Source organism: Hibiscus syriacus, unplaced genomic scaffold (assembly GCF_006381635.1).
Source record: "Hibiscus syriacus cultivar Baekdansim isolate YM2019G1 unplaced genomic scaffold, ASM638163v2 tig00000002_pilon, whole genome shotgun sequence".
NCBI classification, from domain to species: Eukaryota; Viridiplantae; Streptophyta; class Magnoliopsida; order Malvales; family Malvaceae; genus Hibiscus; species Hibiscus syriacus.
In genome coordinates, this window is record NW_024061752.1 from 1486230 (window position 1) to 1551401 (window position 65172).

The 65172-nt window shown below is 34.1% G+C and overlaps 5 protein-coding genes and 2 pseudogenes across 6 annotated transcripts; 4 read left to right on the forward strand and 3 right to left on the reverse strand.

The window, feature by feature from the left end:
* Positions 1 to 5628: 5628 nt before the first annotated feature.
* LOC120210689 (cytochrome P450 87A3-like) lies at positions 5629 to 7764 on the reverse strand. Its single transcript, XM_039209423.1, has 8 exons — positions 7568 to 7764; positions 7156 to 7480; positions 6673 to 7077; positions 6512 to 6601; positions 6358 to 6436; positions 6158 to 6264; positions 5934 to 6061; positions 5629 to 5845 (listed from the first exon to the last, which is right to left on the reverse strand). The coding sequence occupies exons 1-8, from the start codon at positions 7762 to 7764 to the stop codon at positions 5731 to 5733; spliced, it is 1446 nt and encodes a 481-aa protein (XP_039065354.1). The 3' UTR covers positions 5629 to 5730.
* Positions 7765 to 16494: 8730 nt separating this feature from the next.
* On the forward strand, positions 16495 to 18181 carry LOC120210796 (F-box protein PP2-A13-like). Its single transcript, XM_039209492.1, has 3 exons — positions 16495 to 17063; positions 17178 to 17296; positions 17706 to 18181. The coding sequence occupies exons 1-3, from the start codon at positions 16758 to 16760 to the stop codon at positions 18124 to 18126; spliced, it is 846 nt and encodes a 281-aa protein (XP_039065423.1). The 5' UTR covers positions 16495 to 16757; the 3' UTR covers positions 18127 to 18181.
* Positions 18182 to 20054: 1873 nt separating this feature from the next.
* Positions 20055 to 22365, forward strand: LOC120210987 (F-box protein At4g00755-like). Of its 2 annotated transcripts, XM_039209693.1 has the most exons (6): positions 20055 to 20151; positions 20494 to 20667; positions 20777 to 21190; positions 21288 to 21466; positions 21640 to 21758; positions 21887 to 22365. In XM_039209693.1, exons 2-6 carry the CDS (start codon positions 20541 to 20543, stop codon positions 22179 to 22181), a joined length of 1134 nt encoding a protein of 377 aa, XP_039065624.1. In that variant the 5' UTR covers positions 20055 to 20151; positions 20494 to 20540; the 3' UTR covers positions 22182 to 22365. The 2 variants fall into 2 exon arrangements, with proteins under 2 accessions (XP_039065624.1, XP_039065576.1); XM_039209645.1 differs by lacking the exon at positions 20055 to 20151 and having other exon boundaries at positions 20276 to 20667.
* A 57-nt stretch (positions 22366 to 22422) lies between these two features.
* Positions 22423 to 27908, reverse strand: LOC120210896 (probable transcriptional regulator SLK2). Its single transcript, XM_039209567.1, has 9 exons — positions 26970 to 27908; positions 26551 to 26682; positions 26297 to 26345; positions 25517 to 25731; positions 25368 to 25436; positions 24237 to 24337; positions 23843 to 23936; positions 23682 to 23751; positions 22423 to 23528 (listed from the first exon to the last, which is right to left on the reverse strand). Exons 1-9 carry the CDS (start codon positions 27891 to 27893, stop codon positions 22633 to 22635), a joined length of 2550 nt encoding a protein of 849 aa, XP_039065498.1. The 5' UTR covers positions 27894 to 27908; the 3' UTR covers positions 22423 to 22632.
* A 10505-nt stretch (positions 27909 to 38413) lies between these two features.
* LOC120211135 lies at positions 38414 to 40035 on the forward strand (annotated as a pseudogene).
* Positions 40036 to 53118: 13083 nt separating this feature from the next.
* LOC120211226 lies at positions 53119 to 54721 on the forward strand (annotated as a pseudogene).
* A 6246-nt stretch (positions 54722 to 60967) lies between these two features.
* On the reverse strand, positions 60968 to 62569 carry LOC120169405 (protein DETOXIFICATION 49-like). The gene has a single exon (XM_039177836.1). The coding sequence runs from the start codon at positions 62567 to 62569 to the stop codon at positions 60968 to 60970; it is 1602 nt and encodes a 533-aa protein (XP_039033767.1).
* Between the last annotated feature and the right edge of the window lie 2603 nt (positions 62570 to 65172).

The following is a 65172-nucleotide window of genomic DNA, read 5'->3' on the forward strand; positions in this document are numbered from 1 at the left end:
CAAGAAAAGTCATAACCAAGTTCTGTTAAGGTGCGTCGATGCTGAAAAGGCAAAAATGATAGTGGAAGAAGTACATGATGGGGTTTGTGGAGCACATGCAAATGGGCATATGATGTCAAGACAAATAATGAGATGCGGATATTTTGGTCCACACTGGAAAGTGATTGCATCAACTATGCTAGGAGATGTCATAAATGTCAGATTTATGGAGACAAGATAAATGTTCCACCCCATCCGCTTCAGGTAATGACGTCACCATGGCCTTTCTCTGTGTGGGGCATGGACGTTATCGGGCAAATCCATCCGAAGGCTTCGAATGGTCACCGTTTCATTCTCGTAGCAATTGATTATTTCACGAAATGGGTAGAGGCTGCATCATACGCCAGTGTCACTCAATCCACTATTTGCAAGTTTCTGAAGAAAGAAATTATATGTCGGTATGGTCTACCCGAAAGGATTATCACCGATAACGCAACAAACTTGAACAACAAGATGATGAGTGCTGCTTGCGAACAGTTCAACATAAAACATCACAATTCCACTGCTTACAGACCAAAGATGAACGGAGCAGTAGAAGCAGGAAACAAAAATATTAAGAAGATAGTGGAAAAAACAACTGAAACTTACAAAGACTGGCATGAGAAGTTGCCTTTTGCTTTGTTCGCTTATCGAACCTCGGTACGAACTTCGACTGGGGCAACTCCATTCTCACTAGCCTATGGAATGGAAGCAGTGCTACCCATTGAAGTCGAGATTCCGTCCCTCAGGGTCTTGTCAGAAGTCAAACTGGATGATGCAGAGTGGGCACAATCCAGATATGATCAGCTTAATCTGATAGATGAAAAAAGACTGAAAGCCATTCATCATGGTCAAATCTATCAGAAACGAATGATCCGAGCACATGACAAAAAGGTGCGCCCGAGAATATTCCGTGAAGGGGATCTAGTGCTAAAAAGAATTTGGCCAGTCCAGAAAGATTTCCGAGGAAAGTGGACGCCAAATTGGGAAGGACCTTATGTCGTGAAGAAGGCTTTCTCCGGAGGAGCCCTTATCCTGGCTGAAATGGACGGACCTGAGCTGTCACATCCCATTAACTCGGACGCAGTCAAGAAATACTTCGCTTAGGATGAAAACCCGAGAGGGCGTCCTAAGTAAAAAAAAAAAAGAACGTTTAGGGTGAAAACCCGAAAGGGCACCCTAAATTGAAAAAGAAAAAAGAGAAGAGAAAATAAGGTGGGTTCAAGATGAAAACCCGCAAAGGGCGTCTTGCAACCAAGGATGAGTCCAAGTTGAAAACCCGGAAAGGGCGATTTGGATATTAACGGTGGAAACATCCCGGCACATGAATCTTCTACGAACTCAACAAATCGGAGAAATGTTGCACCCTCCCAAACGTTGTCGCTTTTTCAAAGATCCTTTGGCAAAGGCTGCATTCAAAGTCACCAAACGGCTTTTCAACTCAGAAGTGCCCACATTATCGAGATCTAAGACATTCATTTACACATCATTGTGTATTCGTTTTCTAGAATGTTTGCCATGTATTATTTGTTCTTCTCCTCCCTTATGAATAAAGACCATCTTTTCTCCAATTCTTTTTGAGCATCTTGAATTAGATTTAAACCTAATGGTTTATTTATTTTTATGAAAGATAATCGCATATTACTATACAAAGATTCATTGAAAATTACAGGTACCCAGAAGCCAATCAAGGCCCATGCACATGCTTGAGATGGTTGAGGACCATCTTCGAAAAAAAAATCATCATCAAACATTTGAAGAATTCAAGATCAGAGATCGGAACTTCAAGCTCAAGAGTCAACAACGACAGGCCACCGGAGAACTCTCCAGAGCTCAGAATAACATATGTTGCATATGCATTTTAGGCATACCTAAGACCATGACATCCATAACATCACATATATGCATATCTTTGCAGGTTTTACCCAGAGCCAATTTCAACTTCACAACGAAGGATATTGGACTCCAGACAACGTAAGTTCAACTTCACGACGAAAGGACCGCTGGTTGTCAACAAACGTTTCTCAATTTCAGAGCCAATTTCAACTTCACAACGAAGGATATTGGACTCCAGACAACGCAAGTTCAACTTCACGACGAAGGGACCGCTGGTTGTCAACAAACATTTCTCAATTTCAGAGCCAATTTCAACTTCACAACGAAGGATATTGGACTCCAGACAACGCAAGTTCAACTTCACGACGAAGGGACCGCTGGTTGTCAACAAACATTTCTCAATTTCAGAGCCAATTTCAACTTCACAACGAAGGATATTGGACTCCAGACAACGCAAGTTCAACTTCACGACGAAGGGACCGCTGGTTGTCAACAAACATTTCCCAATTTCAGAGCCAATTTCAACTTCACAACGAAGGATATTGGACTCCAGACAACGCAAGTTCAACTTCACGACGAAGGGACCGCTGGTTGTCAACAAACATTTCTCAATTCCAGAGCCAATTTCAACTGCACAACGAAGGATATTGGACTCTAGACAACGCAAGTTCAACTTCACGACGAAGGGACCGCTGGTTGTCAATAAATAACTTCCCAACTTCAGAGCCAATTTCAACTTCACAACGAGGGATATTGGACTCAAGACAGTATAAGTTCAACTTCGCGACGAATGAGCTATATACAATACCAACTTCACAAACAGATTGATCCAACTTCGCGACGAATGAGTCATCTGTAAACACCACGACGCCATAGTCTTCAGAACAAGGGTCACCTTCACGACGAAGTACCTTGAACCAGAAGATAATTCAGAGGCCACTTGTCAAAAGCTTTGAGCTCGTCTTCAACTTCGCAATGAAGGATTTCGTACTCAAAATCTTCCAGTTTTGACTCAACCCCACGACAAGGGAGTCATTTCTTGATCAAATTTCAACTCTGTGACAGAGGATAGTTGATATGGACGAAATTTGTGTCTTTTAATCTTTGCTCTATTGTCGTTACACAATAATGAGCAAAGAGGGGCAGCTGTAGACACATAATTTCGTCTCCACACTTTTATAATATTTACATATATATATTAGTATTACTCCACACTCTTATAATATTCACATATATATATTAGTATTAATTTCATTTATTTCTTGCATATTACAGGACCAAAATTAGGTTACAAGACCAATCTGCTGGCCCAACAGTGGACCAAGTCCAGCGCACGTGACCCATAATAGTTTAGGGTCTTCGGACGTCCTAGCTCCCTCAACTTCTCATCCAGCCGCCAGTAACAGTGACCGTTGGATCTAGATGGAATCCAACGGTCCACGGTAAAGGCATCTAGGGTTGCCTCCAAACCCAAGCCAAGGTTCCAGCCGCACCGCACACTCCCACGACCGCACGCCTCTAAAACAATGCCCGATTCTCTCGGCAACCACCAACGACGCAAGGATCTCGCACAGTGAACAAGAAAATGTTAGAGTCCTATTAGGATTCAAATAGGTCTAAAAATAGCACAAATCGAAGCTATAAATAAATGTAATCATCCATTTGTAAAGGGGGGTTTTTTGGCATACGAATCACGAAATAGACACAAAACCCTAGCAAAAATTCGCAGTAAATATTAGAGTGAAAACAGAGCTTTTCTTTTGCAAATTTTCGAGAGAACAATAGGTAAAGTTCTTACCTTTTGGTAGTTATTTTGCATGCTCGCCCGTTTGCTTCTCTTTTCCTTTTTTTATACTCAAAATACGCTCAAAACGCCGATGAACAGGGGGGTTTTCGAAGTTATCGAACCCAGATTCACACCCTGAGGCTTTGTTTTTGAGAAAACTGTTTAGATTTTCAAAACGAGGGCACCGAGAGCTTTAAAAAAATAAAAACTTTTTTTGATTTTGCCGCCGATGACGGCGGCCGGCGAGGTGGCGCGGTGCCGGATTCTGGGTTCACATGAACCCCACGACGGCGTGTTCATCTTTTTGGATGAACATTTGAAAGAAAATAACATAAAGGGAGGGGTTCCCTCGGCTTGGAGAAGAGAGAAATGATTATTTTGCTAAAAAATTTGATTTTTATGCTTAAACCATCCGCGTGTTTCTACTTAAAATAGGGTAAACTACCCTTTTGATCCCTGTTACCTCGAAAAGAGCCGTTTTCCCCCCTCAAACCGAAATTAACCCTTAATATTGCTTTAGAATTTCGACCTCAAGCCTGCAGTTCTTTCATTTTAGTCCTTTCTCTGGATTTTAATTTTAATTATCTTTTTATATTACATTATAATAGTTATATATATTTTATATTATTATTAGTTTTTTTTACACTCGTATATGTGTATTATTAGTATAGTATTATGTCACTTATATGTTATATATATATATATATGTATATATGTACACATTTTGTATTTTACCCTATTTCTTTACTTCTTTATTATTATATTCATTTACATTATTTATTTTTTCTATTATTATTATATTTTTTCCTCCCTCTTATATTTAGCTAATATATATGGTATTAATGTTATTATATGTTTTTATTAACTTTATTTGTTTTACTTTACACGCTATTATTTTATAATTTTTTTTAGTTTTTCTATTATTGTTATATATATATATATTCTTATTTTATTTTCATTATTTTTTATTTTATATGTACATATTTGATTATGGTGATTTATTTTAGTTTTTATGTTTTTTTATTTATTACTATTATATATATCTTTTTATTTTTCCCATTGTTTATATCTTTATCATTATTACCATCATATACATTATTTTTATATTCTATATTTTCCTCATCTTATTTGTTTTCCATTTTACCTTAGGCGTTTTATTTGCATTCCTTATCTAATATATGTCTTGATCTTCTAAGGGTACAATTTAAGCAATCTAAGGTAAGTAATTTGGATCGTCATTTTACATTTTAATTTAAATTTACAACTTTCTTAATTAAAGACAACTGGAAATTACATAGTACCGAAAGGGCAGTTCAAGGGTGCTAATCCTTCCTTAGCTGTAACCGACTCCCGAATCCGACATATCTTTGGTAAGACGCAGATCAGGTAAGATATAAGGTATCCGATTAACCTATTTATTTTTAAATAAATAATCGGTGGCGACTCCAATCAACATCGATTCTAGTCGAAGCCCAATTCAGGGCCCAACTGAAAGAAGGTTGCGACACATATGTTCCAAACAAAAAATTTGATGGTCATTTAAGTTAGACATTAACATGTTGATTGAGATACGATAGTCGTTTGAGATTCTATGATTAAATTTTAGCGTATCTTAGTTAGTAGATTAACATCCAACTCAAACCGTCGTTAATTTTTTAACAGAAAATGACGAGTTTGGACATATGAATAGTCAAGTGATGATATTATAACTTTTAATAGTTGAAGGACTCAACAAAGCAACATCCTATTGTCAGATGACCATTTTATAATTTTTAATAGTCAAATGGCTCAATAAAATAATATCCTATAATCGGGAGACCATTTGTGAACTTTACCCTATATTATAATGTTTTTTTATTTAATTTATTTAACCTCTTAATAGTTATCATATATGTAGGCATTGTAAATTATGATGGTAAATACACAAGCGTTAGCATTGTGCTCATGCCAAGAGAAGGTTTTGGACTTAAGAGAAGTGCAACTTCATAATACAACAAATGTTTCATGCATCAGTTACAGGCTAGACATAGAATTGTTATTTAATAGTATTATTCTTGATCAAAGGCTGGTTTTCCCCCCCAGGTTTGCTCTCACCGTTCACCAGCAACTTCATAGGAGTTTTTGTTCAAGATTCGAACGTGGAAACCCTCCGGAAACAACAGTCCCGGCTGTCGGACGGCCTTTCCGTCGTTCGTCACTGTCCACCTAAACGCATGCAGTTGTAATTTGTACAATATTATTTCGTGTATAACGATTAAATATAGAATAACGTATCTTGAATTACCCATCTTACCTGTGATTTGTCACCAAATAGTGAAGAAGAATAGCAATTTGGAGTTTTACAAATTCTGCCCCTGCACAAAGTCTCACACCACTACCAAATCCCATAAAGAACTTAGAACCTGCATTCAGTTCTCGTCCCTGGTTTGTGTTGTTGTCACGCATATGATAATTAGTTTCGAAATCCAATTATATTGAATCTTCATGTTAGCTTTCGTAATTTATCAACCGAATTACCTTCCATCGCCATGGATTGAATGTAAGTGGATCCTGGTATTTCGTAGAGTTCAAATGGACTGCTGGTGTACAAGCCAAAATGATCCAACCTGCAGGGATTGTATATCCTGTACGATCCATGATTCACACAAAATACGGATTAATATTTGATGCTCTAGCGGTTAAATATAGATGGACTTGCTTGGAGGACTTAAACATGCCTTCGATTTCTATATCTTTTACCACTTTCCTGAAGATTGCGGGGACGATATTTCCGAGCCTGATGGTTTCATTGATAACCTGATAAGCAAAAAGTCATGAACGTTACCGGGAACGATTAACAAAAGACCCTAATGAACGTGACCTGAAGCTCACCATATGTGTGAAAGTCATTGATTTATATTCTTTCCAAGTGATGCTAGAACCCTTTGTTTCTTTTTCCCTTAAGATTGTTTCATGTTCTTGCTGGTGACACAGACACGCATGTCAACTCAATAAAAGTATCGATGGATCAAGTAATTCGTTCGAAGACTTACGGTTAGTTCTGCTAGTGCTAGGGGGTTGCTCCGAAGATTCTTTAGAGCTAACACAACAGCAGAGGATGCAGATTCGAAAGCAGCGAAAGGAAGAGCAAACAGCAAATCCAATGCGGTCTGTTCCGATAGGATGCTTCCGGGTTTGCTCATTTCTTCCACTATCGTATCGAGAAAATCTCGGTCTTGCTTCTTCGGCGAGGCTCGACGCCTGTCATGCAACATACTTTTCACCACCTTCATTGCTTTGTTGCGGCCCTGTAAACATTGCCAGTAAGCAGTTCCGGGGATGTTTAGAGGAAAGGAGATTAAACCCTCTATGAATGCCGAATAGCATCCTCTTAGCTTCTCAGCAGATCTTGATTCCTTCCAACCAAATAGCTTCCTCACGGTAAAATCATATATCATCTGTCAAGTAAAGGAATAAATCGTCAAATGTACAAAGAGTATAGGGACTAAGAGCGTAAGTAGAAAGCAAATTTATACGTTTGATATGGCCTGTTTCAATTCAACTGAAGGTTGGGTAGACCACAGCTGCAGATGTTTGATGGTTAATCCATCTAGTTCCGAAAGATGTTTTTCTTTCAGGGCTTCGGAGCCAAACATGTTCAAAACCAAATTTCTGAGGTACTTGTGCAGGAATCCATGACTGGATAACACATTTTCCTTCCCGACAATATCATCAAAACTGTCCATGTACCAGCTTTGAACCAGCTTCCCTTCTTGTTGGAAAATGAAGCGATTGACATCAGGATCAGTGGACACAACAATCTTCCGACCAACCAGGCTTGTTCGGAACAAAGAGCCGTACCTGAAGATATCGAACTCAAACAAGTAAGACGATGATGTTAATTATACCTGATCACATGTTCATATGATTTGTGCATTAGCATTATACCTTTCCATTCTCGTTTTGATGAAAGGAGAAACATCGGAGGTGGTGTAAGGAGCAAAGAACTGAAATGACTCTCCGATGACCGGTAAACCCATGGAACCCGGTGGGAGCTTGCCATTGCACCTTGGGTTCTTCCAGTGGTAAATCCATAACAAAATGCCTAAAAAGAATACTATCATGCAAAGCAGAGAATAGGCCATTGGTAGCAACGAAGAGAAATGAAACGGGAACATCTGCATATATAGCATTGGATTGCAGAGAGTGTGACATGAGGGCTTACCGCATTCATCGTTGTCTTTTGTCTTAGCATGCAAGGGTTGAAGGCTGACGTGGAATTTCGATTTTGTCACAGGCGGCTAGGGGGAAATGGAATTGTTTAAGTTGACCATATACTTTGATTTGATCCAAGTTACAGCTGGTATATAAAAGTAATTAGTCCAAGCTTCATTATTGGCGTTAGTAGGGTTAGTTTGGAAGTCTAATCAATTTTCAATTGCAGTTCAAAGTTAGGATATGATCCGTCATTTGCTTCACATGGGGACTCCTACGAAAGTTGGGCGGTAGTAGATTCAGGACAAAATTAGAAGCCAAGATCGGAAGGATCAAATTATTAAACATCCAATAATAAAGAAATACTAAATAATAAAATGACTGAAGTAAAAAATAATAATAATTTGACGATATTGTGGTATAATATACCCTTAATTAAAATTTACTACTACTATTGGTATGAATATTGAACACATTTATTCTCATACAGTTTCAATATAAAACATAAATGAATTGGAGATTTTTCTTTGTGTAGGGTTAAACAATTATATATACAAGGATAAAACAATGATTCAACATTATTATTATACTATATTCATCAAATCTCACTTGAGTATAACATTCCTCCGACCATCATTTGACTTGACTCGTATTTAGGAAAATGTCACAAATAAAAAATTTGACTTGATTTTTAGGGGAAGACCCGCACAGGTCCAATTTAATACAAAAAATATATATAAAGATTCTCGCTTTATTAGATAAAATGAAGATCTAATTGAAAAATATATAGATAGAGGAGTATTATAAAAATTATCTCAAAATATATGAAAGTCAATTATACTATTGTCATTAGATAGAGTATCTTTTCATTATAATTTCGAACCCAACCCTACTAATTTATGTTTCTAAAAATTTGACCTATTCTTGTCGGAACCGTCTTTCGGTTGGGCCCCGGAATTGGGCTTCGACTTGAAAAATGTGGATTGGAGTCGCTACCGACCACTTTAAAACGAATTTAGGTGGGTCGGATACCATCTTACATGATCTGTGTTTTACCAGAAATGTGTCGAGTTCGGAAGTCGGTTACGGTCAAGGAAGGATTAGCACCCTTGAACCGTCCTTTCGATACCAATTAATTTGTCGGCTGTCTTAATTGTGAAAATTTAAACTTTAAATTAAAATTTAAAAGCATTCAATTCAAATTATTTACCTTTGATCAGTTGGAATTTATCTACAAAGTTAAAAATGTTGGAGAAAATAAATAAATAAATAAATAATAAATCAAAAGAAAGAGAAATTAATTTTTTTTAAAAAAAAATAGTAAAATAAAGTAGAAATAGATAAACAAATAAAACAAATCAAATAAATGATATGGATTTAATAACACTAATTATCCATATAAAAACTGATTAATTAATTCACAAATTATAAAAAAAATATTACTCAATTGCGGAAATTAACCAGATCAATTAACACCTCAATTACCTCAATCAACACCGTAATCGTTACAACAATCATCTCAAACCATGGAATCTTAATCACATTAATTAATCAATTAAAAGCCACGTTCATTCCAAATTAACCAACCATGCACTAAAAGAATTAAGCAACGATTTTAGGCAAATTTGAGTTGATAAGGAGAATCAATATTTTAATTATATTAATTCATGCCATAAAAAAACAAAGCCTTCGCATGGGAACTAATTAAGCCACATTCACTCCAAGCAAATTAGTCATGAACGGAAAAACATTAAGCCATGATTATTTAGGGCATAATTAATTAAATCAAACCTAAATTAGGGACCTAATCGAGGCCACTCTACAGTGGAAAGATCTAATTCATAGTTTACCCAAAGAAGCAAAAACATTGAATATAACTAAGAACTAAACCCTGATTTCATTTTATTCATTTTTCATTTTGGCAGCCTCCACTCTCTCAAAGTTCTCTATGATCTTCGGCCAGAACTAAAAACAACCATCATAAAATGGCATCGTCCGTCGTCACCGACCACCGCCGGCGGTGACTGCCCCAAAATCCAACTTTAAAACGTTTTTAAGCTCTTAGTGCAAATCCGAGGTTAGTTTTCAAATAAATCACACAAATACGTGTAAATCTACAAACGAAAAATTTCAACTTTTACCTTCTTCAAGCTACAAAATCATCCGTCGAACGCTGGTTTGCTTTGAGTTTTGATGTCTCGGTATTCCTTTCTCCAGATTAAAGAAAAAAAACTCTCTTTTCTTCTTGTTGATTCACGATCATATGTTTTCTTTTTTCCAGAATTTTTGTGTGTTCTAGGTTTACTCTCTGTTGATACTCCTGATTTTCGTGTGCGATTTCCTCTTGATGCTTGTGTTCTTTCCTCTCTGAAAAAAGGCCCTCTTTTCGTATGTAACGGATGTATTTCCCTCTAATCATTCCCCCTTTTTCTTGTGATGTTTCATGCATATTTATAATGTTTAGAAGCCTTGTTCCGTTTGATTTTAGACTTCTAACGATGCCAAACTACTTGCTTGTTTGTTGGTGATATTGGTGTCGAGAAATCCGCTGCATGGGTTGTTGGATGCGTGAGGGGTCGTCGGCGGGAGATGCGGCTCTTGAGGAGAGGCGACTGACCACTTTGCAACAACCCCTAATCTGTTCAGGTCTTAAACTGGGTCGGTCGAGCTTTGGACCCGATTCGCGGGTCTATTTGGCAGCTGAGCTCTCGGGTCCCCAAGACGTCATCGGGTTGGATTACCCTTGTAATGAAATTGGCTTTGAGCCTGCTGCTTGTACTGTTGGACCTATAAAAGGAAAAAATATATAAAATAAGTATAATATATTAATAATAAAAATGAAATATTAATATATTAAGTCAGACGAAAATTAGTATCCACAAATCTAAATTGGAATAAAAGAATGATCTTATAAAGTCAGATTAAATTAAAACAACACAAGCATTTTGTCTACTCATTCGACTTGATACACTTTCATAAAAAAAATTACTTCGATCTAAGAATGAATTACGAGATATTAAGATTCTAACTTTAGATCTACTGAATTGAAACACGCTCATTAACAGAAAGAGAATAAAAAAACAAGATAGTTATTATCCATCAACTCAGTTAGCACAATGGAGGACTCGGACTTGTCTCGAAGGCACCGGGCACCACATAGGGTCCGCACAAATTCAGGCCGAGCAGCTGAGTCGTGCAGCTCATCTGCGCCTTACCCGTCGCGACTATGACCAGGAACACTACTAGTACCGCAGCTTGGGAACTGAGAGATACAACTGACTTCACAACTGCCATGTCTGGTTTTTTTCTTATCTTGAACTATTCACTGGGGATTTTAGAGTACTACTTATGGTTGTGGGTTTGGAGGCTAACAGCGACAGTAATCTATTGCGTGAGTTACCTGTATGGTTTTTAGCACACCATGGTTGTTGTGTTCAGGGTAGGTTGAACATTATATTTCTAGTGGAGGCCGCTTTCAAAAAACTTTATGCTATGGATGTTGGTCCAATTTGATTCATTCTAATCGGATTAATTTTTTCTATTCATATTGTGAAGATTCGGACTTTGAATATTATTTAAAGAATTTAACGTCTTATTCTGCTAGATTAACATATTATTGATATTTTTTTTATTTTCTAATTAGTAAATTTAATATAATTATATTTTATTAATCAAACATGTATAAAAAACTAAAATTTATAGTAATTACACTTAATAATTACTATCTTCATCTAATAATTATACATTCATGCAATCGCTCTATAGAAAATTAAAGAATTATGTGTGTTGTTAAAAGTGTATGTAATTATTTCAATATAACCTAGTTTGGGTCGAATAATATGTTGTTGAGGCCTTGGCTGATGCTATTGCTTTGTAGTTTAAGGTCTTGGGGGTTGGGTTGTGATAGTGTGTTCATTTACTCGCCTCGTTTTGACACAGTTATGATGGATTAACCTTCGGTATATTAACATTTCAGTTATGAAGACTCATGGAAGAGACAAGTAGGAGGCGATTGATTATCAGTCATTTGTCAATGGAGGAATATGAATGGTCCGTAGATGTAAAAAGGAAAGAAAAAGTGTATTTGCATGATGCCTTTCAAACTATATATATATATATATTATGACTGGTTGAAATGTATGCCCCACCTTTGATTCGGAAACAAAACGAACCCGATTTTAATGGCATTTTGAAGGTCGCATGCAAGTTAGTTCTTGATATCTTGCTGTGGGGTTGTTAGTATGCTCAGGAATACCTTAATGCTTAAGATATTATGTATTAATGGCCTTTTATAATATTCGTAAGAAAGAATATTTTCATTCAGATTATTTGGTTTTGTTACTTTATGCTTGCAGCTGAAGCTCTGGAATCAACGGAGTAGGGATGGTCAAAATACTCAAACTCGACGAGTTTCGATTTGACCTAACCTTATAGGGATGGATTTTTTTTTAAAATTTGAGGACTCAGGGCAGGGCAGGGCAGGGCGAGATCGGGTTTAAGGTGAAAAATCACCAACCCGACTCGACCTGACCTTATAGGGATGGATTTTTTTAAAAATTTGAGGACTCAGGGCAGGGCAGGGCAGGGCGGGATCGGGTTTAAGGTGAAAAATCACCAACCCGACCCGACCTGACCTTATAGGGATGGATTTTTTTTTAAATTTGAGGACTCAGGGCAGGGCAGGGCAGGGCGGGATCGAGTTTAAGGTGAAAAATCACCAACCCGACCCGACCAGATTAATTTATACTTTTTCATATAATATATATTTAAAATTTTAAAATTTATATTATTAAAATATGTTCTTTAATTATTATAAAATATATTATCTTAACCTTTTAAATATAATAAATAATTATATATATATATATATTATAAAATATATTATTTTAATTATTTTAAAATATTAATATGCTCGGATTGAATCAGGTCGGGGTCACGGTTTTAATCTAAAAATCAGTACGAGATCGAGAAAAAAAAACTAAAGTTCATCGAAACGTAACGGAGCCAAGTATAAGAAATATATATTTTCGATTCGGAGTGGGGCAGCCAAAAATCCGGCTCGATCCACCCTATGCCCATCCCTAAATGGGGAAAGCAGAATTCAATTCCTGGCGTAAAATGTAATCATTTATATATGCAGTATGTCTTTTAACACGAAATGCTGTCACGTTTATTAATTTTCACCCGTTTTGATTTTTGAAAAGCAAAAACATGTTTATCTTTTGGTATTTGGAGTCGACAAAAACTGCACGTGGGAGGAACAATTAATCATTCAACTTTTGTTAATTTTAATAGGCTTGAAGGAGGAATTTTGTCCTCGTATTCTATCAATTTTATCAATGTTGTCTCTGTTTTAAATTGCCTAGTGCTGTCTTTAAACTCTTAAATTGTATCAATGTATTGACTAAAATCGTAGTTGATTATTTTGACATTTTTTAATTAATCACTGATATTTGATATATTGACCGATTAATCTAGATCAGGTACTGCAGAGGCGAGGGCGACCCTCCCAACCCAATTTGTTTCATTCGCAAACGTCAGAATTCGAACTCTTTATATTACTTAAGGGACCTAATGCCTCATCCCACTAGACTAACTGGTTGTTGGTGATTATTATGACATTTAATTGTGCTAATATAATGATTTACATGTGAAAGATAACGTGATATAAAAGTTTAATTATTTTTAGAAAATTTGAGGATTTAACTAATTTTTTTTGGTAAACTTAACGGTTTAAAATTTAATAATTTTTCGCTTAAATATTAAATATTTTTTAGCAAATTATATTGTATATAAATTTATACATTAACATTGTAGATTGTGATATTAGTACTATAGATTGTTATGTTAATGCACTTAATTTATACATTGGTATTATAATCGTTAATGATAGTTTCTTTTAATCAAAGGATGATATTAATGTAATTTTGAAAGCAACACTGATACAAATAGAAACAAGATATAGTATTGATAATTTTAATAGAATAAAAAATAAAAATAATATATATTAATCCTTTTTAATAATGCCAAACACAGTATATATTTGAATTCATATGAACAAAACAAATTCTGGGTCTTATTTATATTGCATTGCTGAGTCAGTGCCAGGTCAAGGGCTGTATCCTCCCTTATATTACTGTTGTTGAACATGATGGTTTGTGGTTACCGTAATTCGGTTCAATTTATAAGGACTAGGATGGCCCCTAGCTCTGGGACCAGCCCCATGTCTTTTCTTTCATCAACCAAAATAATCTGTTGGGTTTCATTTAAATTATTATTATTATTATATTATATTTAAATTATTCATAATCTTCAAATTCCTATGAAAAAAATGTTTTTTTATTTAAAATCATCTACTTAATAATATATAAAATAAAATGATTTATATAAATTTTAAATTGAGACCGATCTTAATTTAATCTTCAGATAGCCCTTAGTACATCTTTAGAAATTCATTCAAATTCTTACAACTCTTATGGTGATATCTAAAAGGATATTTTTGTAGTGGGTAAAATACACAAATTATCCATCAACCATAAGATAGTACTATGTTGAGTCTATCGACTATTAAAAATTATATAATAATCATTTGATTATAAGAAACTACTTTGTTAAATCTTTGACTATTAAAAGTTACAAAATAGTCGCTCGATTATTCATATGTTCTAAATTCGTCATTCTCTGTTAAAAAATCAGAAATCGTCTGAGCTGAACATTAACATACTTACTGAAATATGATAAAAATTTGATTACAAAATTATTTGAGTTGTATTTTGGGATCGAGTCTTTGTATTCATTATATTATCGAGTCAGTTCTTGAAATATTATATTGTTGAGTCAGTGCTTGAAAGCAACGGTGGTACCAATAGACGTCATTAAAATATAATTTTATCATATATTAGTCAGTATATTAACGTTCATATCAGACGACCGTCAAACTTTTAACAGAAAATGATGAGTTTGGAACATATGAATAGTCGGGTGATCATTTTGTAACCTTTAATAATCGAAAGACTCAACAAAATAACATCATAGAGTCAAATGATCATTTTGTAACTTTAATAATTAGATGACTCGATAAAATATCACCTTATAGTCGAGGATCACTTGTGTACTTTACCCTTGTATATTATGTTCTCACCACATAATTCAACAGTTGAAAATGAATTATAATAATTATAGAAATTAGTTTGATTGAATATTGATCATCAGTAGTAGAAAACAATGGGTCAAAAACACATTCCGCTTTCCATTATTAATTTGCTTTTTGGTGCGTTTGTCGAGTAAAATGAGCACATGATCCTCGACATGAATTCACCCATGCTATAATATGATGAGAAATAGGCGTCTGCAAAAATATTCGATTCAGTTGATTTGATTTGTCTACCCGAACATTAAAAAACCAGGTAACTTTATAAAAATTTTACCCGACCGGGTCGGATACACAGCCTGACATTTTTCGGGTCATAAAATTATGTTTTTCCGGATACCTAGTTTTTTCGGATACCTAGTTACTCGAGTACCCGGTTAGTTTTTATTTTTTATTATATATATATATATAATGGGTTATTTATATTATAAATTATTAGATTTTATATTTCGAACTTTTAAATTTTATGTTTAGATTTTGAAGTATGTAATTCGAATTTTTGAATATTTAAATTTATGTATATTTTTTAAAATTAATAATTTGAAAATTAAAAAAAACGGATACCCAATTACCGGGTACTCATAACATCTAAGTCGGGATACTGACCGAGAAATCATCGGCTCGTATATTCGGTCCGATTTGCACACCCCTAAATTGAGAAGCAGGTACCATCAATGACATGTAGACATTTGGGCAGTGGAACCCATTATTAATGAATAGAAAGAAAGCTTATTTTAAAAGATATCATGCGAGGAACGCATGGTTCTTTTAAATACTGATTTCATGTGCTCAAGTCAAGCCTAACAATTAATTAATGCTTCTTATTTGGATTCTGATGATCCATTAAAGCTTTATTTTTATCATTGTGTCGTTTTAGCGCTTAATCCCATTCAATAATACAAGAACATCTCAATTAAATTCAGTACTTTCATTTAATAATTTGGAAGATGTGCCGAAAGGTTGCCTACCTGCCCAAACTTACTTACCGACGTGCCCATGGCCAGGCGAGCATGACGATCTCTCTTAATTAATTGAATTAGCAATGATACATGCATAAACATCTGTATTTAGTTTTGAACTTTATCCAATACTATTTCGATATCAATCGAGATTTATATTGTATCATTTATTACAAAAGGTTATATTTTTAAAGACATTCATGAATATAATAATAATTTAAATTTAACTCTCACAGCTCTATATTCAATCTAGTCATAAAATAACCAAACTACCATCAAATATTCGCAACGTGTAATAAAGCACTTTATAAGAATGAGAGAGAGAGAAATATCATATCTTATAAATGACTATAAATCTTTAATTTTATTATCTCTTTTTCTTTTATGCTGTCTGAACTAGCATAAACTATCATCATATCCATATATACATCAATGAATTAATCAAATATATTTTATTTTTCATTAATTAAGCAATGGCATAGTGCCACTTCTTAGCTAATTTAGTTGATGTTGGAATTTCTAGAATTGAGTTTTCACCTTTGTCAAGTGGAGAATATTAAACATTGGGCGGGCACTCCTCCTTCAAGCCCTTTTCCTTTCCCCAAAGTCTCCAAAACCAAAACCTTTTGATTTGCTAGAAAACCCTCTTCTCTCTCTGCCTTAAACATGAAGAAACTGGTGCCCTCTCCTTCGATTTCTCCCCTTGTTTCCTGCTTCATTCACCATCTCCTCCTCTACCTTCAAACCCTTCCTTGAGACACCAACAACCTTGATTTCCATCTTCCTTCACCTCTAGTGTTTCTTTTTTTCTTTTATGGGGGCTGCTGTATCTGGTCTTTCAGCTGCAGATTCTCAATTCAAGACTGGTCTTAACGATGTGCCTGAAGGTTGTATATCGTCCATATATATGTACTTGGATCCGCCGGAGATTTGCAAATTGGCGAGGCTGAACAGGGCTTTCCGTCGAGCTTCTTTGGCCGATTTCGTGTGGGAAACGAAGCTGCCGTCGAATCACGGGCACCTGGTGAAGAAAGTGATCGGTCAAACTCCCGACACTTTGTGCAAGAAAGAGACTTTCGCTAGACTGTGCAGACCTAATCGTTTTGATGGTGGCTCCAAGGTATAGCTTTCTCTCTTTCTTCTTCGCTTGTTGATCTATAATAAACACCCTGTAAAAAACCCAGCAAGAAGAAGAATAAACTTTTGCAAGTAAAATGGATTTTGTTTCCTGCAGGAAGTGTGGTTGGATAAACAGAGCGGTAAGCTTTGCTTGTCGGTATCTGCCAAGGCGCTGAAAATAACAGGGATCGATGACCGGAGATACTGGAATCATATTCCGACAGAAGAATCCAGGTAATACAACAGTGTTGTTTTCCTATGCTAAATTGCCATGGAACATGACATTATTGATGTCTAGTTGATGCTAAGTTCATTCAAGTTATAGGACCAAATCAGATATTTAATTAAAAAAGAACGAAATAGAGTTGTTCATAGATCGAATCCTGAAATTTACGATTTGCAGTTAAAATAGACTAAAAGTCTAAAACCAAGCTGAATGGTTGCGTTTTAATTCACTTATATGCTGATTACTTGCCTTGTCTCTCAAGTATTATATATTTGTTTTTTTGCAGAGCAGATGCCTTACCTAATGAAAGTTATGGCTACATTTTATTAATCCCTACAAGCTTGTATAACCAGCATTGTCGACAATTTAAAAAGAGTTAATTTAGATGCTAATTCTATTTGTTATATATATGTGTAGATTTGAGACCGTGGCGTATCTCCAACAAATATGGTGGTTTGAAGTGGTTGGAGAATTAGAGTTCGAGTTTCCACCCGGATCATATAGTTTATTTTTCAGGTTGCACCTAGGTAAACCCTCGAGAAGATTCGGTCGACGGATATGCAACATCGACCAAGTTCATGGGTGGAACATGAAGCCTGTTCGGTTCCAACTCTCGACATCAACGGGCCAAGAAGCCTCGTCGGAGTGTTACTTGTATGAACCCGGGAAATGGATTTATTATCATGTGGGCGATTTTGTCGTCACCGAGGACTCGAATTCCACGACTAAAATCAAGTTCTCGATGTTGCAGATAGATTGTACACACACAAAAGGAGGTCTCTGTGTGGATTCTGTGTTGATATGCCCCAATGAGTTTAAACAGATGAGATTTAAGTAATTAAATCATATGATACTAATTATATCAAAACTGATGTTTTTTTTTCTTTTCACGAGGATATAATTTGCCCATGCACTTTTGTATTATTCTATTTGTATAGTAAAGTAGAGATCAATTGCGCCCTAGGCATGGTGGGTTAACCCATCTTATTATTTGTTGAAAATACAATCCAATATAAATTATATTTTTTCTGTTTTAAGTGTTTAATTTATTTTTATCAAAATAAATATTTAACATTACATTTTATAATTAATTTTAGATAAAATTGTCAATATTAGCACCAACAATTCCCTGTGCTACTCTTTAGCGTTGTTGCTCGGCATTCTCCGACAAGTTGAGCTCTCCTCTTCTTTCTTTGGAATTCCTAAACTCAAATTCTTGCGTGGCTGTCGTCTCTGCCGAGCTCTGATGTCGTGGATCGTTTTCAATCCACGACAAAATTAGTGGACTGGATCTGAAATGGACACAGCTTTGGGCTGAATCGACGGTCAGAAACAATTGTCACGTTGGCGTTCTTATCTACACAATTATGCCCCACCTCCACCATTGTGTTTTTGATTTTACCTACAGGTCATATCACATTTAATTTAATATTAAATTTTCAAAATCATCTCATAAAACCTGTAAAACATTTTTTTTTAAATAATTTGTTCTTAGCTTTTTCATTTTAAAATATATTTTTATAAAAAAATAAATTTAATTACGTGTCAAGTGACATTTTGATGTTATAAAAAATAAATAAATTTTAAAAAATTCATAATATTTTTATAATAAAAACAGAATAAAAATATATATTTAAAAATATTTTAAAAATATTATAATTTCAAAATGAAAATAATTTATAATTTTAAAGATAAATATATTATTGAACTCTATCAACAATATCATGAAATAAATAATTTATAATATCGTTTTCAATACTTACGGAATTCCTTTCATTTGATGATCCAAGAGATGAGTGACTAACTCAACTTCTCTCCCCAAATGTCAAATATTTGCTGGTGGAAAGTTTCTTTCATTTGATTGAATTCACATTTATATATTTTTTTAGGCTTAATATACCAAAAAAAAAAGTTTTCAATCTATTCTGATTTATTTATAGTGGTGTTTAAGTTTTTTACGATCAACTTAAATGTCGAACGTTGCTTTAGACATCTTTTATCGGTCGTTATTCTTTTATAGTCATGTAGGTCGTCAAATCATTTAAGTGTCGTGAATTTAGAGATTTGAGTTCGTCATTTGAGGTTTGATTTTATTGTTTCCTTTGTTGAAGATGTCACGTTTATGGGTTATAGATTGTCAGGTTTGACTTATCATCGGGTGGAGGTCAGGTCAACAGAAATGGTGTGAAATGACGACGGTCGATGTAGACATAGGGATTAAAATTAGTTTTTTCAAAATTTTAGGGTTTTTTTTAGATTTGAAATTTTTTGGGTTTTTTAAAGATAATATATAATTTTAAGTTTTTAATTGTAAATAAAATTTTTAAAATTATATAAACAAAACACATGTCATTTAACGAAAATTTTTAATGAACGTTATAGCTAAAACATTTAAAATAATAACGATGATAACATTAAACATCTAAATTAATCGAAAAAATATAAACTCTTATTATTATATTAAATCATTCTTTTAAAATAAATATTAATGGTGGAAAGGGACCAAATTCCATTTGTTTATTACTCCTATTATTATTCTCCCGTCAGTTGTCGCATTCACCTATGACTTCTAAAACAATGTATTCGTTTTTGGGTTTTTGATTCTTTTTGTGTCTTAATTTCAAAGATTAAGAGAATAAAGTAGATGTCTTTTACCCACAAATACAATTTATTTTGCTGGGTTTATGTGATACTCTTTCTCCCTTTCACATCCAAGTGCAAGCCCATTCGGTTGGTCTTCTCTCTCATCTACTCCTGTTGAAAATCTTTACTTGAAAGGTGATTGAAAAGAGGGTTCCAGTACTTTTAGCTTGGCTTTGGATCTATTGCCTCTTTCACTTCACTCCCTCTGCAAACAAAAAGGGTACCCTTTGTTTCTTCTTCTTTCACTGCAAGTCTGGGTTTTACATCATCATTATCTAGAATGTTTTCATGATTACTTGTATTATAATAAGTGTATGATTCCTTTCGTTTTCTTTAACCAACCTGGAAGACATTTTCTGGGGGTGGGGTATTTCGTGTATGTTCTGTTCTTATCTTCCTTTGTGATTGGACTTTAGTATGTTTCAGCTTAGGGTTACAGTTTGGAATTGATCTCAATGAATATGTTTGTAATTGTAGACAACTGTGAATTTGATGTCTGATCCTTGCTTGGTGATTGAATCTTTGTGGTTGTTCCCTAAGCTGGGGGCTTTTTGTTTTTCAGGGTTTCTGCTGTTAAGCAGTACTGGTGAAGCTTACAAAGGATCCAAAATGGATGATTGTGGTGATTTTATACAATTGCTTGGACCTGATGTTTCTATGAATATTCTCATGAATCTGGTTGACCCTTGTGATCTCGTCCGTGTTTGCCTAGTTTCCAGTTCTTGGCATCGATTCGGTAAGCAAATCGTGCTGTAATTATTCTCGTCTCTGCTGGTAACTTTATGCATTGTTCACATAGTTTCCTTATACAACTTCATTGGTTCACGTTTTTGTTTATCTTGCAGTGATTGAAAACGGTCTTTTTAAGCAGCTTTGCGTGAAATTGTTCCCTGAAATTTCTGGTGTCGTCCACACCATTGAGGCGAACGACTTGATATATCCTGCAGAATTTAAAGAGCATGATCGAAGCAAGTCGGAATGCCAGAGGAGGAATCATAGAGTCTATGCCTTTTTGTCGCGAGCACTTAACCTTTTCGTAAGAAAAGATTGCATATCGAAGGCCATTGCTGCGTCCAGCACTGACAATTACCCGGAAGAAAGCATCCATAATACTTTGGAGCCACTGGATAGAATAGACAATAAAGCATTGTATTGGTCAAGTGAAGGGCGAAGTGATCCTTCTATCTCTGAGTCTTTACTTTATAAGTTGATGGCCAAGATGTGTCTTGTTACAGAAATCCATGTTCAGCCGTTCCAAGGTTTAACTCGAAAGCTTTTTTGTGCTCGTCTTCTGTGTATCGGACTTGCTTGTAGAGTGAAACTCTTGTAACTGACTGTGTCCTGTTGACATATCAGCTTATTTTCAGTATGACTTCCCTATATACTCATCCAAGGCTGTCAGATTTAGAATGGGCCATCTAAGGGTACCCGAGGAGTTGCAGAGTAAAATGGCGGATGGTTCAACTTATAGTCATAAATTGGCTGATAACAAGTTCATATGGACATATACTTCGCCGGAATTTCCAATGGCTCAGGTGAGCTTCATGTCAACCAGCTACATTCGATGTTCAGTCAGGGAAATGAAATTCAATATGCTACATGGCAACGAAGGCCTATATGGATTTTATCTCTCCTTTTTATTTTATTTTTGAAGTTCAAATTCTGTCATCATATGCTTCATTTAACACCTCGAATAAAAAATTCTCAGGAAAACTGCTTACAGAAGTTCAAGCTACCAGAGCCAGTTCTTTGCATTGGAGGAATCTTGCAAGTTGAGTTACTTGGTAGAGTACAGAGACAAGAAATGGACGGCTTATATTATATATGGTTCTCTCTCTCTCTCTCTCTCTCTCTCTCTCAACGTTTTAGCAATATCTTGAATGCTTTAGTTTAGGCTTAATCAAAATTAAAATATCTGTTTCTGAATAAGTAAAAACTGGTCGAGCCTTGTGCAGTATTTCACATGTTCAAGCTGTCGGACGACCGCTTTTACCAAGATTTGATATAGAGATGCTCGATTCAACAGGAAGGTGTGCTTTGAAGTACATGCCTGAAACAGAGAAATGTATGCTTTCATCGGCATCACCTGTAAGGGAAAACGGTTCATCTTCTCGTCTCCGTAGCTTCACAGCAAGATTAATACGGAGAGGCACAAGAGGTTGGGAACAAATGATATTGAATGCTCTTCCTCGTTCTAGGGCAGCTGGTGCTAATGATGCAGATGTTGTGCCCTCCGCTCCGCCCTCATAATTGTTCATGGCAGTTAGTCTTTTTTTTTTCTGTTGGCATGACATCTGATCCTGTTACTGCAAATAAAATAGATTACACTAGCAAGACTTGAAAACTGGAAATCCTTTATGAAAATTGCAATGAATTTCTGAGCATTGAAACATGTAAACATCATATTATAAGAAACAGTATCCGTTCCAATGTTTGTTCTGTTCAATAGATTACACTTGCAAGACTTGAAAACTGGAAATCCCTAAAAAGTAAACCAAAAGAAAGTAATAGGAAAATGATAGTTAATTCCCTACTGAAAGCACAAGGCAAGTGATGTCACAACAAATGCCATATTAAAGCAGTGGCTGGGAAAGATTAAACAATAGGGAAGAAGGGCAGCAGCTATTTCAAAGGCTCTGTACAACGATTCTCCCGAAACTCACCAAACGGGAGAGCCCTTAATTGGGCCATATAATGTTAGTCATGCCTGCCAGCCATAATCATCAAGTTCGCTGTTAAAAAACCCGCTATCCAGGAACTCTTGAGCTATATCCGAAACTATATCATCCTGCAAATGGAGGCTCTGAGGCAAATCAGATGCATTCCGGTTGAATCCAGCATGGCCACCAGCTGCCGAGGAGTCGCTGTTTGAAGCACCTTTAAAACTGTTGCTTCTACTCGGTGCAGGGCCAGCTGCACTTCCTGATACATTAGAAGTGGCTGCACCTGGTTGAGCAGTGGTGTTGCTACCAAAGCCCATTCCGTTTCTTCCCCCACTTGCATTCCCATTCTGCCCACTAAGGGACTGCAGTTGCTGTTGTTGAACTCTAGTATTGTTATTAGACATCTCATGGTACAGCTGTTGCATCATTTGTTGTTGTAAAACCTGGTTACCCTGAGACTGTTGCGGATGGTTCTTTTGGATTATGTTATTGCCGCTTACCGTAAGCTGCTGCTGCTGCTGTTGAGTTGGTAAATGGGGACTCAATAAGCCACTAACAGGCAGGGTCTGCATGGATCCTGATAGCACGGCAGCAGGTTCTTGGAAATTTGAAGATGGTCTCTGGTTAGAATTATTGAAGGAAGAAGAGGCTTCCTGATTGAGTGAATTAGGGTTTGAAATCATCGAGTTCTGCCTACTGAGCATATTCTGGTAGTTAGAAAGTGCCAAAGCAGCTTGTGCTGAACCGCTTAAAGTTCCTCGACCATCCATGTGTTGGCTGTTACCCATTGGGTTGTTTATTCCCGGATGAAGTGCCATTAGCTTATGGAGGGTATTCCTGTAATTTGGCAGACCCTGAGTGTTCGATAACTGCTCCGTTTCCTGCATTTGGAGCTTGGCTGCACCGGCATGTCGAGGATAGTTTTTCAAGCCATCTGCAAAGACAATTTTTAAGCAAACAGATGGTTAGGATAAAAGCTATAAAGTTTATCTCTCGATTCAGATAAAACAAGCGTACATTGACCAATATATGCAGAATATCATTTTGGACAATAGTAAGAGATCAGCAAGGCAAATGCACAACTTACCAATTGGCCCAACCTTGTGTTCTCGACAAAAATCTATTAGATCTTTCATGCTACTTACAACCTCAGCAATCTATAACAAATTATGCAAATTGCAAAATTGTTAGGAAACTAAAAAAAATGACTAATTGCTGAAATTTAAATGCAAAAAGCTAAATTTGTACCTGCAAACATCTGACATATCTTTTCGAAAAACCCAAGTCATTCAGCGACTGCAACTCCAAACTCTTAACAAGCTGCCGTCCAGCTGTCAGGACCCTAAGAAAAAGCAGCCATGTAATCATGTTGAATCAGCAAAGTTCTAACGAGTAGTAACCAGGTAATAGCTAAACTACTCACTTAATCCTTGGTTAATAAATAAATAAATAAAAAGTCTTAAGGTCCTACAACCAGAAGCTCAACTAAAATAAACACTAATAATTCGAGACCCTGCAAAATAACTTTATTGGTGCTTTTCTGGCAAGTAATCTCTTGAAATCTTAAGGTCTCTAACAAAAAGAATCTGATGACATTAATTCATGGCAAAAAAAGAGTTTCACATTAGTTCAATTAACTCACATATTGCTGTTTGTTTGCAAGTCCTGCTGAGAAACCCCCTCAGATCCGCCTGCAGAAATTGTGCTCTGGCATTTCTGTGCAACCTGAAGTAACTGGTTTACCTACATGATTTACAGTCAAGGTACATCAGGTGCCCTTAAAGAACTTGAAACAAATGGCTTAGGAAGTTCGTTTTCTTAAGATAGAACAACTAAACTTCATACACACATCAAAGGAATGCAACCTTAAAGATTAGAATAAAATGGAAGCAGCAAAAACATTTATCTTTGCCTTGCTTCTTTTAAAAGGTTAATTTCAAGCGGATAACATTGTTTTGGGTTGTCTTGTTATTATCCCTAATACTATCAACACATTCAGAGTAAAATCTGTCTTGGGATGTAAAGGGAATAAAAATAGAGCAGAGCAGGAGTAAAGGGTTTAACCTACCTTGTTTGTATTCTTTTATCCCTAACCTGCATTGTTTGGTCAAAAACTCAAAATCCTCATTTTGGAAGTTACCTCAATTGAAAGGGTTTGTATTAGAGTACTGGTAATCCTTTCCCAACTCAAAAACTTAATTTAGTAAAGGTTTATATGCAATGGAATAGCACATAAACTGTCAAGTATTTTCTACTGTACTCTTCTCTCTGTTCACCTCATTTACTCCAAAAAAATTTACCTTCAGATCCCAAACACGCTAGAAAACTTCAACCTCATTTTCACTTCATAGGGTTTAATTACTGTTGAATGTTTCGGGTTTCATCCCCTAGGTCTTCCTCACTCAATTTCCTTTGTCCCTCCCCAATTGTCTCTGTCTATTCAATCTCTTTCCCCTTCCTATTCTACTCAATTTGGTATCAATACTACACAAATCCAAATAGAGAAAACAAGCAAGAATAAAATAATGTCACTTGCAGATTATCTGACTAAATATGTTGGCCATTGTAAGCGACTCTCAGTTGTCCAACTCATATGATTTCTCTTCATTAAACACTTGACTACAATTGTATGTATTATTATACAACCATATTTATAGAAATAGGAATATGTTTCTTACAATTTACAAATGCAAGAGAAATAGCAGAGAGACTGTGTATTTGCAGAAGAATCATCAACAGGAAGTTAGAGCTAATAAGGTGCAAATTTTAGTACCTGGGGTGCAACTAAACGACGTGGAAAAAGTTCTTCATGTCTACGTGCACAAAATTCCCAAGATAATATCTGCAAAAAGAAGGTGACAACAGGTTATTCCCTAAATAGCAGAAATAAGAACGACAAAATGTTAATAAGCTTTTGTTAACCTTTAAGTCCTGAGTGAATATGATGCGAAGCTGCCCCTCACGAACAACACGAAGCTGTTCATATACACTCTCCTGGACTACTTTTCCATACTCCAACATCATTATTCCAGAAGGGAATCTACACTCACGAGGCAAGTCCAAAAACAGAAGCTCATCAACCACTACACTACCAAATTTGATTTCATTAAGTCTGGGGAGTACTTCAAAAGTTGCTTCTGTAAACATGAGAGCATTTACTTAGGTTAAAATCAAGTGGTAAGAATAAGTAACTTCTAAAGTGCAAAACTTATATTGAAGCCGCAAGCATGGGGCCTATGTTCTCTTAACTAATGAAACAAAATAAGAATAAACAATGGAGTCCATAAATCCAGAGATGTTATGAATTGATGCATATTAATTTCAAGCCATTGGAATACAATATATTGTCTAATTGAGAAAACAAGAAATGATAGACTTTACTGCAGATAAAAATTTCAAAAAATCAATAATAACGGGAAACCCATAACCCTGAAAATTCAAAAAATTCCATTTCTCTCCTCCATCTAGCATGTCAATATAAGGAGAGAAATAAAAAGATAATCTATAATAACGGAAATGTGACTGAGATAAAAATGAAAATCAATGAAAAGAAAGCAATGAATTTACTGCAGATAGCATCCTATAACAAACATAAAATAAGACCATCATTTTTCCATACCGTACTTCTAAAATGTAATTCCTACCAAAATCAATTAAAAAGAATTCTATCTACAACAAAGCAAGAGCTCAGAAATCTCTTACCAAACCCCCTTCCAGATTTAGAGCCACAAATATCACAATGCCAGGCATCCTGAAATTTTTACATAAACAAAATCAGAATTCTACAGATAGAAGACAAAAAAAATTAAGAACCCAATTGTTGGATGGTATTAATCATGCAGAAGAATGAATGCAGGATTAACAAATCAGTGCAAACAATTCAATAAAAAGGCCTACATGATAGAAAGATCATTTTAATATGTTACAAACTAGAGGAAAAAAGCATAAAGACTAACCATAGCTGCTTGTGGGAAAACACCAAGTGCATGACTCCCCACATTATCATACAGTGACAAACACCATCTTTTCTTTGCACGAGGAGAATAATACTCTGAAACAAATTTCCTCCAGTATGCAAAAGTATTATCCTACAAAATTAAGGAGACATAACAGCATTCTCAGCAATTATCAATTGAAAATGAGTTGATGTCAAGTCTGTAACAAGAAGATAATTGAGCAATCATCGGAGTATATAGTAGATTTGTACACGCAAGAAAAGGAAGGATAACTTCATGACTGCAGGAAGTTAACTAAGCATACATATTTTCACAAAAAATGCAATCTTCAAGAGCATGGAATTGTTAAATCAAATTAATCAAAATTTAAGATACTTCGCCACAAGATGCAGTGGGGTACAAAAAAACCATAAACTCACCGTTGGCCTTTGCCGTTGGTGATATAGGTATTGCATTAGCCGGCGAGCACATACACCACCATCAAAGGAGCGCTTCATCCCAGCTACTTGCTGCATGCCCTGTTGTTGCAATTGCTGCCTCAAGTGCACTTGCTGTTGCTGCTGCTGAAACTGCACTCTCTGCAATGGTGGCATTGACCGCAAAATTTGTTGTTGTTGCCTAAGTCGTTGCTGCTGGACCAAAGCTTGTAATTGGGGGTTTCGACCTTGCAACTGCATGGAATCCTGTCTTTGCAGCAACTGTTGCAACACCTGCTGCTGCAGAATGTCTTCATGCTTGATGTCTAATCGAGGTTTTTTCTGCACCTGAGATAGATTATTAGGATCTTGCACGAAGGACCCTTGGACTCGTGGACTCATGGGAAGTGAAACTTGCCCTGTTTGTGACGCAGACAAAGATATAGCACTTGAGGCTCCTTGCTGCAACAGCTGACTCTGCTCCAGTTGTCGGACACTTGGGTCTTGATGAGAGCCCTGCTGGCCTGCAGAAGATCCATCAACTACCGATGAACCAGACATGTTTATATTGTAGGAGGAAAATGACATGGGAGATGCTGGTAAGCGCGTATATGAATCGGTATTAAAGCTAGCACTTCTCTGCAACTGGGAACCTCCTGACAATGCCGAATTTGCATCTGTGACCAAAGAACTTGCCCCAGCACTATGTCCTGAATTTGCCACACTGTTCAACAGCAAACTGTTCATATCACCCGAAACCAGACCCATGTTAGGACGCCCAGTTCCAGGAATTGAATTAGATGAATTTTCGTAAGGGTAGCTTAAGCGAGAGTTAAATACAGCCTGGGACTGCCCATCTCCTTGGAAGAAAATTCCAGACCTTGAGGAAGATCGGGTTAACCCCCCAGCCACCCGAGAAGGTACCATTGGAGGCACTGCCTCTGGTGGCTGGTGTTTAAATAGCTATCCAGAGCCAGACCTTTCTAATAATAAACACGAGCTCAACAATTTGATGCAGAGATCAAAATACAATTTATGATAGAAAAAACAGATGACAGAAATTAGAATTTGAATCGATGTGCTCCAAGATAACAAAGTTACAACCTTTTCTAACAGTAATTAACTAGATAAGTCAATCAAGACTAGCAGCACCGTGAAAACAGGTCCCTTTTGAAGATTAATCGCCATACAAAAGAAAACCTAATTTTGAAACCAACTCACCTAATTTTGAAACCAACTCATTAGACCAATAATGTGTACTAGATGCTCAAAAACTAAAATCTTTGCACTTTAAGAGCATGTATCAGCTATCAAATCACTCAACACACGAAACAAACTACGAATCAAAGTTTGACCCAAAGTGATCACACGCATACGCATATCCCATAGTGTAAACAAACTCAAATTAGAAATAAAATAAAATAAAAAAGAGAGAGCACTTCAATTAAATACTTAATAACAAGTTAAAAAAGAAGATCAAAAGAATTGCAAGCAAGTACCGAAATTCCCGAGGAAAAAAAACTCGTAAAGTTTCAGAGATCGTTCAAAGCAGAATCAAACTAGCGAAATTATTAGACTATTTTAATGAAATAAAACGGAACAAATTTACAAAAGAAGTGAAGCTATTAACCTGAAATCCCGAGTTGGAATCGAAGAATAAAAAAGCGAAACTTAACCTTTTTTTAAATTTTATCACTTAATTTGGAAACTGGAAGAGAAAAATAAAAGGTAATGAGATACCTCAAGGAAGCTGTTTATATAGGGGGGTTTTACACATATATTATTTCCAAAAACAATATCAAAATAACGCTCCTAAACTGAAAGATCTGTTTGAAAGGGGACACATTTTTCCACATAGCATATCGGTTAGTAGATATCTTAATTTACGTTGACTTAGATTTTTACTTTTTGGCGAGTTCTTGTACTTTTAACTTAGTAAGTTTTATCCAGTTGTTTTTTTTATAAAATTAAATAATTGATTAATCAATTATTAAATTTTGTAATAACGCACAAAAATAATAACACCATTCGACATTGAATCAAATAAAATTTCTCTACATGATTGGCGCCGAGCATTATACAAGTGTATTAATATTTATATTTACATGCTGAAATTAGAATAAATTACGGTTTTAATCCGGTATTCTTGTAATTTTGTTGTATTTGTACTTTATTCAATACAGCTAGCGACTATTATTAGTCTGCTCTTCTTGCGTTCTCGTTCTGCCCACTTGGGGACTGGTGTTGCTGTTGAACTCTGTATGCTATTAGAAGTCTCATGGTAGTATGGCACAATTGTTGTTGCAAAACTTGGTTAGCCTGAGAAGGCTGCGGGTGGTTCTTTTGCTTTAAATTACTACCGCTAGCAGTTAGCAGCTGCTGTTGAGTTGGTAAATGGGGGCTGGACAACCCACTAACAGGCAGGGTCTGCATGGATCCTGATAGCACGGCAGCAGGTTCTTGGAAATTTGAAGATGGACTTGGTTAGAATTATTGAATGAAGAGGAAGCCTCCTGGAAATTTGAAGCTCGATCCCAAGATTCCAGACCTGGGAAAGGCCAGCAAAAACACCCCAACATTCAGCTTCAACAACACATCGACCTATGTTCCTTGCAAAGCCGTGAATCCAACCACCATCTCTATTCTGAATTGTACCACCTGCATCAATATTATCCAGAATCACGTGGTTGGTACTTGGTATCTTCAACCAGGTTGCCACAAATTGAGCAACTCGCATCATTCGTCCTTCGTCACCTGATGTCGCATTCGATCACAGGCTAGGGCGTGCAGTAAAACCCAAAAATGCAAGCAGCCCTAATCAAGCCATGGGAGAGGCAGTGGAAATCCAAGATAAAAGCCCAATATTTTAAAATTAAAAAACCCAATGCTAAACATATATTTTAATAAATTGACTTGTTTGTGAAAAAAACACTTGTACTTCTGAAAAAAATCAATTTATTTTTTTATTTTTTTAATTAATTAAGTTTTTAAATTTTAAAAACTAATCAACAGAAATGATCGCTAATAGTAATCCATGTTATTCATGTGATGATCCACATGTGAACGATGATTAAAAATATTATATTTTAAAAAAAATTATATAAAAATAAAAAGTATCATAAGCTACAAATTTATTATTAATAATTATTAAAAAAAATAAACATTCATAATTGAACACTTTCATTGTTAGCTTGAATATGTTATTATTCCTCAATCAACTTTTCTTTCTCTGTGACTTTTGGTGTTCCTTTTATAATATAGAAACAATGAGATATAATTTGCCCCAATATAATATTTATAAGACTTATTTTGGATCCCAAATTTTAATTTCCCCAATATAATTGATTTCTTAAATGTAATCCAGATTGAGTACTGTAGAGGAAAAACTATCTTTCCAACTCAATTTGCTTCATTCGCAAACGTCAAGTTTCGAATACCTAACTTTGTTTAAGAAATATAGTGTCTCATCTCACTAAATATTATAATTAATAGGTACTTTAAAAATCATTACACAATAAAAATTTTGGAAGAGACATACTATCAAAGTGATTTTATTTTTTTAAGTTTAATTGATATTATTGTTAATTTAACTTTTATAATTTAACTAAATTTCACTGATAGAATTATTAATTAAAGTTTAAGTTTTATATCAAATAAATAGAGAGATTAAATTTACATAATTAAAACAAATGATTAAATTATAAAAGCCCGAAGAGTATAGAAATGGGAGACAAAAAAAATTAGCTGACCCTTATTCCCATATGTAATGGGGTAAGGGGGAGATAGGATAATAGGCTGTCCCCAACGTCAGGTTAAAAGCAGCTTTCGTAAAGATATCTAAATTATGAATTACCCCATAAGACTCGATCCAAAGAGAAATGGGAGACAAAGATAACCTTTATTCCTCTCTCTTTTCCTTTCGACAAGTGATGTGTACTGCTGCTGATAGGTTGGTCATGTGTGTCGGTAAACAGATCAGCACATTGTATTGGTTGTGAGCCACGGGCGTCGGCACCCCCATGGCCGGCCCCGCCGCTGGGCTAAGTTCTTGCCGCATTGCCTGGCTCCGAAAACCCTAGTGAGTAGTGTTCCATCTTGTCATCGGGCACTATACCTAGATATCGAGTCGGGTTGATTTTTGGAAGTCTACATAAAAATCAAACTCGATTTTACTCAATTTAATCCGGATTTAAAAAAATGTAATACGACTCAAAATTAAACTTGATCTTTTAGGTCAATACTCACATTCGATCTCACTCGACATATATAATAAAAAATTATATATTGAGTAAAACAATAATATAATTGAAAAAAATAGAAAGTTATATTATTATAATTATCTCTAAATATATAATGAATAATTATAATATTTTGCCGATTCGAATTTTTTTATCCTAAACTCAATGATCTTACTCTTAAAAAAGATATCCGGTCAAAATTTTAAAATAATAACTTAACTAAATCAAATTAATTAAAATTCATCGGATTCGAATAGAATAACCATTCTTATCTGTACCTCGTAAATCATTTGACAGTATGTGAATATTTTACATCAACGATTTACTATTATTCTAATTATTTTAAGCCATGCTCTCTACATATATTTAGACCTCATAAAAACTATAGGCTCTCGATTCCATTATAATATGTGAGTAGAATATTGAAAGTATATAGATAGCAAAGGATGCTAATTATAATTAAAATATTTTAAAAGTTAGGTTAAATACCCACCCCTCGTATACATCGCGTCCAAAGTATTATAATTATTTATTTATCATTTAAACAGTGGTTAGATTTTCATTTTCATTTCCTAAATTAATAAACTTAAGATGCAATAAAGAGACCTTCTACCACACCAAAGTTTTATTTCTTTGGCAAGTTAATAAAACAAATCGTAATATAATTCTATGCAAATATTTGAACATTTTAAAATAATTTTATTTAGTTTTTATCAAATTAAAGGATTATAATTTATTACAATTATTAAGGTTGTAAAATAAAATATTAACTTTGTACCAAAAAAATAAAATATTAACATTAGTAAATCGTAAAACAAGACGATGTTATTGTATTATGATAAAAATAATTATTTTAAAAACGATTTTGTTTTGATTGCTATAGTCATAGAATAGAAGTCGTTCCCTAAAATTATAAAACTATGATAGGTAATTATATGAGTATAGTTGAACCCACGATCTCTAGACTATTACAGTAACATTGATATTAATTGAGATAGGACTCAAATTTATTTAATTATATGATGAAACCGATTATTTGGTATGTTTTATTATTATTATTCATATGTAATGCTCGACTTTAATTATATTTCTCCCAAATATTTCAGAAAATAAAACATTCCTTATAAATGTAAAACGAATGATTGCTCTGTCGGATTTCAAGACATGCCATGCCACCGTGGGATCACATTAGCTTGCCTGTTTTGGAAGCCTTTAACAAGGTAGGGATGCATGCATAATTTTATTTTATAAATAATAAAATTTTAAAAGATAACAAATATATAAAATTTTAGTTTGAACGAAAATAAGAAAGTTATTATAACTTAAAACATGTATACGGTGGATATTTTAAAAATAAAGATACTGACTCTAATGTAAAGGGAAGAGAGCTTGGACCATTGAGGGGGGGGGGGGAAGCTAAAACTCCTTTACATTAGAGGTTATTGGTAAAATTTGAATAAATTCTACTATTAATATTACTTATTATAGATATAATTTTTTTTACTAAAATTACATAATAGTTTAATTTTTTGTTTAAATAAACCCATTAAAATTTTACTTCTCAAATCTTATTTTTGATCATATTAATTTTATTTCTTCCCCCCACGTTTCTAACAATCAAGTGCGGATGCATTTGCTCTCCTATGAAATCAAATACATATTATTTTAGATAAATTATTAAATATAGTTCAATATATTAAGAGATTGAGAAAAAATAAAAAAAAATATATTATATAAAAATATTAAAAAATTTAGAAACTGTTTTTTTCAATTCTGAATCTACTATTTCTAACAACAACCTTTTATTTTTTTGGTCGTTGATAAATATTATTAATTTTAGTTATAAATGAAAAGCCAAAAATATTCTTTGGGAGTTTGGACAAACCAATACAACAAGAACAGCAACAACCGCCCTTTCTTCGGCTGGATTTGGTTCAGTCAAAAGTCTAAACCAAGTGGGTTGCTCCGTCCCAATATCAAACCTAAGCTGCCAAGTCATTTACCAGACCATCTTGGGTAAATTGTGCATTTAATACAAAAATTATTAGTTTTGATGCGTTTTAGTATTTAAACTTTCATTTTTTTAAACTATATCTAACGTTAAATTTTTATTTCATTTTAGTACCCGCCGTTAAAAACTTAACGGGCGGGCTCGGCGGACCCTCCATCCATTTTGAACTTGTGTCGGTATTAATTCTCCTTCAAAATTTAACTCTTGTTTTTTAGGAACTACATGTATCGAACTTACCCATTTACTATCCGAAATTAGATATATAATATTTGCATCAATGAGTTTTTGTATCTCCTTTTTTACCACTTCCATCATTGGTGGATTTAGCCGGCGTTGGCCTTCGCGGGTCAGTTTTGTGCCATCTTCAGATTTAATTTTGTGCATACATGTGGATGGACTTAATCCTTTTATGTCGGTGATGGTCCATCCTATAGTCTCCTTGTGTGCGCGCAAAACCGTTATTAAATCTTTTTCTTCTTCTTGGGACAATCCTTTCGATATGATATATGGCAAAGTGTTATTTGCCCCGAGGAAAGCATACTTCAGGTGATCCGACAACGGTTTCAGTTTAACTTCAGGCGCCTGCAAAACAGAAGGCATAACCTTAGGCTTAGAAGAAATCGATTTTAATTCAACATAATCTGAATAATTTTTTCCAACTTCTTGATTTCCTCATCATGATCTTCTAACTCCCTGCATAGATCAAAGGAAAAATTAGTTTTTAAGAATTCATTAGCCAAAGGATCAATTATATCAACAGAATTTATACACTCCAATTTGTCAGGATATCTTATTGCTTTATACATATCAAATTTAATGATCTCACCATCAAACTCCATGGTCAAAATTCCGCTTCTTACGTCAATTTTTATGTGCGTTGTGCTTAGGAAGAGACACCCCAATATAATATCGAAAGAAGTACTGGTGCGATCATTCTCCATGTCAATTATATAAAAATCAGTAGGAAATATTAAACCGTTTGCCTCCACTAACACATTTTCCAAGAGTCATTCCGGGTAAATGACAGATCTGTCGGCAAGCTGAATTGATATTTTTGTATCCTTCAAGGGCTCGTTAGTAATCATATTGTAAACAGAGAAAAACATTACATTAATAAAGGCTCCAAGATCACACATGGCTCATTTTATCCCAACTTTACAAATTTTACAGGGTATTGTAAACATACATTGGTTTTTCAGTTTTGGTTGCAACTTTCGTTGGAAAATAGCTGAGACATGTTCTCCCAAATTTACCTTCTCAACCCCAGAAAGTTTCCTCTTTGTTGTACAAAGATCCTTAAAAAATCGTGCATATCTTGGAACAGTTCGGATAAACTCAGGAAGAGGTATATTGATTTCCACCTTCCAAAATACGTCTAGTATTTCCTTTTCCTCAGTTTGTTTATCCCTTTTTACTAACCTAGATGAAAAATATGGCGGCACGTCATAAGGAGATGGTGTTGGATCCGTTTGTATTTTGCCACTCTTCTTTTGGGATCCTGAGTCAACAGTCTTCTTTCCTTTTTGGATTGCTTCATCTTCTGGAACAAGTGGTGCAACCACTGTACCACTCTAAAGAGTGATGGCATTGACATTCTCCCTTGGATTTACCTCGGTTTGAGACAGAAGGTTACCTTATGATTCCAAGCGTCCTACGGTTTGAGCCAGTTGGCTCATCTGCTTATCCATCTCTTGGAAGTGGACTTCAGTACGAATCTATAAGTTTTCTTGGGAAAGAGTTAATCTTTCAACAATTGACTCTAAAAATGTCTTCTGCGGCTATGGGGATGGTGGAGGTGGCCTTGGTTGATAAGCTTGATTTGTCCTTGAGTTTTGAACGTAACTGAAATTTGGATGATCCCTCCATCATGGGTTGTAAGTGTTGATGTAGGAATTATAAGCCCTCTGGAGATGTCCTGGAAAGTTCCCTACTGCATTAACTTGAGTTGTTGTGTCATCCTGTATCAGTTGACAGTCTTCTGTTGGATGATCAGGTAATGAACATATTTCACATAATCTGTTGGATCCTATCTTTTCTGCAATAAGAGAGTTGACTACTTCAGTTAATTTATCTATCTTACTTTCTAAAGAAGATGAAATTATCTCATGAACCCTTCGAGGAGGTTTATTAGTTGGGCAGAACTGTTGGGAAGTTGCGGCCATTGTGAAAATTAAATCCCTAGTTTCAGTAGGAGTCATGTTCACCAAAGTTTATCCGCTGACAACATCGATCATCTTCATTTCCAGGGGAGTTAATCCTTCATAAAACTATTAAAAAAGTGTTTGTTCGGTTAACCCATGTTGTGGGCAACTAGCACATCATCAAGTTGCTTGACTCCAAGTATTCTTCTTCGTAACTCATTTGCTTTCGTCGCAGGGAAAACCCTGTCAAGAAAAAGGTGAGTCATTTGAGCCCATGTAATAATAGAATTTGGGGTAGATAAAATAGTCACTCCTTAACTGAATCGGCTAAGGAAAAAGAAAAAGCTCTAAGTTTGATTTGATCCTTAGTTACTCCCTATGGTCTTATACTGGAGCAGACCATGTGAAATTCCGTGAGATGTTTATGTGGATTCTTGTTTGGTAATCCGCAAAAGGTAGGGAGGAGATGAATAAGACCAGTTTTTAGCTGGTATGGAGTTTCGCCTTCGGGAAAATAAATGCACAAAATTTCTTGTTCAATAGGAGCTGAGGCTAACTCTCTGATAGTGGGATCGACCATCAGATTTGGTTCGGTATTAATAGATTCGCCTGAACTTGATTATGAATTCAATTATGGATCTCATTGTTTTCTCCTTCTTTCCTGAAGCGTCTGTGTATGAAGTCTCTGAGCTTTGGCTTCGATTTTTGGGTCGTACTCCACTAATTCGCTCGGGTTTATCCTGATCATAAATCAAAAGCAAACAAAAATTAGTAATTTTGGCAAAGTCCTCGACAACGACGCCAATTTGACAACTGTCATTTTGATGTCAAAATAAAATCCCTCTTCTCAATTAATAAATAAAGGAAATACATAATAAAGAGAAGTAAGGGTCGATACTCAGGGACTTAGAAAATTTCAAATTTTTGTTTGAATGGTTTAAACTAGGCTTTAAGTAGCAAAAAGGGGGGTTTTTGTAAAAAGGATTAAATAATGATAAACAATTTAAAGAAAATTAAATAGAATAAAAATTGAAGGTTGAAAATGAATATGGTAAAATAGCCTCAAGCCTCTCTTTGACTCAATTTCCTTTGGATCATCAAATCAGATTTTATTTTCAGGATTCACGTCGGTTACTTTGTTTACAAGGGCAATCCTTGCGACTCTTCTTTGTATACCAAATACCCAAGGAAATATTTGATTTCGGCTTTGGAAATTGATCTGATAAACATCAATTGTCGTAGATTAATAACCGCTTAAGTTCGTGAAGATCGACTCGAATTATTGTTTCAATAACTACTAATTTCGATCTCAATTCTCTCTTGGCAATGCAATCTCGCCAAGTGTGTTCTCAGGAAGTCGAATGTACTTTCAATAAGTCGATCATTCCTCCCACACATTTAATCGCAACAACATCTTAACCAAAGTCAATATTTGATTTTGAAAATTGTTTTGATTTTGAAAAATAAGCGCAGAGATTTAGAGATATATTCCAAAGTTATTAAGGTGTTTTTCAATTCTCACGTTGAAATTGAGTCATTGCTTTAGCTCTCGACTTCTGAGAAAAGTCATATTTAGTATGTTTAAAAATAAAACTTAAAATAAAGTAAAAACGAAAACTTGAAAAGAAAAGAAATAACTTTATAAAACTAGAAAGAATAAGAATAATAAATTCTCAGTTGTGTTTAGGTTTACCCTAAGAGTATATTTATAGCTTCTAAAACTCTAGAGATAAACATATAAATAAAAATAAAAATAATCCTAAATATAATTCCAAATGTTTTCTAAATTCAAACTTTAAAATTTTAAAAATAAATATCATAATATATATATGCTCGTCCACCTTTCAGAATGTGCTGACTAAATCTTCTAGAAAACTGATGTTGATTGGACCTTCTAGAAACTACCATGTCAGACTGTGTCATGCCCAGAGTCGTGCTCATGTCTCCAGCCATGACCAAATAATAAAAAAAATGCATAATGCACCATTTTTACCACTTATTCTGGAAAGTTAGATCATGCACGAAAATAAACATAATACGACTAAATCAAAAAACAATAATTCCATAAGATAGAATCTATTATTTAAAATTATATTTATACAGGTGTAAGTTGTTTATTTGAATATTATAGTATGAATTTATATTATAAAATAAAGAATATGTTTGTTTTCTAAAGATATTCGAAGATTGATCATCAAATTTTTAACATATTTATATGTAGATCGTACAGATTAAAATACTTAACATATGATTTAAAAATTAAATTTTATTTTTTTACAAATTTAAATAGGATAAATTATCTATATGGTCACTCACATATATTTAATTCTGTTTTGGTCACTCAACTATTATTTTTTAAATCATACATAACATTATATTTTGGTTTTATTTTGGTAATCCGTTATTAAAAAATTAACAGTGATGCTGACGTGATAATTTTTATTACTTTCTAATACTGATATAACATTACTTTATGGTAACACATCAATATCACCATGAATTTTTTAACGGCAAATGACTAGACATAACCAAAATGTAATATTATGTGTGATTTTGAAAAAAAATAATATTTAAGTGACCAAAATAGAACTTAAGTAATAAGTGAGTGACCAAATAGAAAGTTTACCTATTTAAATTTTTAGCAGATAATGAAATTTAACGATTAAACACAAGTTCTCGGTCCTCTCTCATATTATCTAATTATATATAACATATAAAATTTTAGTAAATAAAATAAAATTCTCATGTTGGATTGATATTATTTCTTATTATAACTTTATTTATATTTATATAATAAATTTGATTCTCAAGTCACAAAAGCAGCTTAGTTAGCTGTCCACTAGTTTTTTTTTTTTTTAATTCAATTTGTTGTTTCTAATCTTCCGCGAGTTTTCCAGAGCTTCAACGAAGAAAACATATCACATAGAATTCTGGGGGGGAAAACCAAAGGTTCCAGTTTCCTTTGATTATATTCGTTTCCTGTGATTTTGTCGGGAAAAGTCGCAGAGTCTTGGGAACACAATTGTTTTTAACGCGAGCAAATTCCTCTATTTTTTTGGTTTACATTATAGTTGAAGAGATCTGGGAGTTTGCGGGAAAAAATCGAAGATTTTGCGTTTCTTTTTCCATTTCTTCACATTGCAATTGGTAAGACGCCATTGCTGGTGAAGGTGAAGAGTTTCGGTTTCTTTCTTCTTCTTCTTCTTTTTAAAAAATTGTTTGTAAATTCGCGTGCGCGTAGGAATTGGACTCCTATAATGCTGGGATCGGAGACATTTGTCTGAAAAAAAATACTGATCGCCGACTTTCATTATTTCGAGAGATCTAAAGCAATCGTCCATAAATATTCCTCGTCTTTTTTTAGTAAAAAAAAGGGGGGATGAAGGGAATGAAGACTAAAGCGACAGGGCAGTCACCGGTGACAAATGGAGGAGGCTCAGCTTTTAGCGGTGGCGGTGAACCGGCTGCTCAAGATTGGGAGCTTAGACCCGGGGGCATGTTGGTTCAAAAGGACTCCGGTCGAAACTCCATCCCGCCACCGACTATCAGAGTTAGAGTCAAGTACTGGTCCATCTACCATGAAATCAACATCAGTTCTCAAGCTACATTCGGTGAATTACAGTCATAATCTTTTTCTCCCCCCCTTTATTTGGATTTAGTTTCATTGAATTAATTAATTGAGGTTTAAATCATTGTTATTTTTGAGTGTGTCAGGGGCGTTGAAGAAGATGTTGACAGGGCCAACTGGACTTCACCATCAAGATCAAAAGCTGTTGTTCAAAGACAAAGAGAGGGATTCCAATGCGTTTCTGGACATGGCTGGTGTGAAGGACAAATCGAAACTTGTTTTAATCGAAGACCCAATTAGTCAGGAGAAAAGGTTACTGGAGATGAGAAAGAATGCTAAGATGGAGAAAGCTTCTAAATCTATCTCTGAAATCAGCTTGGAAGTTGATAGTCTTGCTTCCCAGGTACATATTATTCAGTTTTGTTACTCACGAGCTTCATCATTTGTGCTTTGAATTCATGTTGTTCTGGGATATTGTATTTAGGTGTCAACCCTTGAATCCATAATTTCTAAAGATGGGAAAGTGGCTGAGAAAGATGTGATTAGTTTGATTGAGCAGTTGATGAATCAGTTGCTTAAATTAGATGGGATTATGGCTGATGGAGATGCCAAATTACAGAGAAAAATGTAGGTATCTCAAATGAATATTTGCTCCCCTTTGGTTTTTGATATTGTAATTTGTAGAGAACCATGTATTTATTTGCCTTTGTTGATGAAGGTGAGAAGAGTTCAAAAATATGTTGAGACATTGGATATGTTGAAGATAAAAAACGCCATGCCTAACACCAATGGAGGCCAAACGGAAATGCAGAATCGAAATAAGCATTCAAATGATCGAAAACTAGCTCCAATACAAGAGCAGCAATCCAGGGGGCAAAAACTAGCACAGAAATCAAGCAACTCAGTTGCACATTTGCCAATCCACCAACAATACCAACAGCAGCAGCAGCAGCAGCAGCAGCAATCAGCATTGGGGTCGGTTGTAGTCACCACGAAATGGGAGACATTCGATTCATTCCCGGCATTGATACCAGTCTCCTCGACATCTACATCCACACCAGCAGCCAATAATTCAGCCCCTCCCAAGTTCCCTTGGGATTTCTTCGACTAAGCAGTACGTTACGTCCCTGTTTTTTTCTTCTTCTTTTTCCTGTGTGAATGTGCTTTGGGTTTGCTTCTTCCTGTACTTAGATTTTCTCGAGCAACCCACTTTTTTCTCTTTCATCTGTCATTAAGTTCACCACAAAAATAAAATGGGGCTTTCCATGAATATAGTTAAAAACCTGTTATATCTGTATTCTATTGTTGTTGAATTCATTTCCGAGTTTGTGTACTGCCCTCGTTTTGATGGTGGCAAACATTTGTATATTTGTAGACTTTGTTAATTGAAAAGATACTAGCCTCTAGAGTTTTAAACCCTTGTTTGCCTCATGAATAATCTCCATTTTTAGTTGGAACGTCCACGGTCAGGATATTCGGGTCGGTTTGAAGAATTTGTATCCTTGATACCATTTCGTCATCTCTGACTAATATTTCTTGATCCGTCTTAAACTCGAATTAAGAAAGTCGAAATCCGTCGGATTTGGATATTTTAATCATCCTTAATTTCTAGTTCTAATAAAATCATTTAATATTAATTTATTTGGGTATTTTTAATTATCCTTAATTTCTAGTTCTAATAAAATCATTTAATATTAATTTATTTGGGTATTTTTTGGTTTACATTATAGTTGAAGAGATCTGGGAGTTTGCGGTAAAAAATCGAAGATTTTGCGTTTCTTTTTCTATTTCTTCACATTGCAATTGGTATGACGTCAGGTTAAAAACAGCTTCCGTAAAGATATCTAAATTATGAATTATCCCATAAGACTCGATCCAAAGAGAAATGGGAGACAAAGATAACCTTTATTCCTCTCTCTTTTCCTTTCGACAAGTGATGTGTACTGCTGCTGATAGGTTGGTCATGTGTGTCGGTAAACAGATCAGCACATTGTATTGGTTGTGAGCCACGGGCGTCGGCACCCCCATGGCCGGCCCCGCCGCTGGGCTAAGTTCTTGCCGCATTGCCTGGCTCCGAAAACCCTAGTGAGTAGTGTTCCATCTTGTCATCGGGCACTATACCTAGATATCGAGTCGGGTTGATTTTTGGAAGTCTACATAAAAATCAAACTCGATTTTACTCAATTTAATCCGGATTTAAAAAAATGTAATACGACTCAAAATTAAACTTGATCTTTTAGGTCAATACTCACATTCGATCTCACTCGACATATATAATAAAAAATTATATATTGAGTAAAACAATAATATAATTGAAAAAAATAGAAAGTTATATTATTATAATTATCTCTAAATATATAATGAATAATTATAATATTTTGCCGATTCGAATTTTTTTATCCTAAACTCAATGATCTTACTCTTAAAAAAGATATCCGGTCAAAATTTTAAAATAATAACTTAACTAAATCAAATTAATTAAAATTCATCGGATTCGAATAGAATAACCATTCTTATCTGTACCTCGTAAATCATTTGACAGTATGTGAATATTTTACATCAACGATTTACTATTATTCTAATTATTTTAAGCCATGCTCTCTACATATATTTAGACCTCATAAAAACTATAGGCTCTCGATTCCATTATAATATGTGAGTAGAATATTGAAAGTATATAGATAGCAAAGGATGCTAATTATAATTAAAATATTTTAAAGTTAGGTTAAATACCCACCCCGTATACATCGCGTCCAAAGTATTATAATTATTTATTTATCATTTAAACAGTGGTTAGATTTCATTTCATTTCCTAAATTAATAAACTTAAGATGCAATAAAGAGACCTTCTACCACACCAAAGTTTTATTTCTTTGGCAAGTTAATAAAACAAATCGTAATATAATTCTATGCAAATATTTGAACATTTTAAAATAATTTTATTTAGTTTTTATCAAATTAAAGGATTATAATTTATTACAATTATTAAGGTTGTAAAATAAAATATTAACTTTGTACCAAAAAAATAAAATTAACATTAGTAAATCGTAAAACAGACGATGTTATTGTATTATGATAAAAATAATTATTTTAAAAACGATTTTGTTTTGATTGCTATAGTCATAGAATAGAAGTCGTTCCCTAAAATTATAAAACTATGATAGGTAATTATATGAGTATAGTTGAACCCACGATCTCTAGACTATTACAGTAACATTGATATTAATTGAGATAGGACTCAAATTTATTTAATTATATGATGAAACCGATTATTTGGTATGTTTTATTATTATTATTCATATGTAATGCTCGACTTTAATTATATTTCTCCCAAATATTTCAGAAAATAAAACATTCCTTATAAATGTAAAACGAATGATTGCTCTGTCGGATTTCAAGACATGCCATGCCACCGTGGGATCACATTAGCTTGCCTGTTTTGGAAGCCTTTAACAAGGTAGGGATGCATGCATAATTTTATTTTATAAATAATAAAATTTTAAAAGATAACAAATATATAAAATTTTAGTTTGAACGAAAATAAGAAAGTTATTATAACTTATACACTACAGCAAAATTGTTCTACAGCGGCGTTTTTAGCGGCGTTTTAGGAGTAAACGCCACTAATTTTAAATATATAGCGGCGTTTACATAGAAAACGCCACAAAATGGTAACTTTAGCAGCGTTTTATAAAAACGCCGCAATAGGTTCATCGATAGTGGCGTTTTTTCAACAAACGCCGCAAAAGAGTAGTACTTAGTGGCGTTTTATACAAACGTCGCTAAAGACTCGTAATTTAGTGGCATTTTATACAAACGCCGCTATAGAATTGTACTTTAGTGGCGTTTTTATACAAACGTCGTTATACATATGTACTATAGTGGCGTTTGTGTTTACAAACGCCGCTAAAGACTCGTACTTTAGTGGCGTTTTTATTCAAACGCCGCTATACACTTGTACTATAGTGGCGTTTGTGTTTACAAACGCCGCAAGATTACAAATTTTAAGTGTCACGCCCTTAAATACACTGCTTCTGCTTTACCAGATTTCTGCTGTTTAAAGGCTACTTGCTTCAACTAGTTTGATGGATTTAAGTTAAAAACGAACCCTAACCCTAACCCTAACGACTATGGTAAAAAGGCCAAATTGTTGATCTTGGAAACGGAAGCAGGTAGTTTACGTTCCCAAGTTTTTAGCATACGATGTTCATGGGAATTCTTCAGTTACCTCGACAATCACATTCCTTGGACCAGACCCACATTCACGTCTTTGGTCGATCTTGCATGCAGGTTCTCTTTTCCCCCTTATAATTCCATGTATTTTACTCGAAACTTTGATTTATGGGTTGTGGAAAGAAGCAATTTTATATCTTCTGTTTGCCACTAATCCAGGATCACTCTTTTAAAGAATGTGTAATTCTAGGGCCGAGAGGTAATTCTATTTGCCTTTTCATTTAGGTGTTTTAGGGTTTTCTTTTGGTTTTTATACCTTGGTTGTTGAGCATTTCTGAAGAGAAGAGAAGATGAAGTTTTATTTTGTTTCTAAAAATTTATTTTATAAATTTTCTTTGGATGCGATTGTTGATGTTGGTGCGCTGAGAAGCCTAGTTAATATTCATGAAATCGTTCATTGTTAGATTGTATAGAATCTCTTAGAACCTCTTAATTTCAAATTATTGTCTCTAATCATTTTTCCTTGGTTCTTTAGAAATAGTGTAACTCCTTATAATATTACATAGTTGCCTTGATAGCCCGCATTTATAATCACATAGTTACCTTTTGGCTCAATTTTATGTGTATTGGAAGGAATTTCATTATACGGTAAAGGTCTAGTAACGTAGTTGTGGAAGTTGAATCCCATTTCCGAGTTTTCTTTATGTTTGTTGATTTGTGGACAAATTTACAGGTTTGGCACAACGACTCAAAGGGATCAGAAATATCAAAGCAATCTGAGGAGGTGAAGAGAAAGGCTGAGCAGAGAGGTTTTTGTCCATATCACCTTACCCGGTCATGGTATTGCTCAGAGTTGCACTAATTGATTATATATTCTTTCATTGGTTACCAGGTTTGGGCTTGCTGCGCCCTCTACAGCTGTGACGAGGAAGAGAAGAAAAAAGCTCGACTAGCCGATTTGCACCATATGCCAAACCTGATACAGTGGAAGGAGAAAAGAGAAAAGCTAGGGCGATCAGGTATGTTCCAGTGCTTAAAGCATGAGGGAAAAAATTGTGTTTTAAAGGTGTATACTCTTTTCAGGAGGCTCCTATTGCTGGAAAGGCTGGTGCAGTGCTCTAAGTTGAAGTTACCGTAGTTAGAAGGTATCTTTGAGATATTATTGCCGTATGCAGACATAATTTCTTGTTTAAGCTTTAAATGTCTGATCCATTTTATTATCAGTTGCTCAGATTTTGCATTATTGTTTCTTTTCCTTTTCAGGTCCAATTCCTAACAAATGTGATTCTTGAAGCTTCTTATAGTGTTTTTTTCTAACATCAAAATTCTAAGAGCAGTATGCCATCTCCATATGAATTCTGAATCAGTGGCAATAAGAGTTTTGAAGAATGTGTAAGATTAGAAACAAAAATATCTTAGATATTATATTTATTATAGTTAATAATGTTGACTACATTATATTTTACGTTAATGTAAACTTTGATTTATTATTATGGATTTCATTTTCTTGTTATGGATTTTAAGTTGTTGTTGGATGTCAAGTTTATTGGAAAATTATTTATTATAGTTAATAATGTTGAACTACATTATATTTTACGTTAATGTAAACTTTGATTTATTATTATGGATTTCATTTTTCTTGTTATGGATTTTAAGTTTGTTGTTATGGATGTCAAGTTTATTGGAAAATGCTACAGGTTAAATTTGGGTAATAAAAGAGTAGAAAACAACATTTGACAAATTAGTTTGAATTTGCAAAATCAATTTCTTTTAGCTATAGAGAGGTAATTAGCGGCGTTTGTATCTTAAAACGCCGCTATAGATATGACATTTTGCGGCGTTTGTTCTAAAAACGCCGCTATATACCAGATCTTTTGCGGTGTTTGTGGGAAAAACGCCGCTCAATCTCAACACCTATTACGGCGTTTTTGGGGAAAACGCCGCTAAATCTCAACACCTATTGCGGCGTTTGTAGGAAAAACGCCGCCAAATATCAACACCTATTGCGGCGTTTGTTGGACAAACGCCGCTATATATCGTTACCTATTGCGGCGTTTTTTGTTACCAAACGCCGCAAACTTTAGCGACGCTATTTGCAGCGGCGCTTTTTGCGGCGTTTGTTATAGCGCCGCAGGTGTTTTTTGCGGCGCTTAAAAACGCCGCTATAGGTAAAAAAAACGCCGCAAATGTACAGTTTTGCTGTAGTGTTAAAACATGTATACGGTGGATATTTTAAAAATAAAGATACTGACTCTAATGTAAAGGGAAGAGAGCATGGACCATTGAGGGGGGGGGGACAAGCTAAAACTCCTTTACATTAGAGGTTATTGGTAAAATTTAAATAAATTCTAGTATTAATATTACTTATTATAGATATAATTTTTTTTACTAAAATTACATAATAGTTTAATTTTTTGTTTAAATAAATCCATTAAAATTTTACTTCTCAAATCTTATTTTTGATCATATTAATTTTATTTCTTCCCCCCACGTTTCTAACAATCAAGTGCGGATGCATTTGCTCTCCTAGGAAATCAAATACATATTATTTTAGGTAAATTATTAAATATAGTTCAATATATTAAGAGATTGAGAAAAAAAATTATATTTTATAAAAATATTAAAAAATTTAGAATCTGTTTTTTTTCAATTCTGAATCTACTATTACTAACAACAACCTTTTATTTTTTGGTCGTTGATAAATATTATTAATTTTAGTTATAAATGAAAAGCCAAAAATATTCTTTGGGAGTTTGGACAAACCAATACAACAAGAACAGCAACAACCGCCCTTTCTTCGGCTGGATTTGGTTCAGTCAAAAGTCTAAACCAAGTGGGTTGCTCCGTCCCAATACCAAACCTAAGCTGCCAAGTCATTTACCGGACCATCTTGGGTAAATTGTGCATTTAATACAAAAATTATTAGTTTTGATACGTTTTAGTATTTAAACTTTCATTTTTTTTAACTATATCTAACGTTAAATTTTTATTTCATTTTAGTACCCGCCGTTAAAAACTTAACGGGCGGGCTCGGCGGACCCTCCATCCATTCTGAACTTTTGTCGGTATTAATTCTCCTTCAAAATTTAACTATTGTTTTTTAGGAACTACATGTATCGAACTTACCCATTTACTATCCGAAATTAGATATATAATATTTGCATCAATGAGTTTTTGTATCTCCTTTTTTACCACTTCCATCATTGGTGGATTTAGCCGGCGTTGGCCTTCGCGGGTCAGTTTTGTGCCATCTTCAGATTTAATTTTGTGCATACATGTGGATGGACTTAATCCTTTTATGTCGGTGATGGTCCATCCTATAGTCTCCTTGTGTGCGCGCAAAACCGTTATTAAATCTTTTTCTTCTTCTTGGGACAATCCTTTCGATATGATATATGGCAAAGTGTTATTTGCCCCGAGGAAAGCATACTTCAGTGATCCGACACGGTTTTCAGTTTAACTTCAGGCGCCTGCAAACAGAAGGCATAACCTTAGGCTTAGAAGAAATCGATTTTAATTCAACATAATCTGAATAATTTTTTCCAACTTCTTGATTTCCTCATCATGATCTTCTAACTCCCTGCATAGATCAAAGGAAAAATTAGTCTTTAAGAATTCATTAGTCAAAGGATCAATTATCAACAGAATTTATACTCTCCAATTTGTCAGGATATCTTATTGCTTTATACATATCAAATTTAATGATCTCACCATCACTCCATGGTCAAAATTCCGCTTCTTACGTCAATTTTTATGTGCGTTGTGCTTAGGAAGAGACACCCCAATATAATATCGAAAGAAGTACTGGTGCGATCATTCTCCATGTCAATTATATAAAATCAGTAGGAAAATATTAAATCGTTTGCCTCCACTAACACATTTTCCAAGAGTCATTCCGGGTAAATGACAGATCTGTCGGCAAGCTGAATTGATATTTTGTATCCTTCAAGGGCTCGTTAGTAATCATATTGTAAACAGAGAAAAACATTACATTAATAAAGGCTCCAAGATCACACATGCTCATTTTATCCCAACTTACAAATTTTACAGGGTATTGTAAACATACATTGGTTTTTTCAGTTTTGGTTGCAACTTTCGTTGGAAAATAGCTGAGACATGTTCTCACAAATTTACCTTCTCACCCCAGAAAGTTCCTCTTTGTTGTACAAAGATCCTTAAAAAATCGGGCATATCTTGGAACAGTTCGGATAAAAGGAAGAGGTATATTGATTTCCACATTCCAAAATACGTCTAGTATTTCCTTTTCCTCATTTTGTTTATCCCTTTTTACTAACCTAGATGAAAAATATGGCGGCACGTCATAAGGAGATGGCGTTGGATCCGTTTGTATTTTGCCACTCTTCTTTTGGGATCCTGAGTCAACAGTCTTCTTTCCTTTTTGGATTGCTTCATCTTCTGGAACAAGTGGTGCAACCACTGTACCACTCTAAAGAGTGATGGCGTTGACATTCTCCCTTGGATTTACCTCGGTTTGAGACAGAAGGTTACCTTATGATTCCAAGCGTCCTAGGTTTGAGCCAGTTGGCTCATCTGCTTATCCATCTCTTGGAAGTGGACTTCAGTACGAATCTATAAGTTTCTTGGGAAAGAGTTAATCTTTCAACAATTGACTCTAAAAATGTCTTCTGCGGCTGGGGATGGTGGAGGTGGCCTTGGTTGATAAGCTTGATTCGTCCTTGAGTTTTGAACGTAACTGAAATTTGGATGATCCCTCCATCATGGGTTGTAAGTGTTGATGTAGGAATTATAAGCCCTCTGGAGATGTCCTGGAAAGTTCCCTACTGCATTAACTTGAGTTGTTGTGTCATCCTGTATCAGTTGACAGTCTTCTGTTGGATGATCAGGTAATGAACATATTTCACATAATCTGTTGGATCATATCTTTTCTGTATAAAGAGAGTTGACTACTTCAGTTAATTTATCTATCCATTGTGAAAATTAAATCCCTAGTTTCAGTAGGAGTCATTTCACCAAAGTTTATCCGCTGACAACATCGATCATCTTCATTTCCAGGGGAGTTAATCCTTCATAAAACTATTGAAAAAGTGTTTGTTCGGTTAACCCATGTTGTGGGCAACTAGCACATCATCAAGTTGCTTGACTCCAAGTATTCTTCTTCGTAACTCATTTGCTTTCGTCGCAGGGAAAACCCTGTCAAGAAAAAGGTGAGTCATTTGAGCCCATAATAATAGAATTTTGGGGTAGATAAAATAGTCACTCCTTAACTGAATCGGCTAAGGAAAAAGAAAAAGCTCTAAGTTTGATTTGATCCTTAGTTACTCCCTATGGTCTTATACTAGAGCAGACCATGTGAAATTCCGTGAGATGTTTATGTGGATTCTCGTTTGGTAATCCGCAAAAGGTAGGGAGGAGATGAATAAGGCCAGTTTTTAGCTGGTATGGAGTTTCGCCTTCGGGAAAATAAATGCACAAATTTCTTGTTCAATAGGAGCTGAGGCTAACTCTCTGATAGTGGGATCGACCATCAGATTTGGTTCGGTATTAATAGATTCGCCTGAACTTGATTATGAATTCAATTATGGATCTCATTGTTTTCTCCTTCTTTCCCGAAGCGTCTGTGTATGAAGTCTCTGAGCTTTGGCTTCGATTTTTGGGTCGTACTCCACTAATTCGCTCGGGTTTATCCTGATCATAAATCAAAAGCAAACAAAAATTAGTAATTTTGGCAAAGTCCTCGACAACGACGCCAATTTGACAACTGTCGTTTTGATGTCAAAATAAAATCCCTCTTCTCAATTAATAAATAAGGAAATACATAATAAAGAGAAGTAAGGGTCGATACTCAGGGACTTAGAAAATTTCAAATTTTTGTTTGAATGGTTTAAACTAGGCTTTAAGTAGCAAAAAGGGGTTTTTTGTAAAAAGGATTTAAATAATGATAAACAATTTAAAGAAAATTAAATAGAATAAAAATTGAAGGTTGAAAATGATATGGTAAAATAGCCTCAAGCCTCTCTTTGACTCAATTTCCTTTGGATCATCAAATCAGATTTTATTTTCAGGATTCACGTCGGTTACTTTGTTTACAAGGGCAATCCTTGCGACTCTTCTTTGTATACCAAATACCCAAGGAAATATTTGATTTCGGCTTTGGAAATTGATCTGATAAACATCAATTGTCGTAGATTAATAACCGCTTAAGTTCATGAAGATCGACTCGAATTATTGTTTCAATAACTACTAATTTTCGATCTCAATTTCTCTCTTGGCAATGCAATCTCGCCAGTGTGTTCTCAGGAAGTCGATGTACTTTCAATAAGTCGATCATTCCTCCCACACATTTAATCGCAACAACATCTTAACCAAAGTCAATATTTGATTTTGAAAATTGTTTTGATTTTGAAAAATAAGCGCAGAGATTGAGAGATATATTCCGAAGTTATTAAGGTATTTTTCAATTCTCACATTGAAATTGAGTCATTGCTTTAACTCTCGGCTTCTGAGAAAAGTCATATTTAGTATGTTTAAAAATAAAACTTAAAATAAAGTAAAAACGAAAACTTGAAAAGAAAAGAAATAACTTTATAAAACTAGAAAGAATAAGAATAATAAATTCTCAGTTGTGTTTAGGTTTACCCTAAGAGTATATTTATAGCTTCTAAAACTCTAGAGATAAACATATAAATAAAAATAAAAATAATCCTAAATATAATTCCAAATGTTTTCTAAATTCAAACTTTAAAATTTTAAAAATAAATCTCATAATATATATATGCTTGTCCACCTTTCAGAAGGTGCTGACTAAATCTTCTAGAAAATTGATGTTGATTGGACCTTCTAGAAACTACCACGTCAGACTGTGTCATGCCCAGAGTCGTGCTCATGTCTCCAGCCATGACCAAATAATAAAAAAAATGCATAATTCACCATTTTTACCACTTATTCTGGAAAGTTAGATCATGCACGAAAATAAACATAATACGACCAAATCAAAAACAATAATTCCATAAGATAGAATCTATTATTTAAAATTATATTTATACAGGTGTAAGTTGTTTATTTGAATATTATAGTATGAATTTTATTATAAAATAAGATATGTTTGTTTTCTAAAGATATTCGAAGATTGATCATCAAATTTTTAACATATTTATATGTAGATCGTACAGATTAAAATACTTAACATATGATTTAAAAATTAAATTTTATTTTTTTACAAATTTAAATAGGATAAATTATCTATATGGTCACTCACATATATTTAATTCTGTTTGGTCACTCAACTATTATTTTTTTAAATCATACATAACATTATATTTTGGTTTTATTTTGGTAATCCGTTATTAAAAAATTAACAGTGATGTTGACGTGATAATTTTTATTACTTTCTAATACTGATATGACATTACTTTATGGTAACACATCAATATCACCATGAATTTTTTAACGGCAAATGACTAGACATAACCAAAATGTAATATTATGTGTGATTTTGAAAAAAAATAATATTTAAGTGACCAAAATAGAACTTAAGTAATAAGTGAGTGACCAAATAGAAAGTTTACCTATTTAAATTTTTAGCAGATAATGAAATTTAACGATTAAACACAAGTTCTCGGTCCTCTCTCATATTATCTAATTATATATAACATATAAAATTTTAGTAAATAAAATAAAATTCTCATGTTGGATTGATATTATTTCTTATTATAACTTTATTTATATTTATATAATAAATTTGATTCTCAGGTCACAAAAGCAGCTTAGTTAGCTGTCCACTAGTTTTTTTTTTTTTTTAATTCAATTTGTTGTTTCTAATCTTCCGCGAGTTTTCCAGGGGTCGTTCTGCGGTGCGGCGCCTAAAAAACGGCTAATATACGGCGTGACCGGTTAAACAAGTGACCGGTTAAAATTTAGACCGGTTATGTTATATTATTTAACCGGAAATATTATAAAGTACAATAACATACTAGGTAGCGCTTATATAATGTAATAGGTAGCGCTTATATTTACCTATTTTATAAGTAAACCGGTATATTTATACCGATAGCATTGCAAATTACCTATTACATTATATATTGAAAGTGTCCATACTTTTTATAAAAGGATCGATACTTTAACAGTGTTTCATGTTTCCACCTACAATATTGATTAATAATTTCATTTGCACAAAAATTATTTGATTGTTTTGATATTTTATAAAATATTATTTAGAATTTTTAATTTATAATAATATATACCGTAACGTAAAAAATAAATCATTAGACGCCTATAATTACTAAATTAATATCTTAAAACTCACTCAAAAGATAACCTTAAATTAATGTTTTCCACAGTGAAAAAAGTATGGACACTTTATAAAAAGGATAGACACTTTACAATATAACCACTACCTATTGCTTGGCATCATATGAGATTGGATTTTGATTTCCTTTTGCTTGGCACCATATGAGCTTTGGATTTTGATGAGCATCGGAAGTATTTCAGACTTATGATTTGGGTGGTACTCAACTTATGATTTAGTTGCTATTTGTTACATTTCTTGTATACCACCCAGATCATACGCCCGAAACGTTTCTGACGCTTTAAAGTTGACCAAAAATAAAATGGTCGGGATTTCCCTCGTTTATACGTTGGAAAAAAAAACATGGAAATTAGGAATAATCAATGATAACATGCATATTGGCTTGGGCTAATATTTATAGTGGAGCCGAAATATATATTGAAATTCAAACTCAAATTGAAATTTAAATTCAAACTCCAATTACATATGAAATGAATTTGAAATGCAGTGTTAAATTGAACATGAAAATTGCATAATTGATTCATACTGTTCAAGTAACATGCTTTATGAACCATCAAGCTAAAAGACAATATTGATTGAGTTCAAAGCTGAGTTGTGAGTTGATGGAGTTGTCACACTTGTCACATGGTTGGAATAAAGTACTCACATTCGAGATAGATACCTATTACATTATATAAACGATACCTATTACATTATATAAGGGCTACTTATTACATCATATGTTTACCTATTATATTGAAAGTGTCCATACTTTTTATAAAAAGGATCGATACTTTTTTTAAAACTTATGTAATTTATGTTTCAATTTTTTTAACAGTGTTTCATGTTTTCCACCTACAATATTGATTTAATAATTTCATTTGCACAAAAAATTATTTGATTGTTTTTATATTTTATAAAATATTATTTAGAATTTTTAATTTAATAATAATATATACCGTAACGTAAAAAATAAATCATTAGACGCCTATAATTACTAAATTAATATCTTAAAACTCACTCAAAAGATAACCTTAAATTAATGTTTTCCACAGTGAAAAAAGTATGGACACTTTTATAAAAAGGATAGACACTTTACAATATAACCACTACCTATTACATTATATAAACGATACCTATTACATTATATAAGGGCTACCTATTACATCATATGTTTACCTATTCTCAAGTCACAAAAGCAGCTTAGTTAGCTGTCCACTATTTTTTTTTTTTTTTAATTCAATTTGTTGTTTCTAATCTTCCGCGAGTTTTCCAGAGCTTCAACGAAGAAAACATATCACATAGAATTCTGGGGGGGAAAACCAAAGGTTCCAGTTTCCTTTGATTATATTCGTTTCCTGTGATTTTGTCGGGAAAAGTCGCAGAGTCTTGGGAACACAATTGTTTTTAACGCGAGCAAATTCCTCTATTTTTTTGGTTTACATTATAGTTGAAGAGATCTGGGAGTTTGCGGGAAAAAATCGAAGATTTTGCGTTTCTTTTTCCATTTCTTCACATTGCAATTGGTAAGACGCCATTGCTGGTGAAGGTGAAGAGTTTCGGTTTCTTTCTTCTTTCTTCTTTTTAAAAATTGTTTGTAAATTCGCGTGCGCGTAGGAATTGGACTCCTATAATGCTGGGATCGGAGACATTTGTCTGAAAAAAAATACTGATCGCCGACTTTCATTATTTCGAGAGATCTAAAGCAATCGTCCATAAATATTCCTCGTCTTTTTTTAGTAAAAAAAAGGGGGGATGAAGGGAATGAAGACTAAAGCGACAGGGCAGTCACCGGTGACAAATGGAGGAGGCTCAGCTTTTAGCGGTGGCGGTGAACCGGCTGCTCAAGATTGGGAGCTTAGACCCGGGGCATGTTGGTTCAAAAGGACTCCGGTCGAAACTCCATCCCGCCACCGACTATCAGAGTTAGAGTCAAGTACTGGTCCATCTACCATGAAATCAACATCAGTTCTCAAGCTACATTCGGTGAATTACAGTCATAATCTTTTTCTCCCCCCCTTTATTTGGATTTAGTTTCATTGAATTAATTAATTGAGGTTTAAATCATTGTTATTTTTGAGTGTGTCAGGGGCGTTGAAGAAGATGTTGACAGGGCCAACTGGACTTCACCATCAAGATCAAAAGCTGTTGTTCAAAGACAAAGAGAGGGATTCCAATGCGTTTCTGGACATGGCTGGTGTGAAGGACAAATCGAAACTTGTTTTAATCGAAGACCCAATTAGTCAGGAGAAAAGGTTACTGGAGATGAGAAAGAATGCTAAGATGGAGAAAGCTTCTAAATCTATCTCTGAAATCAGCTTGGAAGTTGATAGTCTTGCTTCCCAGGTACATATTATTCAGTTTTGTTACTCACGAGCTTCATCATTTGTGCTTTGAATTCATGTTGTTCTGGGATATTGTATTTAGGTGTCAACCCTTGAATCCATAATTTCTAAAGATGGGAAAGTGGCTGAGAAAGATGTGATTAGTTTGATTGAGCAGTTGATGAATCAGTTGCTTAAATTAGATGGGATTATGGCTGATGGAGATGCCAAATTACAGAGAAAAATGTAGGTATCTCAAATGAATATTTGCTCCCCTTTGGTTTTTGATATTGTAATTTGTAGAGAACCATGTATTTATTTGCCTTTGTTGATGAAGGTGAGAAGAGTTCAAAAATATGTTGAGACATTGGATATTTGAAGATAAAAAAACGCCATGCCTAACACCATGGAGGCCAAACGGAAATGCAGAATCGAAATAAGCATTCAAATGATCGAAAACTAGCTCCAATACAAGAGCAGCAATCCAGGGGGCAAAAACTAGCACAGAAATCAAGCAACTCAGTTGCACATTTGCCAATCCACCAACAATACCAACAGCAGCAGCAGCAGCAGCAGCAGCAATCAGCATTGGGGTCGGTTGTAGTCACCACGAAATGGGAGACATTCGATTCATTCCCGGCATTGATACCAGTCTCCTCGACATCTACATCCACACCAGCAGCCAATAATTCAGCCCCTCCCAAGTTCCCTTGGGATTTCTTCGACTAAGCAGTACGTTACGTCCCTGTTTTTTTCTTCTTCTTTTTCCTGTGTGAATGTGCTTTGGGTTTGCTTCTTCCTGTACTTAGATTTTCTCGAGCAACCCACTTTTTTCTCTTTCATCTGTCATTAAGTTCACCACAAAAATAAAATGGGGCTTTCCATGAATATAGTTAAAAACCTGTTATATCTGTATTCTATTGTTGTTGAATTCATTTCCGAGTTTGTGTACTGCCCTCGTTTTGATGGTGGCAAACATTTGTATATTTGTAGACTTTGTTAATTGAAAAGATACTAGCCTCTAGAGTTTTAAACCCTTGTTTGCCTCATGAATAATCTCCATTTTTAGTTGGAACGTCCACGGTCAGGATATTCGGGTCGGTTTGAAGAATTTGTATCCTTGATACCATTTCGTCATCTCTGACTAATATTTCTTGATCCGTCTTAAACTCGAATTAAGAAAGTCGAAATCCGTCGGATTTGGATATTTTAATCATCCTTAATTTCTAGTTCTAATAAAATCATTTAATATTAATTTATTTGGGTATTTTTAATTATCCTTAATTCCTAGTTCTAATAAAATCATTTAATATTAATTTATTATAGAAAACTGTTTTGATCAAAGGATTCCGTAATTATATTTATATTAGAGTAGAGTTGATCTTATTTCTTCTTCTTTCATTTATAAGCTTTGAATCTTAAACTTATTTAAGGCCGTTAAACTCATTACCACTTGATTTAACAAGGACTTTATAGCTTATATTATCGCTTGACGTGGTGCATGATGTAATTATAAGGACGGACGTAAAATTTAATGTTATGAGACAAATTTATAAAGTTTTAGAAGAGAGTAAATTTATAAATATCAATAATATATATATATTTTAAAAAATATATATTTTTTGAAAATTTCAGAGAGTATCTCCGTCCCCTCGATCCATTCATATCTACTTAAACGGAGGGATTTAGTCATTAGAATAACTAATGTGTGCAATGATAGGTAGCCGAGCATGATAAAAAGTGCAAAACTATGAAATATAATTAAACCTACGTGATGATCGAACACTAAGATCAAAAGATTTATAATATGTATAATCAAAGTATTGAGTTCATGGAACTACATGTTTTTAGGGAGCCTGTGTGATCTCCGAGGTGAATAGGGAGAGGGTGGGCTTAGGGAATTATATAAGTGGTTCCACTGCTCAAAATTTTATTATTGGAGGTCCAATTAATAATGGTCCGCCAACTCACACCTCTTCAGTTGGCTTTTCAAATAATATGAATGAAGGGTCAATCAAAATAATTTATCTTCAAATATTTTATAATCTTTGAAAATGTTTTTTCATAAAAAAATTATATATATTTAATAAAAACATAATCTTTAGACGTTTATCTTCATTTAATGTAACTTTTGACATTTATCTTCATTTTTTAGTACAATCAAATATTTTTTTTCCTTTAAATATTAGGTAAAATTATATTTTGATACCTAAGTCTTTTAAGACACATTTTAATATTTACAATTTTTTCTTATTCAACTAGGCATTTAAACTTAACTTTATAAAAATATATATTTACTCTAAATTATTTTTTTAATGGTCTAGAATGATTATAAAGTAATATATGTTCGTAATTTTTTTAACCTTTTGATAAAGAATACACACTTTACATATAGAGCTGCTGGAATATAGGACTTCTAAAAAAATAATATTCTTTTTTACCATTGAGGTATGAGGTAGCTCAAAAAAATTATATTTATCCTAAAATAAAAATTTGTTTTTAAAGCCATCATTTGGTATCTTTGTGAAGCCCATTCTTTTTTTTTAAAAAAAAAAATCAGACCTTTATTCTTTTAATTTCTCTTAATTGGTCTATGAGCTCAATTAATTTTTTCCCACAAATTACACATGGTTAAATCGAGTTATTAATTTTTTTAAATCCAAGTTTGAAGATCATATTGTGATGAATACACATACATATAGAGTTGCATGACCATAGACCGGTTGGGTTGCCTAAAACCATGGCCTATGACCCATCACAAATTTCACCCCAATGCTTGAAAGAGGGCACCACTACATACCTTCGCTGCTGCCATTATCCTCGTAATGTTCCATGATCTCATACTCTTTTTCGTTTGGATTATGCATGTGGTTCATTCTGTGAAACTGACCCTAATGCAAGGCTAATGTCAAGTACATATTCTAGTATATGGAATTCGTTTTAAGTTTTGATTTTGGATTTATGATTTTTTTCTCTTAATAATATTATCTTCAGAGTTTGAACTTCATTAGCTTGATCGGAAATGCAATATGCATTACTACAAAACCGAAATGCTAATTATTGTGTGTGTGTGTTTATGCATATTATTTATATCCAATCCCATTCTTCACGTAATCATCCCTTTTTGTTGTCCTGCATACTGTTCAATGTTGCTTTGCTGAAGCGCTCGTATACATCTTTTTTTTAATTCTTCTTTGTATTTCTTTGGTGTTGGTATATTAATTTGCTATTGCATGCATGGCCTCTTCGTAACGTAAATGCATGCTTTCACCAAGCTTCTCACTTTCTACTAGAAACAAGCGTACTATGATGGGAGAAAAATGGCTAACCGATTACTTCTTCCGTCAGACTTTTATCAAAATTAAAAAAAAAATTGAGTAGATTTATTATTACGTGAATTTCATTCGTGATCAAATATTATCCTTATAAATAGATGTTAGTGACTAGGGTTAGAAATTAATCGATTAAACTTTGAAAGTCGTGGATAGCGACAATCTTCTTGTATTCTTATTATTTTTTTATATTAATGAATTTCTTGATTGGCATATTATCTCTAGTTACTTTGATTTTAATTGAAATATTATCTTTAATTATTTTAATTTTGATTAATATATAATCTCTAGTTATTTTATTTTGATTGACATATAATCTTGAATTTAAACCCGAACAATCATGATAAGAAAAAAAAGTTGAAAGATAACTCTATAAGATCACCTCTGATGATGCATATCACATGCTTAAACATTAAATATTACAAATTCGGTTTATACATATTAAATATCTTTCTCATTAAAGTGCAGAAAATATAAATTTTTTCAGCAACTGTGAGTATAATAACATGAAATAGCTCCGACTCAGACCTTTTCGCACGCCCTTTCACAAACAACATGAATATCTGGCCTTTCATATCTCCTAAAACCTCTGACCAAAATCAAAAAGTGCCCCTTTGCCTTAATCAAAAGCAAAACTGTTCCTTTCGATTAAAGTTCATTTGACCTAATAATGCTATATATGATTGCTCTCATCAGTTCTCTTGGTTCTTTTCAAAAATGCATACAAATCTAACGTATTTTTTTCTTCATAATTTATTCATGAATTAACTCGAATTTGTTTACAAGTCCCCATTGCTATCTGCTCATAGGACTTGTTTATTCATCAATGATGGTTCGATCTTATCTCTGGAAATCTTTCTGAAATCATTGAGATATTATGATTGCTGCGGTTTCTATTGAAAACGATGTGTTCTCAATCTACATGCATCAACAATTCGCTGCGTTTTTGGATTGCCCTTCCTGCAACCCTAATGATTAGATAAGTTTTCCCATCTTATTCTTATATTTTTTTTTCGGTAATTTTCTTTCAAATCTACGTAGGATTTATTTTGTTGTAAGGGTAGACTTTATGCAAATAGAGTAAATGACTCAGTTCAAGGGCATGTGATTAGGGACGTCACCTATGATATAAGCACATGTACGAGCAATGATTATTAAAATATATATAAGTACATTTCATAAAACATGTGTGTTTTTTTTTAATAATTTTGCTTAATTGTCAATTTTGGACTTCATTTTTTGTTTTCGTATTGTATATATATAAATAAATGTATATGGGAGTGTGTAAATAAATGTAAATAGAAATTATAAAGTGCAGCTTGTTTGCTGCAAAAGCATGTGAATAGCAGGTTACAGGCTCATTACCCCCAAGCCAAATTGGTTTAGAATGTTGGATGTACTTTTTAATTAACTATATACAGATAATTTTATTAATGTATTAAAATATAACAGTAGATAATTTTTACTATGATAGTGGAAGTTATAGCGTTTAATAAACATGTGTATACAATGCTTTATTATGATGAGTATTACATTAAATATTTATTTTTATATATAAAAAATACTTTATAAAAGCATTTTGTCAAATAAAATCCTTAATTTGCGTATACTGTCCAAAGAAATTTAAGGGGAAATAATGGCATGAAATCTTTCTGAAGTTCCAAAATCAACAGAGAGATCATCAAATTCCAAGGCTTTAGATCTCATGGTCCCGACTCCAAACTCTGCATATGCGAAATATGATCATTTGGTTAACACGCCAGAGATTCTGCTATTTTCAGGCTCTCCATGCAATAGTATATGGCAAAACTCACGACATAATGCTTTCAAAAAAAATATTTCACGAGATGATGCACTGGCCAGATTAATTGCTGAGATAGGGTTAATTCTACAGTCCCCACGTAGGTCGCCATGCCGTCCCCGCAAACTGTGGTGAGATGAGGTAGGTCGTCATGCACGCCCGACGACCAACAAATTTAAACATACAAGAAGGGTAAATGAAAGTAAAGAGTTTACCTGAAGATTGTAAATCAATTTTACCAGAAGAGGAATGCTGAGAGTCAGCCATATGCGGGGAGCAGGAGATTATTTGGACTTGAAGTAAACATAGGTTTTAGTGGCGAGCTGGAGCAGGCGTGGGCAGAGGCAGAACGTTGGTCGCTGGGCGTGCATGGCGACCTACCTCATCTCACCACAGTTCGCGGGGATGGTATGACGACCTACGTGGGGACTATAGAATTAACCCTATCTCAGCAATTAATCTAGTCAGTGTAGCATCTCGTGAAATATTTTTTTTGAATGCATTATGTCGTGAGTTTTGCCAATTATATTACTTTTATTAAATTCAAAAATATAATGCGGTATTATAAAAACTATATTTTTTTATAATACTAAGGTGAATATAAGACATTATATACTAAAAAACTCTCAATCATTTGATAATAAATATTCATATACTTGACATACATAATACTCGAACCCAAAACTTCATAGATAATAACATATCCTTAATCACTAGTATTCTTAATTTTTTAGAGCGAACAAACGTCATTATTTATTAACTGGAATTTAAAAAAATTGCCCTAACAAAGTGGAAGTGTTGAAGTCTTTTAAGGCAGCTGGAGCGAGGAGGCGGCCGTCACAAAAGGGAGAATACGTGGTGCCAGTGCAACTCAATTGACAAATCTAAGGTTTTAGGTGTTTAATATAATACCACTCATCAAACCAAAGTGATTTATGTTTTGTCTTTCTGTTTTATTTTATTTTTTTAGGTTTTTCGAGGTTAAGTTCGTTGATGTCACGACAATCTTCGCTTGCTTACTGTAATAATTCGCACAAATTTTAAGATCTCATGAAGATTTTTCCAGTTCCTGGGTCAAATAACTATATAAATTAATACTATCCTTGAAATAAATTTTCATTTAATCTTGAACTTTTATATTTTTTTACAAAGATTAAGAAGGTAATCTTTACTTTTTATTTATGAAAGTAGAAATTAAATTTAAGCCAAATGAATAATACTATCACGTTTTAACAAAAATAGTAGTTAATTATATAACAGATTAAATTAATCGGTTAATATATCGGATACTAATGATTAATTAAAAAATATAATAATTTAATAATTAATATACAATAAATTAATAAAAAAATTAACTATTTAAGTTTATATGTTTATAAATAACCCGTGATGCATTTTTCTTATTATTCTCTTCTTTTTTTTATCTTTTTAATTTTTAATTTCATATACTTCTTATTTTTTTAGATTTACAACCACCATCACCTTATATGTTCAGTTCAAAGGACTTATTAATTTATATGTTACCTTGTATAGATTAAACAACAATATTTTTTATTTTTTCAAATTATTTAGTTGGAGTTTTTAATCATTCTTATACAGGTATCTGCTATTTTTCTCTGCGTGCAAAATTTAGGGAAACGGTAATTACTTTTCCAAACGTAAATGCCTTTCATTTTTCAGCATATAGTTGGTTGAGAAATTTTCTAAGATAGTTCGAGGAAGTAATTAAACCTAAAATCATGCCTCTAATCGTAATTTTCTTGTAACTTTCCCTTGGTTGGCCTCATTTGGCTCAACTACCGGCGTCAAAACCTTCTTTTTCCATCTTTTGAGAGACAATCAAGGAATTGGATTTTGCACATTGATCCATCCCTTCTCATATATATTGAGTGGAATGTTATTTATTATTAAAATTTAGTATCTTTTCACTTTTACGTGACTTTGTTTATGAATGTATGATTACGAAAGAGATGATAATACTGAAATTTAGAGGTTGATGTACACTAGAGAGAAAATAGTATGTAGCATATATGTTTAGTGATGTTTGAGTATTAATGAGTATATCGAAAAATCCGAAAATAATGAATTGCATCCTAGCCCCTGTTAATCTATACAAGGTAACATATAGAACTCGGAAAAAAAGTTGATTAAACGAGGCAATAATGATCCAAATCACCTAATGAAGAAAAAGAATCATCCTTGATATCTGCTTGATGTTGATTCTCTTTGCTGTCATCGACGACGAGTTGAGCTCCGGTCAGCTTCTTAGCTCTTTCGGCCTCGAATTCCCAATCTGTTCTGATCAGAACCAGTAACATGGTGACCATACACGAGACTTGAGCTGCCAACATTCCGAGCCACAGTCCTTTGAAATCGTATCCGGCGAAGAAACTTAGCCACACTGCCACCGGCATACCAACAAGGTAAAAGCAACCGAGGTTTATGTTTGCGCCTTCTTTCGGCCTAGCTGTGCCTCTTAAAACCCCGCACCCGGTCGTCTGCGGGCAGTTCCCGAGTTCGCACAGCCCGATTATAGGCAAAACGAGGGACGTTAATGCAACGATCTCTTTGTCACCTGTGAACATGTTAGCCCATATGTTTCTCACCATTATAGCAAAAACGAGCGCTGATAAGCCCAGCATGAAGCCACAGTAAAGGCCTACGAAGGCGGCGAGTTTGGCCTTTTTGGGCTGGTTTGCACCGAGCTCGTTCCCGACCCTCGTCGAGACGCTGAAGCTTAGTGAAGATGGGAATATGTAGATCAACGCCGTCGTTTGAATCAAAATCCCCATGGAAGCAACTGTGGCTCTGGGGTTCAAGAGCAAGCCACATAAGAGAATCATGATCTCGTACCACCACCATTCCAGGCAGACCGAAATGCAGCTCGGGATGGCCAAATTCAAAAGCGATTTTCCTTCTTTAAAGCACTCGACCGACAACCCTCCCCATGTCTTTTTGTGGACACCGAAGTAGAGGATGTAGATTATCAATGAGGCCACTAGGTTGAAGTTTGTCCAAACACCGCTAAGAGCAACTCCCTTGATGCCTAGTTTAAGGTGTGATACGAGAAGGTAATTGATTGGTAGGTGGAGAAGAATTGATAAAACGGCACAACATGTCAAAGGAAGAGTTATGGATTGTGTTCGCAGATAGATCCTCAACGGGTGCAAAAATGATTGGACTAAAAGGTCAGGGAGAGAATAAACAAGATACCATTGTGCTTCCATGGCTATAGTTTCGTCCTGGCCACAAAGTATCAATATTTTCCTCATGTTGATCCACAGAATAGAAATGGGCAGCGATGAAACCAGAAGCAAAAGCACCGTTCTCTGCAACGTGATACCAAGAACCGTGTATCGTTTAGCACCAAACGCTTGTCCGCAAATTGATTCCATTCCCATGGCAAGACCGGAGAGAATGGAGTAGCCGGTTATATTAGCAAAGCCAAGGGCGAGGGAACCGCCCGCCAAGGCAAGCTCGCCGAGGCGGCCTAGGAAAAGCATGGAAATCAAGGAACGGGAATATAAAATGAGCCCTGTTAGTATCATAGGGACAGCAATATTAGCAATGGCAATGGCTTCCTTGATTGCAAGAGGGAGAATCGTTGAGTAACACTTGGATTCATGCTTATATGTTGGGCTGGTAGGGATGAATGGTTCGTAAATATTGGACGAACCTTTCGAGTGTTGGACCGAGAGAAGGTAAGGGAGGTCGGAATCACATTTGCAGGAGGATGTGAACTGGCACATTGTTTTGTGTATGTAAAACGCTGCCAGAGAGATGATTGGGGAATGGGAACTAATGGGTTTTATAGTGGGTTTTGTGAATGTGGTATTGCTGACTATGACCGGCATCGGGAGTCAACCGAGAACCGGCGTCTAAAATAGAAGAAGGAAATTTTACTTTTTGTTTCTCAGCTATGATTCTAGAGTAATGACTCCGTTATTTGTTTCCTTTTTCTTTGTTTGCTTCAGGATCCCAGGTATACACTCGTCATACCAACTTCGAAAATGTAAATAAAGTCGTTAATTTTTATTAAAAATAAAACATATTTAAAATTATAATGAAGTTAAAAAATTTAGAAACATAATTAGGATATCTTCTTTTAACTATTGATGCAATAAAATAATCAATCGAGATCATTCAAAAACTATATAAGGGAAATATTAAAACTCATCCAAGAAACTCAAACAAAAGATAAATACGAATAAATGTGATTGTATCTATAAACGAATCACAACAAAGTATTAAACTACTGAAGGATCACTAACAACAGTAAATCAAAATTGAGCATTGCGAGGAAATTATATATGAACACAAACCGCATATTCAAGTCCAATCTGATGGTTCAAATCAGGAAAGAATAACAAGATAACAAACAAGTATCATCTTAATTAGTCGATGTGTCATAAAATCTAACCCTGACAAAACGATCAAACAATAAAAAATGTGTCATGAAGACAGAGAAAAATGTAGCATAAAGGAAGAATTATTAGAAACTAAAAAAAAATACATAAAACGTAAATATGCATATAAGAAAGTAAATGAGAAACAATGAATACATGTGGTAAACAACCAGTACCAAGATTAATGTCGTCGCCTATTAAATTAAAATAAAAAATAAACGGGAAGTATAGGTGAGATAAAAAAAGACGTTAACCAACTTTGAATATATTAAAAATCGAATCAGGATAATTTCTTAAATAAAAATAAAGCATTACTATCTATACATCTCAAATTTAAAATATAAAATTTTAAATTTAACATGAAATGACTTATAGATATGAGAATATTATATTAGATCATTAAAATAACTCATAAATCATACAATTAATCAGACACCCAATACTCATATATTTTACCATATTTCGACTATGGTTATCGAGAGAAGAATATTATCATTTATTTATCTGAGTTTATCGTCTTATCATCGCTAACATTATGATTCATCACCTACCGTATGTTGAAGTGATATTTATGCCATCAAAGTCAATTGTAATATTACCATAAATGTATCATCACACATGATCACTTACATATCCTCACTAATGTATAGAATTTATGCCACTAGTCACATCAAAATATACAAAAGAGAGTATAGTTTCAAAAATGCTGCTGTGGACGTTTTCGGGTACAAGCTGTAGCGCATACCGGAGAATGTACTGCCTTAAATGTCCTAAAACCAAAGGACAAAAGAAGTAAGAGGTTGAGATTCAGTGCATATGTACCAACAAAAAAGCCTATTAGGACCATTAACATTGTCCCGATACTAAATGGACTTCCTTACATATTTTTCACGGAAGGCTAGTGTATGAACCTTTTGCCACCCTTAATTTTGTTCAAGGTAAGGAAATGGTAAGCCTCGTCATATATTAAAATTGTTTATGAGATTCAAACTCTACTATTCATTATATTAATGATGTCTAGTCGATTTTTAAGAAGGGTTTACAGGAAACAGGAATGAACATATAATTTTATGTTAGAAGTATTAGTTTAAAATTTTAATGAGAATGAATTTATAAAATTTAAAGGTAAATGAAAATATATTATCAATAGAAAATAAAAATAAATATTTAAAATATCTAAGAAATTAAAATTTTTAAAGAGACTGTTAACCCCTCGATCATAGGGGAGCTTGTAGTTGAGGTTATTGTTGATTAATGTTGGTATTGTGTAGGGGAAAGGACAAAGCAATGGAACCCATTTTGGATTGTGTCTGGAATGTTTGGGAAATAGCCTAAAGTCAAAGTCAGCTTTTGTTGGGGCAGTCCTGGTCTTACACCACAAAGATCCTATAAACCAAACAACATTGGTTGGTTACATTGCCAAGTGGTTGGCAGTGATGGTTCCACATATCAGTGGGTTGGTTCTAAATATTTCTAGATTCGTATTATATATATTTATATATATAATAGGAACGTAAAAATATTTTTTTGAGTAGAAACACATATGTTAATAATATAAAATTTCGAGTAGGATAAGTAAAAATAAAATTTTAAGATGAGCACAATCAGTAAAATAAATAATTAATCGAAAAAAATTAAATTTTAAAATAAACATATGTTCACTCTCAAATATACGTACATCTATCATTATATATATATATATAGCTTTCAAATTGGTTATACGAATTACTATATATATAATTATTTTAAAAACGTGTGGAAAATTCTTCAAAATGGAAAGTTTGCAAAGTAGAGTTCCCATTTCGTTCAGAAAGTGTTGTATGCTAATTATTTTAACGTATCCATAGTCATAAACTCATCATATAAAATCTATTTATTAATACTACATAAAATTTAGAATAATAGTCACAAATATAAAAAACATAATTAATAATAACTTAGTTAAA

Excerpts from the sequence above, each read along its gene's own strand:
- LOC120210987 (XM_039209645.1), top strand. The coding sequence starts at position 20,424 with ATGTCTGATCCTTGCTTGGTGATTGAATCTTTGTGGTTGTTCCCTAAG. Across the intron at positions 21,191-21,287 it reads CCATGTTCAGCCGTTCCAAG|CTTATTTTCAGTATGACTTC; the intron begins GTTTAACTCGAA and ends TTGACATATCAG. Across the intron at positions 21,467-21,639 it reads CGGAATTTCCAATGGCTCAG|GAAAACTGCTTACAGAAGTT; the intron begins GTGAGCTTCATG and ends AAAAATTCTCAG.
- LOC120169405 (XM_039177836.1), bottom strand. The coding sequence starts at position 62,569 with ATGTGCCAGTTCACATCCTCCTGCAAATGTGATTCCGACCTCCCTTAC.
- LOC120210896 (XM_039209567.1), bottom strand. The coding sequence starts at position 27,893 with ATGGTACCTTCTCGGGTGGCTGGGGGGTTAACCCGATCTTCCTCAAGG. Across the intron at positions 25,437-25,516 it reads TATTCACTCAGGACTTAAAG|ATATTATCTTGGGAATTTTG; the intron begins GTTAACAAAAGC and ends TTCTTTTTGCAG. Across the intron at positions 23,752-23,842 it reads GATATGTCAGATGTTTGCAG|ATTGCTGAGGTTGTAAGTAG; the intron begins GTACAAATTTAG and ends AATTTGTTATAG.
- LOC120210796 (XM_039209492.1), top strand. The coding sequence starts at position 16,758 with ATGGGGGCTGCTGTATCTGGTCTTTCAGCTGCAGATTCTCAATTCAAG. Across the intron at positions 17,064-17,177 it reads GTTTTGATGGTGGCTCCAAG|GAAGTGTGGTTGGATAAACA; the intron begins GTATAGCTTTCT and ends TGTTTCCTGCAG. Across the intron at positions 17,297-17,705 it reads ATTCCGACAGAAGAATCCAG|ATTTGAGACCGTGGCGTATC; the intron begins GTAATACAACAG and ends ATATATGTGTAG.
- LOC120210689 (XM_039209423.1), bottom strand. The coding sequence starts at position 7,764 with ATGGCCTATTCTCTGCTTTGCATGATAGTATTCTTTTTAGGCATTTTG. Across the intron at positions 6,602-6,672 it reads TAGCACTAGCAGAACTAACC|CAAGAACATGAAACAATCTT; the intron begins GTAAGTCTTCGA and ends CTGTGTCACCAG. Across the intron at positions 6,265-6,357 it reads AAAAGATATAGAAATCGAAG|GATATACAATCCCTGCAGGT; the intron begins GCATGTTTAAGT and ends TGGATCGTACAG.